Here is a 57,501-nt window from a genome sequence, read left to right as displayed (position 1 = left end):
TCTCCTCTATGCCTGTCTGCAGTTTCCTAGAAAGGGCAAGTCATTAAAGCATTGGAGGAAGAGCACACAGTTCAAGCACAGCTGGAGGGGGTGGGAGAACACTTCTGTGCATAAATGTTTCCTGTTTCCCAGACATCAGCTTTGCTTCCTAGTGGTAGCTGGATCACATGAGAGAAAACTGAAGGGCAGAAGCCACTTTGATCTGCCACAAGGAGCTGGTGCATCTCGTCCCTGCAACCCAGAGGTGCCAGGGATGGCTTGGCACAGAGGGATGCCTGCGCCTATAGGCTGCCTTGCAACATTCCCACTGAAGGATGCCTCCCTCTTTATGTCAAGCTGTTTCTTAATTTGTTTTCTTTCCTAGGTGACATTTCGGGAAACACATAAATGTCACCAGTGTGTTAAATGAAAGATGAAATGCAGCGAAAGGCCCATAAAAGTGAAATGTGTGTGTGCCTCACCCTCCCTCTTTTCTACTCACATTTTTCTTTCTCTGCATCTAGAGTGGAGCAGCTACAGTAGGAGCAAAACCAGCAAGGAATGAGCTGGGCAGACACCAGGCAAGGAACAGGGCATGTCAGGTCATTTGCCTAAGCCCAGAAAGCCCATGAGTTATAGAGGCAAAATGCTTGTTTCAGTGCCAGCATGTTGTAAGGTCTGTTTAATCAGAGCAGCAGACCTGAACTGTCCTCTTCCCTCCAGGGCAGGGTATACAGGGTCTGGCCGTTCCTACAGCTTCTCACCACAGCCCCACACACTTCCTGCTCTCCCTGGTGATCCCAAGGGCCTCCAACCCCCAGTCCCCATTCCCAGTGTAATGAGAGGAGGCAGGGAGGTTGTATGTGTTTGTCATGGTTCTCCAGATGTAGGAACATTGTAACCATCACTCCCAGTGCTGTCCCTCTCTTTTGCTTTCCAGGTCAGTAGGAGCAAACTTGCCCCACACCTGAGGCCACAGGGACATGTGCCAGGGCTTGCACTACATAAAGTCCTTCTGAATGGGATGCTGTAGAGTGGTATCAGCTGTAACGATGGTGCTTTTAATTATTCTACAAGTCCTTCCTAGGCCTCGAGTTGCACAATTTATTTGCAGCATCAATGAGGAGAAATGTTCTCACACTGGTACAAGTTGCCCAAAGACATTGTGGGTGCTCCACACCTGGAAAAGTTCCCAGCCAGGTTGGATGGGCCTTTGAGCAACCTGGTCTAGTGGAAGGTGTCCCTGCCTATGGCAGGGAGTGGGAATGAGATGATCTTTAAGGTCCCTTCCAATCCAATCCATTCTATGATTTTATAAATAACACAGATAGGGCTTTCCCAGGTATAGGCACTGTAGTACCAGGAGATGCTGTAATGGGCAAAACCAGCTCCACAACCTTAACTGGCTGTTATTTGAAAATTAAACCCACAAACAAAAAGAGCAGATATTTAGTGTTTAGGTGGTGTGTAATGATGTGGAGCTGCGTGTGTGCATGAGGAGGTTAGAGGGGGGTCTGTAGCTCTGATTTCCTAGAGCATATGTCACCCCAGATTTGCCAGGGAAATGCAGCAGCATGTAGAGATGGACATGCTTAGAGGGCAGCATTTATTCCCTGAGACTTTATCTCACCCCAGAGGATTATGCCTGATAATCCCAGAGTGATAATGGGAGTGATTTTTGCTTCATCACCTTCTTTGCTTCAGCCTTGCTGGGAGGGGAGTGGTTATGTCACATTCTGACCTCAGCAAAGCAGGAACACTTCTGTTCTCAGTCACAGCCATGGAAACAGTTTTCTAGGGATTTTTTTTGTTTATTTTATTTTCATCTCTTCAGCCTGAGGTTGCTCTTACTGAGATGAGTCACTGAGTACATATAGAAGAGATAACACTTGGCTAAATGCACAGAAGAGCACAAATAAACATTAAAATCTGCCAGAAATCAATACATTTACATCAGTTTTTGTTTCTGGTGATGTCAACCTGTTCATCAAGCCAAAGCTGATTTTTTTTCTGCTTTGTACATGATGATTTATAAAATCGACATGTGCAGCCTACAAGCAAGTGTGTGTGAGCATATTCCTGTGTCCCCACAATTTACCATCTTCCTGAAATTGCCCCTTTGTGAGTCCAGAACAGATGTCGACATTGAGCTTCTAATAAATTAATATACCATCCAGATTTGCATGCACACATGCTGTAATTCTCTCTCTTTTTTTTTAATGGGACAGAATACAAACAGAGGAAAGAATAAGTTATCAACAACACACTCTGAAATGAGTTTTTTTCACACACAAGTCTGTGAAAAGCCAGAAGGCAAAGTGGAGATGGGAATCTGGTGCCTTGGAAAGTCTGCAGGCAGTTTTATGTGTCAGTCATATTTTACTGTCTTGTCCACAGTTTCATGAATCTCTCCCTATATCTGCATGTAAAAATGTCACAGCCAAATTATTAGCTATTAATTATATGCTGGATTCAAGAGAGAATTACCATAATTGCCACAGCATCCATAAAATATGAGATCCAAGAGGGACAGAATGGCTTTTTGTTTCTCTCTGCAGAATTATATGCATGACCCACTTTTTTTCTAACACTGCAGTGGCAGGAGAGACATAGCATTGTTTGCTCCACTCCAAATGGGGAGGGGGGAAGGGCTCCATTTTGCAATGTACAGTAAATAAACTCTTGCATTGCAGAATAAGACTAGAGAAAGGATACTTGAGTCTCTTGCTCCAGGCAGCAACATTTGCAGAGACACTTCACAGTTAATCATAACGTTTTCATGAACTGTTTGAGGTCAATCTCAGAGCCCAATTTCCATTTTAATTACCTCTCTCCCACATCTTGAGTCTCCTGTTTGTGATGTAGATTGGCTTAACCTGCTGGTTTGGGTGGATGATGAAACCTGTGAGCCCCAGCCCCTGGCACCTGTGGGGTTCAGAGGGGCTAAGGGCTTCTGGGGTGGCAGTGGAAATGCAGAGGGGTCAGTGCTTAGGCTTGGATGCCCATAGGACACCAAAGCTGGGCATTGTGCAGTCCTCACCCCAAGCAAACTCACCCTTCAAGCTGTGTGGTTACTGGGATGAGCAGTGTGAGACAAGTCAGCCAACCCTGGCTGGGAATGAAGAATTTTGTGGCTGAATTTTCACAGCTGAGAACCCCCAGCCCCGGACAGAGATACATAATAACAGGAAATGGGGGAGGATCCAGTTTTCCTGGAAATATTACAGTGCCAGTCTGAGAGTGACCCGACAAAGGGAAAAGGGCATTGCAGGGATTATCTGCTATGTCTGTACAACCTCCCACAAGAGTCTGGGAGATAAATAAATACAAGGTGAATTCCCAAGACACAGTCACAATAATGACATAATGCAGAGTGAACACACAGCACAGAAACCTATTTCTGTCCTTATGGAGGAAATCTGTGAAGAGTGGAGGAAGGGAAGACAGGGCTGGGAGGGCACACAGTGCTGCCTGGGATGTGACCCTGGCAGGAGATACAAGGAGGAGATAGAAGAAGGTCTTTCAATCATCAAGAACAGTGAAAGTGAGGGAAGTTATTTTTATTACCAATAACTGGAAATAAGACAGGCAGAGTCCCAGTCCACTGCATCCCCAGGATGCTGGGGACAGCATTCCAGCTCAGATGGGCAAACAGTACCTACATCAGACTCTGCCCATGAGGAGCCAGCTGAAAACTGGAGGGAGAGTAATTTTCAGGACAGCAATCATAAACTGGCAGAATTCATTTTTCTCACAGAGATTCAAGAGCCGGGACGTTAACCTTAATACTGGACCTAAACCAGGTGATTTCAGTAGACCTGGGGAAGCTGTGGATGGCTCCTTGAGAAGCAGGAGAGCCAGCACAGCAGGAAAAAGCTCTAAGGCACTGAGTGGTTTATCCTGCAAGGAGAAGGGCAGAAAACATGATCACTGACCCCAACACCAGTGGTCCAGTGGCAAACCCAGAGCAGAGGGAGATGGGAACCATAGAACCATGGGAGCTCATTATATATTTACAGCCAAAATTGCCCCATTGCGAAACCACAAGGGAAGGCTTCAATGAGTTTCAGCTAACAAGGGTGGGAAAGCAACAGGTCACAAGGAGAAGAAAGAGGAAGGAAAGTAACCACAGGATGACTCAGAAAAGGTCAGTGATGTGTTCACATAAAAGGTTCCTTGTCAACAGCTGATTCACTGTAATTACTAGTTAATCAAACCAAGGAGGGGAGCAGAAAGAAACCATCTGGACATGGTTTAGGTGGGACAGATGAGATGGAGGCAGCACAGGCAGAGGGTCCCATGGGAGGTGAGTGGAGGAAGGAGTTGTCATGCTCTTCCCAGACACTCTGGGCTAGGAAATGTCCCACTGAACAGAAAACTTCAGGCACAACATTTCCCTTTAAAAAGTAGGATTTATATACCAAGATCCTGACTCTGAGCCTTGGAAAAGTGCCAGAACAAATTATTAAACAAACAGTTGACACAAAGCCAGAGGAGAACATGGGGATAAGAAGAAAGGTGAATTTGTCAGAAATAAATTGCCCAAACCAGAGTACTGTTCAGCTCAGGTTCCCTTTTGGGCAGCTGAAATGTGTCATGATTTACATAAAGCTTTTGAAATAGTCCCATCGGACATTTTACCAATTCTCTTAAATTATGGAAATATGAGAAAGTGAATTTAGGAGCAATTGAATAAAATACACTTGGAGTCATTGCAGACAGTTTTCAGCCATATATGGAGAGATTTTGAGCAGTGTCCTCCTGGATCAGGCATAAAGGTGATTCTATTCAGTATTTTCATTTACTGATTCAAGTGATGGCCCAGGGAATGCACTTCTAAAATATGTGGGCTGTGCTGAATGGCAAGCACCTGGGAGGACTGGATGAGAATTCAAAATTAGCTGAAAAAAATGGAGGAGAAGCCTGAATCAAGCAAGATGAAATCCAATAAATAACAGCAAAAACTCTGCCTCTTACAGGAGTGATATCAAACACACAGTACCCACCAGGGAGTTCTCACTGGTGATGGTACAGCAGAAATGGAAGAGGAATGGCATTCTCAAAGGTTGGGAATGAGAAATCTGCCATTGGGAAAACACCAACAGAAGCAAATCTCTTTCCAGGATGCAATAAGAAGACTGTTGTGTGTAAGCCAGAGCAGGTAATTACTCAACTTGCCTCCATGCTGATAAGGTCTCAGCTGGACCAACTCTCCTATTTAGGGTACACTTCAACAAAGATGTTAATTAATTTAAAAAGATTAAGATATGAAACAGTAGAAGGGTTGAAGGATTTAACTTTGTTTTGCCAGGAAGGAGAAGCTGTGATAAAAGCACTTGGATACAGCCAACTCTTACTGATATTCGAGTGTTGCAAGAGAAAATCACATTAAATTGCATCAGGGCAGTGGCTTCATCCCTGTTAACCACCTAACTGCCTTTTTCTGTCCCTTTTCCAGCCCACCCCCAGGTGCAGAGACCTGAGCAGCACACAGTGTTCAACCCACTGCCCAGTCCTCCATCTCCCTCCTTGGATTCCTGGGCTCCAGCAGGGAGATCTTGGCTGGATTGACTCAACCAGCAGCACAGATTTGAGCATTGCTGAGCACAGAAGCAGGGAAAAAAGGCCATGGCTCCTGCAGTGAATGCAGCAGGACAGGGATCTGGAGCTGGATGGTCCAATTTAAACACCAGATAATGTGTGTGTGGCCACCCTTGGAGTGGGTCTTCTAGCCCTCTGCCTCAGTCATTTAGACTCTAATCTGGGTTCAAGCTGTTGGATATGCATCAGTTGAAAGTAAACCCAGCAATAATTAAAACACTGTGCAATGCCTTTCCCTTTGGGGCCAAAAAAAAAAAAAAAAAGAAAAGAAAGAAAGAAAGAAAAAAAAATCTGTTTGTATTTTTGGCCTGGTTTTCCTCATTTTGTGCCACAGAAAACAATTCTCCTTAATGATGACTGTTCCACATTCCCACTTGTGTTCCTTGCTTTTGTTAATGTGAACATTTAAATGCACCATTTACTACCAACATGGGCCAATGAGCTCATGGTTGCACTCGCACTCCCAGGCTGCCAGCAGTATGCATGATTTTGTGACAGGCAATTAAAAATCCCATTATGGGACTGTAGAATAAGATGATATATTAAAACAAGGAGCATGTTTAATTTATAAATCCAAGTTATTGCATGCTGTGAAGTGCTAGGGAGAGAAATGAATAAAGAAAAGACTTTGTAGTGTTCCTTGCTATTAAGTATTATAAACAGCAATATATGTCTGGCTGTCAGAGCCTCCTGGCAGCTTTGCATCCCAGGCAGCACTCTGCCTCCCCTTCCCCCGGGGCAACTCATTTCTTGTAGTTCCAAATCCAAGGAGAATTTTTGCTGTATTAGCCAAAAAAAATGTAGCCTCGACATTAGGGACTCTGATGGGAGAGACTTGGCCTGGGGATGGGATGTGAAATGGAATTGCACAGTTTCTCTATTAAAATGAGCCCTGGTAATTAAAATTTGATAATAAAGACCAGCTCAGCACCTCAGTGCTATAGAGATGAATTTCTTGGGCATGTGCCTGTCCATCTGGTGCCCAGTGTGGTGGTCTGAGGCCTTCCTCTCCTGGTAGCTGGATTCCTGGCTGGAAGAGGGGGCTGCCATGGGGCCCCATTCCCCATTAAATTTTTGGAGGGAAAGGGAGAAGTGTATCACGTAGAACATACAAATAATTGTATGGATGGCAATTGCATGCACAGCTCCATCATTCCAAGAAGGATTGATGCAGTAAGATGCAGGCCTTGTTTGAAAACACCTCCAAAGAGGGCTGTCAGGTCAGTTGGAGCACCCGAGCCCAACTCTCTCTCAGGATGGGAAGTTTGTGGCTTCTCCATGCTCTTTACACACAGGTTGCAGCAGTAAGGTATCCTTTGAAGAGCAATGCCTTTGGCCACAGCAGCTCTGGGGACAGAGGGATGCTATGAGGGATGCTAGCCTGGGATGACCCAGCGTGGAGCTGAAGACGGTGAGAGGAAATCCCAGAGAGAAGTCAGGGAGAGAGACAACAGGAGGGCAAGACATCTCTGACCCACAGGGAGGGCTGGGAGAGGAAATGGTTCATTAGCAGCATCTGGGGAAATCAAAGAGTCATTGTGCACCAGGCTCTGCATCCAGCTTTCTCAGCGTGTTTCCAGCTCCCTGGGGACAGAGCTCCAGCCTCTCACCTCCTTACGTCAATGCTTTTCCCAGCAGATTTTCCCATCTGTTTGTCATCTCTGGTGGTGAAGGGTCTCATGAGGAGCTCTGCCTGCTCTGCATATGCAATTTTGACAGGCTCCATTCTGTCTGTGAGAGATGAATGAGCAGCCCTGGGGTGGGGAAGTCCTGGGAATAAATACTCTGGTCTGGGGAAGGGACCTTTCTGTGGTAAGGGTGAGACCCTGCACTGCTGCTGTGGTAAATTGGAGAAGAATGGGATCTCCTTGTCAAAGGAGCCAAGGGGGTCTTTGTCCACAGAAAAGAAATGGCATGTTCCTACATGTCTCTCTTCACATGAATCATAGAGGCATAGAATGGATTGGGCTGGAAGGGACAATAAAGATCATATAGTTCCAATGCCCCTGCAATGGACAGGGATGCCACCCACTAGAACAGGTTGCTCCAAGTCCCATCCAACCTGACCTTGGACACTTCCAGGGATAGGGCAGCCACAGCTTCTCTGGCAACCTGTGCTGGGGCCTCACCCTGACCTTAACTCTAACCCTAACCATAACCCTAATCCTCACTGCAAAGAATTTCTTCCTAAAACCTAATCTAAATCTCTTGTCTCTCTGTTTAAAAATATTCCCCGTTGTCCTATCACTATCTACCTGTGTAATAAGTGACTGTCTTTCTTATTCATAAGCCCTCTTTAATTATTGGAAGGGGCTCTAAGGTCTCCCAAGAGCCTTCTCTTCTCTAGGCTGAACTACCCCAGCTCTCTCAGCCTGTCTCCATAGCAGAGGTGTTCCAGCCCTCTGAGCATCTTTATGGTCTCCTCTGAAACTGCTCTAACAGGTCTCTGTCTTTCTTGTCCTGAGAACCCCAGGCCTGGACACAGTACTCCAGGTGTGGTTCCATGAGCAGGTCTGTAAAACTCCTTTTGCTCCCTGGGTATTTAGCAGGGAAGAACATTATGCCACCTTGTCTTCACTAAAGGCGATGCCCATCTCCAGGCACGCTTGCTGGCCGAAGGACTCATACACAGCAAAGGAAGGTGACTAAAAGATCCTGGGCAAAACATACTCCATATTAAACGGTCTCTGAGGATTGGCTCAGTCTGGGGTGATCTGGAGACAAGGGGAATCAACCAGCAAGCCAGGACAGAGAATTCCACAACACCCAAAGCCCAGCTGCTTGCCACACAGAAGCATCTCCCCCTGACTCCTCAGAATGGCTGTGTTATCAAAATGTGTGTTGAGGAACATCTCAACCAGGCAGCCAACCAGACTCTCAAAGCCAGAAAAGACACATTTTCCTTTCCCTCCTGTCAGTACTGTGGCCACTGGAGGACACAGATGCCCCTAACTCTCCTCCCCTTGACACTGGGTGGTACAAAATGTTTTTTTGTGAGAGCAGTTCTTTTCTTCCTGATTATGTCACTGAACTACATCATGACCTGAGTTTCTAGATATCACAACATCCCAAATAAGCAGATTTTCCCTGTGAAGCTGGGGATAGGCCCTAGAAGGGGCTTTCCAAACATTAAAAGCAAATTCCTCTGTGACTAGGGCAAGTCCACAAGACACCTGTGGGCTGGTCACTCTCTCTGACATGATACTTAAAGGATATTTACAAATTTCATCAAGAGCACATGCCGAGTCCAGTGCCTGGGAGGGAATAACCTCCTTCTACAACACAAACTGGGCTGACTGGTGGAGCAGCTACACAAAAAGGACCTGGGGGTCCTGGTGGACACCAGGTTCACCATGAGCCAGCTATGCATCATCATAGCAAAGAAGGCAAACAGCCCCTTGGACTGCATTAAACAGAGCATTGCCAGCCACTCAAGGGAGGAAATCCTTCCCTTATACTCAGACCTGCTGACACCACGATTGGATGTTGCAACAGCCTCCAAACATGAGAGGCAGGGACACGAGGGAGTGAGTCCAGTGAAAGCCATGATCAGGGCATGGGAGCACAAACCCTGAGAGAGGAGGCTGAAGGTGCAGGGCTGGAGAAGAGAGCTCTGGTGGGGATCTGGGCACCTCCAGTACTGGCAAGGAGTGTATGATGATGATCATACAATAATACAATATCCTGTGTTGGAAGAGACCCACAAGCATCGAGTCCAACTCTTCCCCCTGCACAGGACAGCCCCAATAATCACACCATGTGCCTGAGAGTGTTGTCCAAACCCTTGAACTCCGCCAGGGTTGATGCTGTTACCACTGCCCTAGGGAGCCTGTTCCAGTGACCAAACACCCTCTCGATGAAGAAACTTTCCCTAATATCCAACCTAAACCTCTCTGGACACAGCTTCATGCTATTCCCAGGGGTCCTGGTCACCAGAGAGAAAGGATCAGTGCCTGCCCTTCCACTTCCCCTTGGGAGGAAGATATAGACAGTTATGAGGTTTCCCCTCAGTCTCCTCTTCTTCAGGTTGAACAAACCTCCACACAGAGATAGATGAATGGAACACAGCAGACACTGAACATAAGCTGAAACCAGGGAGGTTCAGACTGGATATGAGGAAAAATGTTTTCACTATGAGGAGGACAGTTCAGCACTGACACAGGATGACCAGAAAGGCTGTGCCACCTCCAGCCTGGAGGTTTCCAAGACCTGACTGAGTAAAGCACTGAGCAACCTGGTCTGACCCCACAGCTGGCCCCTCTAGATGAGGAGGTTGGACTGGAGGCCTCCTGCAGTCCTTTCCCACATAAGCTGTCCTGTCATCCTACAGTGCCCAAGGCCATCCTATGCCCAAGACAAACAGTGCATCTGTGGCTCAGAAGTGTCAAACACTGTCTTTCCTCTCTAGGAACAAGACTGGTGACTGCATCTTCTCCCTTGCTGGGGGACCTCCACCAAACCCGCAGCTACCAGATGGCCAAAAGCTGCCTCCCCCAGCACTAGCAGAGAGAGGAGGATCAGGGAGCCTCCCGGCCCTATCCCATGGGCCTAACCCATGTGGTTAGGCATTCCTAACCACAACATATTGTTCTGGGCACCACACAATAACCCCAGATGGAGCAGGGCATCGTGGGGGGGTGGGATCCACAGTCACGTCTGGGCTGCTGCGTGTCACCCCCAGGAAGAAAGCCTTGCAGGAGAGCAGGGGGCTGTGTGCTGAGTGTGGGGTGCAGGAGGGACAAGGAGTGCAGCCCTCCTTCCCCTATGACAATCAGGATTTGATTATCCAAACCCATGATTGCAAAAGTCCCCAGTCATCTGGTAACAATAATGAGCCAGGGAACAGCTTGTCCTTGCCTGGCATCACGGCACTCATCAGGCAATGCAGCCAGAGTGCATATCCCCATGCTCCTGATCCTGATCCATCTTCTATAGCTACCTGAAAGGAGACTGGAGCAAGGTGGGGGTTGGCCTCTTCTACCAGGCAACTAGCAACAGGACACAGCCTCAGTCTGCACCAGGGGAGGTTCAGGTTGGACATCTGGGAGAATTTCTTCATGGAAAGAGTTGCTAAACATCAGAATGGGCTGCCTGGGGAGGCAGTGGAGTCACCATCCCTGGAGGTGTTTAAGGAAAGACTGGACCTGGCACTCAGTGCCATGGTCTGATCAACAAGGTGGTGATTGGTCATAGGTTGGACTCAATGATCTCAGAGGTTTTGTCCAACCTAAATGACCCTGTGATTCTCAGTCACTCTTCCACTCCTCCTTGACCACAAGGTGAGCCTGTTGATGGAAACAGGAGGTCTACAAGTTCCTGAGACAAATTCCTCTCACTTCATGGCCTCGAGATCTTAGCTCAGCAAAACCCATATCAGAAATTGTGCCCATGAAAAATGGGTTGCCCGTGGGTTTTGACTTTGTTTATAGCAGAGTGGATGTCTGATGCCTGGAAGAAATGTATAGCCTGCAGCTTGAGACCAGTGAACTGACAGAGTGGAAGGCTGCAAGATAGAGGCAGTAACCAGTTGTCCTAGGGGACAAGAAAAAGCAAAGAGAAAGAGAGAGATGAACACTCCTCTGTGTACTTTGGATGGGATGGTTGTTTGTTGTTATATTATCTGCTTTCCCATTTCCCTTGCCTTGTGTCCTTTCAGTGAAGCACTGTTTTGACTAGTTTCTTTTTTCACAAGTGGAGAAGGATAGCTGGGAAGGGAAGCAGGGGAAGGATGGCTGAGGCATGGGGGAAGGAGAGCAGAGGCAGAATGGTGAGAGAAGGCTTGCAGGGCAGGATAGTCCATTGAGTACCCAGGCTGGTTTGACTAAATTTTCCCAGGTTTCTGGCTGGAAATTAGTGATGTGTTTTTGAGAACCCTTAGAAATTAAAGGTTGGTTCCTTAGTTACTCTCTTGCTGCTGCCAGAAAGGTTGCATTTATTACAGAATTCCCCTAGATGCAGTGTCTAGAGCTTTTAGGGCTGTGCCCTAACGCATTTTCAAGGACAACTTGCTCCATAAACAATTCAGAGCTTGAAGAGGAGTTTCCCAATGGAGAAATGGAAAGAACTGGGCTAAGATCTGGAATGTGGTAGGTACAATATATCCAGCTGTGTGCTACCTCTAACCATGCTGATGCCATAGGCACAGCACTGGGCATCCCACATCCCACTGCCCTGCAACCAGCAGGTGCCCTACAGTGATGGGACAGGGCTCAGGGAGAGAGGAGCTGCAAGCAAGGCCAAATGTAACCCCAGTGCTCCCATGGCACCTTCCAGGCATCATCATGCCATGGTGGTCATACCCCAGCTTCTGCTGGGATTGTCCCAGCAACTTCCCAGCAGCAACCTCCCAGTTATCAGCACCAAATGACCATCTCCTTTTCTCCTCTGATGCCACATGACCTTGGAATCAGCTTAATGCAGCAGTCATATTGGTAGTGAGTATCCTTCACCCACAGGCTGCCTGGAACCATCCTCCACCCCCACCACGTCTCTCCCTTGCATCAACTTTGGTATTACGCAGCCTCCACATGCCCAAACTACTAATCTGGAACAGAAATAACTGAGTGAAAAAAGGGAACAGGTTTTTGCTAAGTCAGCACTGAATTATTCAGCCCTGGGGCTAAGACAGAGGGGAGGATGGGAGCTGGAGAAGAGACAGGAATGAAACCTCTGTGCTGGCAAGATCTTAGGTTAGTTCAAGCTGATGCTTTTAAGTCACAGCTGAAAGCAGTTTATGCTCAGAGAGTTTGACTTATCCTCCCTTCTCCCTCTTATCCAACTGAAGGATAACTGCGGTGGCACACAGAGGAGAAACCATCACAGGAGAGGTTCTGAAAAGCTGCCAAGGGAACAGAAAAACTGCCCGTTCTATAGGGAGGACCTGGAGGCTGGTGAGATGGGAGGGATGTGTCTGTGACCTCTTCCCTGCTTTACACATTCAGTCATGTTATTCTCTCCAGCAATAATCCCCACTAAATATCCTCTCTTCCATAGTCATTTAGCACCAGGGCTAATTCTCAGTTTCCTAGAGGAGGATTTGCACACAGTTAAAATGTGTGAAGGCAGAAGAGTGCCAGACTGCAGGGAGTTTTTCACAGACTCTTCTTGCCTCCTAAAAGGGTGTTAGGCTGCAGCTCCCTTGTGCTTTGTCTCCATTGAGAGCTTACCATGGCATAACCAGCTCCTTATAGAACCTGCCCAGTTACCCTAACCAACATAAAGTCTATAAATTGGTATTTAGGCTAGGCTTAGTTATGTGATGATTAAATAGCCTGAAGTGATTTAAATCAGCCAAGCTTGGGTGAGGATTTTAAATAGTTATACTGGACTGTAGCACCCCATGGAAGGAAGATGTGAATACCTCACTACCTCCAGGACCCTTTGCCCTGCTCCCTGCAGTGCTGAGGACATCCAGCCACTGCCTGGAGCCTGAGCAGCTGCCTGCAGTCCCAGCAGGGTGCTCCATGCACACGGCCTACCAGACCAGTGGAAAGACCACCTGGCAGCACCCGTGGTGGGGAACACCCAACACCACCAGGACTAAGGTTGCACAAATCTTGGTGATTCAGAAACTCAGCATGTTTTCAGGCTCTGTCACCTACATCTGCTGTGAGTGATGTGTTATTAATTCCCTTTTTGGTTTACTCTGTGTCATCTCTGATTTCAGCCTTATGTTCCCACCGCTACTTGCCTGCTGAGCCCTCCCCATCCAGGGGCTCCTCTATATCCCTCACCATCCTCACAGACGTAGGGGAGGCTTGTTTGCCTTCCTTGCCCACTGCTGTGCTGTGACCTGATATCCATGGGAGCCTCTGAATGGCTCTGGGACATCATTCCTTGGTGGCACTAACCCACGTGGAGGCAGTCCTTCCCCCGCTTCAAGGACACAGAGTCTTACATCTGTTTGTATTGCCTGGTCAGGCACTATTTTAAGCTCTTTTCCTTTCTTTGCTGTCACTCTTAACTGCCTTGAAAATATGTGTCAAATATCATGTATAGTGCAAGGCCAGCAGAGCCCCTGTGAGCTACTTATCACCCTTACCATCCTTCCCACACGAACACCATTACCTGGTGGCTGTGACTCCCTTGGCACAGACACGTGCACAGCCCTGTGTGCCCTCAGCTCAGGGCGACAAAGCCATGAGGTCCCCCTTACACTGGGGGTGGGGGGTGTGAGCAGACCTTAAGCTGTGACTTTAGGTTATCTGTGATCATTGAGCAACGAGATCTGCCCTACTGAGTGCAGCTGAGATGCTGAGCACGGTCAGTTAGGAAGTGACATTTTCCTGGGGCTCCAAATGAAATCCCAAGGCTGCACAGCTGGCTTTGAGCTCCTGCTCGAGCAAAGAAAGCAGCATGCTGTGCTAAGTGAAATGAAGCCTCTTGGGTTAGAGGTACTGAGAATTATTTGCTGGATCATATCTGTATCATGAGGATTTAGGCTGGATTAGGCAGTGGCTGCCTGTGTCACTCTGACAGTCCTGCAGGTAACACAAGGTGTAAAGCTGGCACACCATGTGTGCTGGGTAATCTGACACAGAAGGAATCTTGCATCCACAGCTCACATGAATCACAGATTTACAGCAGGGGGGTTGTTTGGTATCTATATTTGGTGTTGACATTACAAGAACTCACAACTTTCCAGGAAAGCAGTTGGCTTTGGGAAACTCCTACTGAGCTTTGTAGTGCCCTCTGAGAGCTCTGTGTCCCCAACCCCACCATCCCCCTTGCTGTCTCCCCATCCCACTCAGGTCATGCTCAGAGCAGCAAGACAACACGTGATCCTTTGCTTACCGTGGAGCTCTTGGCCCTGCTGCCAGTGCTCAGATCATGGCTATACTGCTGAACTCACTGCTTCAGTTTCTCCGGTGTAAGCTCAGGGACACTGCAAGGCTTTCAGCTATACCCATAAAAATGTTCTTCATCCTTTTTCATTTCCATCTTCATGACCATCAAGATGCCTTGGCTGAAAGCAAGGCTTGGCTTTGTTAGGTATTGTTCAAGCCTCAGCCCCAGAGCACTTGCACAAAAGGAAAAGGAAGGGAATGAGGAAGGGAGTAGGAAGGTGAATGAGGGCACTGTATGATGTGTCCAGTCACAATGCTTTGGTAAGGTTGAGATGAGTGCCCAGGCTTCAATGTCTGGACCTCACTTGACAGCTGAGCCAAAGGACTTCCTGCAAAAAGGACCCTGTATAATCAAAAGGATAAAATTCCAAAACAAGGAACATTAGCTTTACATGCATCCATTATTTTTCCTTGGAAATGTGCAGATATGACTGCTGGGCTTGCTCCACATGACCTGAACTGGGCATGCAGGCAGCTGTGGCTTTCAGATGGAGATAAACTGTTCTGTGTTACAGCACTTGCATTGCTGTACTGCTCAGGTGGGCAGGAAGGAAATTTCTTTACAACAAGCTACTGACCTGGAAAGGATTTGAGATGCCAGCAGTGTTGCCCCCTCTTACCAGAGGTGAAGATGCAGGGCCAGCTGTGCTCCACCTGCAGCCACACCTGCTGGTTATCTCACAGCCCTTTCCCTGGGTGCAGGGCTAAGGTGGTGCTCATGTACTTACCCTGACCATGAGCTGCTCAGTTTCTCCTTTCTTAAGGTCCTCTGGGAAAACAGGCTCTCCAGCTGTGTATCCACCTTTTCCAGAAAGGAGAGATCAGCTCAGGAGTGATGATGATCAAAGTAGTATTGGACAGTGCCACACTTCACTTCCCAGCTGCCATTGCTGGCTCCCTGGCTCTCTGGCTCCTGGCCTTGTCGGTACTGAGGGGTACTGAGACAGGAAATCCATCAGTGATAATGCACCTGGCTTGAAACCACTGTGTTTATATATATATGTGTGTGTGTGTATATATTTATATATATATTCCTGCTGGGAACATCTGCTCTTAGTAGGCATTTCCCTTTCCAGTTTCCTGGAGATCATAAGGAGGGCCAGAAGGGTGAGAACGCCCACCCAAACTCCCCTTGCCCTCACCCAGGGAAGTCTATGGGCTTTGTTGGTTTAACTTCCCACTTTATGTTAATGCAAGTTATAATTCTGGTTTCCATATGAGTAGGTGCTGTGAATTTTCCCAAGCAGCAGCTACTTTCCCATAGAAACAACAGGACATGGAAATGTTCTGTTTCTATGGGAGATGTGGAAGTGATGGTCCATGTATGGAGAAAGCGAAAGTCTGGGAGTAAATGATGCCTGCCCCATTAGTCTGGCTTCTTTTATTGTAAATAAGTTATGAGAAATTTCTTCCCAGAATGCTTCTGGTTTCTACAGGATGAAGCAAGTAATGGGGCCACATCCCTAGAAGGATGTTCAAGAACAGGCTGGATGGGGCTTTGAGCATCTAAGCCTAGTGAAAGCTGTCCCTGCCCATGTCAAGGGACTTGGAGCTACGTGATCTTTAAGGTTCCTTACAACCCAAACCATTCTCTGATTTCATGGTTCTGTAGCATATTCTTTAATATTTTCCAAAAACCTTCTTTTGGTGAAAAAATTCTTCCCATTTCAGGAACGTGCTTTAATCAGCCTCAGATGGCTAAGTAGGACCACTGGCTTCTCCTCTCAAGAGGAGAAAGCTTGCCATTGGAGAGAAGATGATTTCTGGTGGCAAACCAGCTCAGTGGATGCCTCTCCATTATTCACTCAGATTCCCACCATCTTAGCAAAGACATTGAGTCTCTGGTCCGCAGAAGCAGTGAGGTTCACCAACACTGACTAAAAATACCCTCTGTCTTGTTTTTCAGCATCACCAGTACTGTGACCTGGGTGTATTGGCATGGCTCCCGGGGTGGCACAAGGGGAACAAGGAACTGAATGCGGGGAGGCAAGGAGGAACTTCTTGAGCCGCTGCTGCCACCAAAAACACTTAACATGAAACTCTGAACTCAGTCACCCACTTCCCTATTTTCCTTTCGAAGACTGACAAAAGTGGAGAAGCAGCAAGTCAGTCGTTAATAAACAATTTATGTCTCAGCCAGTATGAACCAGTCTAGGCAACGTGACTGGGGTTTGTCACTGCAAGAGCTGGCGGAGGGGGAGCAATGGGGATTTACAGATCAGGCCGTGCGTTTTTGGATAATCTGTGGACTGCCTTTAGGTTCTAGATTAATAATAATAATAATAATAATAATAATAATAATAATAATAATAATAATAATAATAATAATAATAATAATAATAAAGAGGATGTAACTAATTGGAATCCATTCCACAGCAGTAACATGATCCATCTTGTTGCCAATCCCCTGAGTCACTCTGTCCTCCAGACGATTATTTTTCTGCTTTTCCTCATACAATCTGAACACTGACTTTCACACTGTCGCTGGATCCAGGGTGAATTGGTGCTGCCAGGGCATTTCAAACCCTCTTCTAGGCTGGACACAACTAGCCTGGTTAGTTCTGTACCTAGATTTGCCCTGTAATTCATCAGAGAGCTACACATTTTCGAACTTAAAATCCCCTCCAACATCCATGAGCCTGGTGCTAACCCAATTGCGTTATTGCCTATTATTTGCCCAATTTATTTTAAATTAAAAGCAGTGATGGGCATCCCATTTGTTCTGAACAACCTTACTGTGTCTTGGTTTGCATTGAGATCTCTGTTTGGGATGAAGCTCCCCTTCCTTGAACTCCTGGGAAGAGCATGTTGTTACTGAGTTTGGGGGCCCCAAGGGAAGGCAAAACCCAAAACAGGGCTCTGCAGCACTTGCACAGCAGCACAGCCAGCTGTGGAGGAACATCTTCTCCCTGCACATGTGACAGGGTCGATCTTATCCCCTCCTGGGAACAGCAGTCCTGCCACTGCCACCCCAGCTCTGGGAGGGAAAGTCTTCTCCAGACTCATTCCCAGGCTCCCAGGGGTCATTAGTCCCTTCTAGAATTAGAGATGGAGAAAGTATGGGGATAAAGTCTACTTTGGCTGGGATAGAAGCCTTCTAGACACGTTCAAATCTTCCTCAAATCAGAATGAGGCTTCTTGTGGGCTTTTGAAGGGTTTGGATGAAACCCACACTCTGTAGAGCAAGAGCACCATCCTTTTTTTCCCATTTTTTTCTTTTTTTTTTTTCCACCCCTTTTTTCAGATAGATTTTAATAGATTCTGTGCTGTTTACTTTGGCATGGCGCTAAAACCCTCCCTTGGTTCATCTGACTTCAGGATGCCTCCAGAAGGTGACTGTTGGTCAACAGGATTACTGCAGCCTCTGGAAATCACCTGTTTGAGTGTTTTCCTCAGTAGACAACCAACAATGCAGACAGTCATATAATGCTTTCATTTGCTGCACTCATAAATCCTGAAGGCCCTTATCAGCCATACCTGGGGGTGCCTTGGTCTCCTGGTCAGATTTTGGAACAACCCTGAAGCCCCACCTCCATTCCCATCTCCTGTAAGAACCTTGGGCTTCTGTTGCAACTTTGGCCTCATCTCCTGTTCCTCCTGACTCCATGGACGGCCCTGGACCTGTTTCCATCACTTGCTGCAGCTGTTGATGGGCGCTGTGACCAGCACCCTGCTCAGGTTCTGCAAGATGGGCTATGAGAGCACCGTCTATGCTGTGGCCACAGTCAGCATCCAGCTAATCCTCCCCAAGGTGGGATGTGTTTGCTCCCTGATGCATTCCTCCACCACAGAGAATGTGCTGCATGTTCACAGAGTTATAGAATGGTGTGTGTTGGAAGGGACATTCAAAGGCCATCGAGATCCAACCTCTGTGCCATGGGCAGGGACACCTTCCACTAGACCAGGTTGCTCAGAGACCCATCCAACCCTCAAACTCTTCCAGGAGGGAGATAGATATTCACAACTTCTCTGGGCAACCTGTGCCAGTTTCTCACCACTCTTTTTTTGTAAAAAATTTTGTCTGTGTATCTTTCTGCTACTGGAGAACAAGAAAAATAAAACAATTAAAAATCCCACTCCAAGATTTCATGGTGCTGAACAATTTTTCTGTACTTGCAGCTATGGGATGGGTGAGCTCCACCCAACCAAAACCAGCAAGAGAACAGAAACCACTGCTGCCTCATGGTTTGGGTGGAGCACAGGATGAATTCGGGGTCAGGGGCACAGGAGATGGGGAGACACAGGGGGCTGTGGGGGCACAGAGGGTGTGCAGCCACAGGAGGATGTGGAGGCATGAGGGTGTGGGGGCACTTGATAGTTTGGGAGCACAGGAATTGTGGGGGATACAGGATAATTTGAGGACAGAGGGGGTTTGGGGGAGCATGATGGTTTGGATCCACAGGGGCTGTGGGGGCACAATGTTTTGGGAGCACAGGGGCTGTGGCGACTCAGGCTATGGAGGCACAAGATGGTTTGTGCTCACAGGGGTTCTTGAGGCGCAGGATGGTTTTGGGGCACAAAATTGTTTGAGAGCACAGGATGGTTTGGGGACATGGGAGGGTGTGGTGACACATGGGTTGTGGTGATACAGGAGTTGTGGTGACACAGGGTCTGTGGAAGCACAGGATGGTTTATGGACATGGCAAGATGTGGTGACACAGAGGCTGTGAGGGCACAGGATGATTTGGGGTTACAGGATGATTTGGAGACACAAGGGTGTGGTGACACAGCAGCCATGGGGGCATGGGATGATTTAGGGACACAGGACAATTTGGGACCATAGGATGGTTTGGGGACACAGGATGGTTTGGGATTTGGGACAGTATCAATGGTTCATGCCTGCAGACACTGTGGGGTCACAGGATGGTTTGGGAGCACAGGAGGATTTGGGGGCTCAGAATGGCTTAAGGGCACAGGACAGTTTTGGGGGCACAGGATGTTTTGGGGATTTGGGACAGTATCAATGGTTCATGCCTGCAGACACTGTGGGGTCACAGGATGGTTTGGGAGCACAGGAGGATTTGGGGGCTCAGAATGGCTTAAGGGCACAGGACAGTTTTGGGGGCACAGGATGGTTTGGGCATTTGGGACAGTATCAATGGTTCATGCCTGCAGACCCTGTGGGGTCACAGGATGGTTTGGGAGCACAGGACAATTTGGGGGCTCAGAATGGCTTAAGGGCACAGGACAGTTCGGGGGCACAGGATGGTTTAAGGGCACAGTATGATTTAAGGGCACAGGATGGTTTGGGGGCACAGGATGGTATAAGGACACAGGATGGTTTGGGGGCACAGGATGGTTTGGGGGCACAGGATGGTATAAGGACACAGGATGGTTTGGGGGCACAGGATGGTTTGGGGGCACAGGATGGTTTGGGGGCACAGGATGGTTTAAGGGCACAGGATGGTTTGGGGGCACAGGATGGTATAAGGACACAGGACGGTTCGGGGGCACAGGATGGTTTAAGGGCACAGGACGGTTCGGGGGCACAGGATGGTTTAAGGACACAAGACGGTTCGGGGGCACAGGATGGTTTAAGGGCACAGGACGGTTCGGGGGCACAGGATGGTTTAAGGGCACAGGACGGTTCGGGGGCACAGGATGGTTTGGGGGCACAGGACGGTTCGGGGGCACAGGATGGTTTAAGGACACAGGACAGTTTGGGGGCACAGGATGGTTTGGGGGCACAGGACGGTTCGGGGGCACAGGATGGTTTAAGGACACAGGACGGTTCGGGGGCACAGGATGGTTTGGGGGCACAGGATGGTTTAAGGGCACAGGACGGTTCGGGGGCACAGGATGGTTTAAGGACACAGGACGGTTTGGGGGCACAGGATGGTGTAAGGACACAGGACGGTTCGGGGACTGGGAGCGCTCCCCCGGTCCCGTTGCCGGCCGCAGGGGGGCGCCCTGGCGCGCGGGTGACGCCACCGCGGCCCCGCCCCGGCCCCGCGCACCGCCCCCACGTGCGCGCGGCGGCAGAGCGCGCGCGGCGGCCCCGCAGGCAGGTGGGACCGGCGGGCGGCTGGGCCCCCGCCCCGCCCCGCCCGGCCCCGGCTCGGCCCGGCCCGGCCCTGCCCGGCCCGGACCCCGCCATGGGCGCCCGGCCGCCGCCGGCCCCGCGCCCCGCCGCCTGAGGCAGCGCGCCCGCACGGGCAGCGCGTCGCCCGCAGCCCCCCGCGGCCCCGCCACCATGGAGGCCGCCGCGGCGACCCGGAGCGCCGCCGGGTTCGCCGGCATCCTCACGGTGAGTATGTGTGCGTGTGTGTGTGTGTGCGGAGAGAGGGGTCTCGGTGTGAGCCTGCGCGCCCGCGCGGCATCCGCATGCCCGCGGGCTGGGTGGGGACGTGCTGCAGTGCGGGGGCAGGTGGGCACGGGGGTGTGTTTGGGTATCCTGCTGCTCCGTGCCGGGGTGTGCGGGGCTCCCCGGTGCCTTCCCCGGCGTGTGCTGCCCGCCCCAGCCTCGCAGCCCCAGGTCCTGGCAGGAGACACTGGCTTGGTGCGATATTCCCTGCGATCTGCATCCTTCCCATCCCCATGTTAGCGCAGGCGGCTGCATCTTCCATCCAGGGCTATTCCGCGCAGCCAGTGCTGAGCGGATCCCTGTTCTGCCCTCTGTCCCCCTCCTGAAGCTCGGCACTGGGCAGGGATCCATCCAGCCATCCATCCGTCCGTCCGTCAGTCCATCCGTCCCGCTGCTTTTCTTGCCACCCTTTGGAAGGCAGCAAAACTCCCCGCTGCGAATGGCAGGCAGCTGCCTCGGCTTATCGCGGAAATGTTTCCCGGCAGCTTCATCTCCATATTTACCTTCCCAGGTAGGGCCCTTCCCAATCAGCGCTTTAGGGCTACATCCCGCCGATTTTGGGGAGAGACGGTAATTCGGTGTGTCAGGCAGACGCCGCAGCTGCTGCGGCTGAGTTGTGTAACCGAGGAGAGCACTTGCTCTTGAACTCAAGGTGGATCTGAGCAAGCTGGCGCTGGCTCGACAGGAATCCGGGTAAACAACAAATAATCTAAAGCTGGAAGGGCATTAGCTGGGAAACAGCCTCACTGCGCTGAAGCCGAAGGGTCACCTGGGGCAGCGGCGGAGCAGACGCGGTCCGTGCACGGGCAGGGCTGGCTGTGCGCTCCCGACCGCTGGGTTCCTGCTGGAAAAGCGAATGCTGTCTGGAAGATGAGATGCTGATGGGGAGCTTGAGATATGCAGCTCCAGCAGGGATCCTGGAGGTCAGTTGGGAATGGCGGGTGTAGAGGGGAGAGCAGGGGAAAAATCGGTGGTATGGAGGTGTGGGGAAATGCAACAGCAATTCTGGAGAATGAACTGAGACTGAGCAAACACACATTATGTTAGTTGTTTCTTCTCGCACCTGTGTGTGTGTGTGTGTGTGTGTGAGAGATCTAAGACAAAATTCCCAGTTGCTTGTGAGCTGGCAAGGTTTTCAGCCGACATCTTCATGTTCAACATTTTGGGCATCTCCCTTTGGCCCATCAAGGAGTTAATGTCTTCTGAGCCTGAGGGAAGGATGTTCAAACCCATAGCTGCTGGGTCTTTACTGGTGCAGCAAACCCGAATCTGCCTGGCAGCTTGTTTTTGGAGCAGTAGCCATTGTGTGGAGCTGGTGTTGGACTTGGTTTCACTTGCTTGGGGGATTTTTTGGGCACCCACTGGCTACTGCAAGGTGGTTTCCACTATCTCCCCCACTGCCCTTGCCTGGAACCAGCAGAATGTTACCTTGCTTCAAGTTGGGGCTTTTGGAAACCCGGGGCATTTCATCTGTTTGGAGCAAACCCCTGGCTGGCAGGGATGCTTGCAAGCTCTGGTCTGTGCTTGCTGCAGGGATGGTGCTGGGTTTTCCTTCATGGGGACCAGATGTTGCAGTGCTGCCGTTCTGGCTCGCTCATCTGCCTGCATTTCACTCTCCAGATGTAGTAAAGGAACTGCTCAACAGTGAGTCCTGGACTCTGGTTTCACAAACCCCAAACCAGCTGAAATAGCCGGTCGTGTTGCAAGATACAGAAACTTGCTTTTCTCTTCTATGCTCTCCTCACAGGCAACTTTTTTATTGGACTGAGTAACTTGATCCTTTTTACTGAGAGCAGGGAAGGAGATGGGCTCCTCCTGTCTGCCAAGTTACCGTAAAACTTCCAGACCAGTTTATTTGTCTTTCTGGGGTTTTATGTATTTATTTTTTCTGCTTTAATGTTGCAAGCGCTTTCCCCCTGCTGTCGGCAAAGAGTGCAGCTGATCTTTGGGAAGGGTAGTGGGGAGTGCATCTCATTGCCAACCTGTGCCAAGGCATTGCCATGGAGCCAGCTGCTATTTCTACCAAATTCTGTTGGTTTTGCTTGGAAACCATTCCCAGAGTATCAGTTTAGCACTGTTGATCCCTGCTTGCTTACAGTGCTGCTTCTGTTCTTCTCTGTTGGGATAAAGTGCCCTGCATTTAACTGCTTTTTGTCTTTATTATTATTATTTTATTTTGGTTTATTTTATTTTATTTTTACTTCAGATTTATTGCTGCATCCCCACAGGGCTGGCAGCATGGCAGCACTAACGTAAGATTGTGACAGTCTCAGTGTCACAGTATTTTGGGACACAAAAATCAGGATGGAGAGTGGATTCACTATCTTTCTGCTGTTTTGACTCACCAGGCAGGTTTGGGTCCTGAGTGAGATGTGTATTCATAGAATCAAAATGTGGCTTGGGTTGGAAGAGGCCTTAAAGATCATCTAGTTCCAACCCCCCTAGGGGTAGGAAGGAATGCCAGCCACTAGACCAGGTCCATGCACGTGCCCAGGCAGCATGTGGCACCCTGAAAGCTGTTGTTCACTGTGCAGGTTGCATGTCGGGTTTCCCTGCAGCACAGTTATTGAAAGAGGGTGATGGAGGCACAGCTCAGAGGCGACCACTGAGGTGGAATCCTCAGGCTGGATGGTGGTGGGTGGTGCTGAGGTGGGTCAGGCCCATGCCAGCTGCAGGGTGCTGCTGCCTTCAGGGTTTTGTTTGGAGCTGAACATGCAGGTCCCCTTGTCTGAGTGTTTTCTGATGTGGGGAGGTGAGAACAGTAGTGCCCCTCACCCCAGCCCAATCTGATTTCCTCATACCATAAAACTTTCATGTGTTGAAATAAGTGAAGGTGGTTGGGAAATGCCTTTGCTTGTGCAGTGTAGGGTATTGGTGCTGAGTTGAGGAATGTCTTTGAGATTGCAGCTGTCCCGTCCTACTTGACCTTTTTGGAAAGAGACCCCTGTCCCTTTCAAACATTTTTGTTAAGAGCTGCTCCTGCCTTGGGCATGGAGAGCACCCCTGAAACTGCTGAAACTAAATCTGCTCTGTAATGTTGTCTTGCACTCATTCCTGTTTCTCCTGTGTTTTTTTGTTACCCTATACACTTCCTTCGGTACCGGAGTAATGAACTGAAATGCAGTGGCTCAGCAGAGCTCGCTTCATTACTCGCTTGCTTTTTCACTGGAACTGGGATTGTGAGCCAGAAAAGTCCAGCTCTGTGTGCTGATGGGCAGCCCTGAGGGTGAGGGAACAAACTAAAAGACACCTCTTTTTGCTGAAGATGTCCTGCTCCTGGCCTTTGCTTGCAGAGATTCAAGTAGTACGAAACTTGAGTAACTGGATTATTTTAGGGACCAGAAATGCCAATCTGAATAAATAGCGAATGCTCAGAGCTGCTTAGCCTTCCCCCACTAGAACTTGCTGTTCTCCCTAAGCTTGGAAGTGCATGTGCAGCTGAAGATCTTGAGATGTTCAAAAATACCAGCACCACTTTGCTTGAGATAGGATTTAAAAAAAAACCAACCCAAACCTGGTGCAGTTACAGGCTTTATTTATCCGGATGAGCAATGGGAAGATGCTGGAGATGGGAAGAACAGGAAGAGCCAGGAGGGGACCCATGGCATGTGCTTGTAGTGGGGCTATCCATGGCTTTCCTGAGGTCTGGCTTGATGCAGAGGGAGAAAACAGGATCTGAGACAGCAGCACACAGTTCATGCCTGGTGAGACAGGAGAGCCGCTGCCTGTCCTGCCTCTCCCAACATCCTGTCCCACTCCACACTGGCAGGGGAGGAGGGTGAGTAACACAGGTGACCCCTCACGCCACCTCGAGAGGCCAGTTTGCTAATTCAGGGATGCGTCATGGAGATTACAGGGGAGGGTGACAGGTTTCCTTACAGCCAGCTAAGCACTTCGTTAAATCATGTCTTAGGGGAGGGGAAAAATGAAATGCATCCTGTAAGCCTTTGCTGCCTGCCAGGGCAGCCCCGCTTTTTAATTTGATGTGCTGTAATTAGTCTGGCCGCTGCAGGATCCTCAGCAGCTTCTGGGGGGTTGCGTGCTTCTGCCTGCTCTGTAATTGCTGCTTTAGGGGGAGAAAACTAACTAAATAAAATAATAAAATTATGAAGTGTTTTGTACAAATCCCAAGCTGTAAATTATTTAGCAGGTGAAAAAGAAATGTGCTGTGTGTTTCCAGGAAGCAAGAGACTGCACCAAAAAATGACGCGGCACGGCTTGCGGCTCTGCCGGGATGTGTCTTCTGCAGAGTCATGTTGTTGGGAGCCTTTTTTTATTTTATTTTTTTTCCTTCTGAATATATTCTTGTTGGCTGATAGCCCAGAATAGGTAGCAGAGCAGGAGGCGAGGGGTTGTATAACACAGCCAAGTGATTCATGTGCTTAGCTGTGCAACTGAACAGCATTAGGTTCTCTGGTCTTTTTAGCTTCAGTGTAGGAAAGCACCTTTGAAAATTCAAGGTAGTGCTGACTTGTCCCCTCTCTCCCTCCAAACGTAACCTGCCGCTGCTTGAAAACAAGTTTCCTATTGCTTTGCTTGCTGTGTGAGGTTGTGTCAGCCTTTCTTTTGGTACTCCTTTTGTTCTTGGTATCTTATTTCTGCTGCCATAACTAACATTAAATCCAGGGACCAGAGGTCTTCTGGAGGAAGCACAGATCCTTCTTGGTAGATGGAGCTTCTCTTAGGGATGGAGCAGCGTCGATGCAAAGGAATTAAGGGACTAAAGCCTTAGGACTGGAAATCAGTAAAGATAAACAAATTTATAACCATCATGTGGCAAAGCCCAGCTGATTTCAGTTCACTGTCTAAAAACTGGAGTCCATTTACCTGTGTCTGATGCAATGAGGAGCTGAGTTACAGCACAGCTGTAAAAATAGCACCGAGTTTTCTCTCCTGTTGCTAATGCAGCTGCTTTAGAGTGAGTTCAAATGTGGTTGGAGGCGCAAAGCAGAACATCCCCTTGTGGTCTTGCTAAACCCAACACTTGCACCAGGTCATAAAATCTCATAGAAGGGCAGAGAGGCTGAGAAATGGTCCAGAAACAGCTGCCAGCCTGGATTTCATCCTGGTTTGTGTTACTGAGAAAGGTAACTATTTGAACAAGTGCAGATTAACAAACAGAGGAGAAATGTTTTACAGGTCAGAGCTTCCACCTGTGTGGGTTTTTTTGTCTTCTCTGTGAGTGCCTGCCTTGTGCTGGAGCCTCTCAGCCTTGAAATGCAAAGCTGGTCTGAATCCTCCTGGGGTGGCCAGGTAGCACATACCGCTGAAACACAATTAGCAGTATTTACCACCCTGGCAGGGTTGCAGTGTAAATGATGCTTAATTTCACCAAGGACTGTGGTGGCAAATTTAAGAAATTATAATTGTAGCTGAGGATGTGTTGAGAGACTGTGCTGCCACTTCCGTTGGTTCTATTCCACTCCAGCCTCACTGAGGTACCTCCCCTGGGCGTAGTAACTTGTCCATGGTCCCATGGCTCTGGGGCATCCCTTGATCCTACAACGGGTTGCTGGCAGGGAGGATTCCAGTTGCACTCTGTTGTTGACTGATACCTCCTGTTTGTTTTCCAGCTGCTCATGCTCCTTGGCACCGCTGATGGTCAGTCAAAGCTGACATCTGAACAGAATGCCATCAGCCTCTCCCCCGGCAAGTACCGCCACCTCGACCGTGCCACCAACGAAGAGCTGACCTGTGACAAATGTCCTGCAGGAACCTACGTGTCTAAACACTGTACGAAGAGTACCTTAAGAGACTGCAGCCCTTGTCCAGATGGGACCTTTACCAAGCATGAGAACGGCATAGAGCGGTGCCACCCTTGTAGGAAACCCTGTGAACTGCCAATGATTGAGAAAACTCCTTGTACTGCCTTGACCGACCGTGAGTGCACTTGCCTGTCTGGTACGTTTCAGACAAACGATACCTGCGTCCCTTACACGGTGTGCCCGGTCGGCTGGGGCGTCCGCAAGAAAGGAACTGACACGGAAGACGTGAGGTGCAAGCCGTGCCCTCGTGGTACCTTTTCTGATGTGCCTTCTAGTGTGATGAAGTGCAAACCCTACACTGACTGCTTTGGGAAAAACATGGTTGTCATCAAGCCGGGGACGAAGGAGAGTGACAACATCTGTGGTTCTCCAGCGTCTCTTCCGAACACATCTCTAACTTCGTTAAGCACTGAAGCGGGTGAGCAGCCCTATGAAGTTCCACCAACCGCTGATCTTCCCAAAGGTAATGTTGGTTTTGGTTGTGGGATTGTGTTCCTGCCCCAGTCAGGGTTGGTTTTAAGCTATTGAAAACGAACCTGGTCTAAAGCCGAATGATGCTTTTGCTTCTTGGCTAGAAGACGGCTCCAGAGGACATTGGGTTGCCCTTACTTGTATTAAACCACATTTAATAACATTTTCACTGAGACTGCAGTCTTGGTCGGACTCCTGGCTGTCCTACTATTTGGGCTGAAAGGACATCATGTTCCTCAGCCTGTTTTCACATCTCTGTGATGTGCTGGCACGAGTCTTTGTGCAGTTGTGGTGAACCTGAGCTGGGATGCAGCAGGAAAATCCCTGCTGCAGTCTCTCTGCAGCAAGGAGACTCCCCCTCTGGTGGATTCGTTGCTTTCATACCTGTGTTTTTCTTGCTACGTTTCACTCTGTACTGTGCCAGAGTATTGCTTGAATGGGAACCATTGCTGAAACAGCCCTGCAGGAGCCAGGGCTGTCCTGTAACTTTACTTTCTTCAGTCTCCAGGATTTCCACAAGTTGCCACCAGTGGGGAGAACCAGGTGGAATTCTCCATTCTCTTGCTCAGCTGGGAGTGGTTCATCATCACAGTCTTTATAATGATGCTTTAGCTGTGGCTGGTTTTGGGGCTGCTGCTATAAGACCCCACTCAAGGTGGTACTGTGCACTCCCCGGGAAGCAGCTTCCCTACAGTGTCCCATAATGGCCATTTTAGTTAAAAAATGCAACTTTTGATAACCTTAACACGTGAGCTGATAAAAGTAATTGCAGGGAAGTGTTGACACTGGTAGGCTTCCAGTGCTGCACCTCTGTTAGGTCTCAAAGCTTTCTCTGCTGTTGTGTTATCACTGGGAAAGGACAGGAGGGTGTTTCCTGAACTTTGAAATGAACTGCAGACAATTATGTGAAAGTTAAAGTGTATTCTGTGTTTGTATCCTGGTCAAAGTGTTTTGGACATCAGGAGCAAAACCAGGTTACAGATGGTTACACCTACTCTCTGTCTCAGCTGGGATGAGACATGATCGTCAAAAGATGAGTTTCCAAAATAAGCCATAGTTTTTGCCACAGTAGCCCTTCTTCCTCTTCTTGCCAGGCTTTGATGATGCAACTGGCTGGGACCTGAGAGCTGTTGATTGATAAGGAAACTCAATAAAGATGGAAGGTAGCTCTTAGAAGGAAGTTTGGTTGTTTCAGAAACCTGTTTTGTAGTTGTTGCATCTATAGCTGCTTGCAGTGCTAATAAAAATGTTTGTGCTTCCTTAACAAAACCTGGTGGAGAGGTACTGAGCTTACAAATTGTCATGTATTTTTGTACTTTTAGCCCCAGTATGAAATTCCACAATTGAACTAAAACAATTTTTTGGAAACTTAAGAAAGAAAAACCAACTTGCTCAAAGTTGAAAGTTTTCTGAGAAATGCTGAATATGGGACAAACACAGACTGATAATATGCCTATAATAACTAATTTTTTTGAGTGAGCTGCCACCAGCCTTAACCACCAAGGGTCAGTTTTACCTTGAGCTTCCCTCTGTAACTGTACCCATCTGTTCCCAGAGACAAACCTCGACTTCACCTCTACTCTTTCTCACTGCCTGGCGTTGGGTTTCTGTCTGCTGGCCAAGCAAGTGCTCAGGCAGGTCTTAGACTGGGATGTGATGCCATATCGCGTCTCCGGTGCCATGACACTGAACTCTCCTCTCCTTTTGCAGGTCTGAACTCTTCAGTTCCCGATTTTGTCCCCTCTCCAGCGCCACGCGCATCCAGCAGCATGGTGGAGCCGGCACGCTACGCCAACGAGACCTCAGCCAACGGGACGGATGGCGCTGGGAGGGCCCTCATGGGCTCTGGCACCACCAGCCAGGCACAGAGCTATCGGCACAAGCAGACCAGCCAAGCCCTGGAGAAGCAGCCGTCACTGGAGATGATGGGGGGCGAGAAGTCCAGCGTCCCATACAGGCCCCCCCGGCGAGGTTCGCAGAACATCCACCAGCACTTCGACATCAATGAACACTTGCCGTGGATGATCGTCCTCTTCCTGCTTCTGGTCCTGGTGGTGATCGTCGTCTGCAGCGTCAGAAAGAGCTCACGGACTCTGAAGAAAGGGCCCAGGCAAGATCCCAGTGCCATTGTGGAAAAAGCTATCATGAAAAAGTCCACCACCCCCACGCAGAACAGGGAGAAGTGGATCTATTACTGCAACGGGCACGGTGAGCACTAATGACTGGGCTCTGGAGGGGCTGCCCCCACATTCAGTGACCAGTGGCTTTTCTAAATTCCTGGGTCACACAGTGAGGACAAAGCCCATGTGGTTCCTCAGATGTTTCTTCATCCTCGGCTTCTCCTTCCAGTTCCTGTGGTGTGTCCCTGCTTCTGAAGGAAGGGTTAATAGAGGGAATGTCACCTGCTTGCTCCACCTTCTCTTCTTCCCACCCATGCTTGGTAGAAGGATCTTGAGTGAAGGCACCCTTTTTTTTTTCCATTTCCACTTCTGTGTTACACTGTCCTTATTTTCTTGGTGACTCAGGCATTGGTCTGGTTGTCTTTCGTGTTGTCCTTTTTCCCTCACACCATCAATTTCTGGAAGGCTGAGTCATCCCCACCCTCTTGGCAGTGCTTCAGTTTCAGGTTCTTAGCCCTAAATCCCAGCTTCTGGCATGTGTCCCCAGCCCTTTGCCCATGCTGGAGCCAGGATGGTTGTCCTTAAAGGCTGTGTTATGGATGTGTACAGCTCCACGAGTGCTGTCAGGTTTGCCTGGTTGCTTTTTGGTGGTGGTTTCTGTTCTTTTAGTGGATGATTTGCTGGCACCTTTCTGATGAGACTTTAAAGATGACATGTGATTGTTAAATTGAAATTTGTAAAAATCAGTGATAAATTAGTGGTAGTATGAGTGTGAGCACTGAGAAGCCATGATCTGTCTAGCAGGGTGTGTGGTTCTTCCTGTGCAGAGCTACAGTGGCAATTTTGACCCCCCCTTGTCCTGTGCAGACAGCACTGACAAGTCCTTACTCTGAGCTGACCTTTCTCAACCTTAAACATCCGTTCACAGTTAACCTTTGGAAAAGCACATACAAGGAGGTTGGGGGGGGAGCAAACAAAGAATGGGTTGAACAAAGATTGGAAGGTTTAAGAGAGATCAGTCCTTGATGAAAGTCATCCTTGAGTGCTCAAGTACAAAGCAAAGAAGGATTTGAATAGGACGTCTTCTGTCATGTACTCTCTTCACCTTCTTGCTGATTAATAGACCTACACTTTGTTTGCCTTTATTAATGCATTCATATTGCAAGCAAGGTCTTGTTGGAATTAGTTTTCTGCCTTCTGGTTGTTTGTGTTGCTTATCAGTTTCTTTTTAACTCTTGATTTCTTGGGCTTCAGTTTCTTAAGCTTTTTTCCATTTGTGATAACTTTTTCCCATAAACCCTGCACTCCATTGTCCCTAAAATATATGGTAGCCACAGGGCAGCCTTTGAGGCCATGCTGAGTGATCTGCAATGAAGATGAATAACTTCATTAGACATCCTTATCTGTGGATGCTACCAGAAACACCATATGCCTTTGGCCATGATTCATTGGCTAAAAGCATATGGTTGTTACTAATCTGTAGTAACTCTTTCCCCCAGGACCCTAATTACCAGTTAGTTGAGTTTCTGACACTTTCCTGTCTTCTGAAGCACTTCGGAGCAGGATCTGAGTTTGGCCAGAATAGGAAGTGGTTGAAAGCAGAGACCCAGACGAAGTTGCTTTGAGTGGATGCAGTTCTGGATTCTAATTTGGTGTTTCAGACCCTGTGCCAAAATGCCTGTGCTGCACCTAGTCCTTCTGGAAACCACATTAGAGCTGCCTTTGTGGACCCTTCTCTGTGTTTGGTCTCCAAGTGTGATTCAGGTTAAAGAAACCATGCAGATAAGAGAAGGTTTATATGGTGAGCAATGAGGCTGTGCTAGCCCATTTAGGTATAACCCCACTTCCCAGATCTTGTCATTCTTTGGGGGACAGCATCATTTATGGATCATCCTGTGCATCCTAGGATAAGTTGTTCTTCCCTGTCATCTGTTAACAGCTGAACTCAGCTAGTGCATCACTTTTGCAAGATTTCCAGCTTGGGAAATAATCTGAATGTAACAGCAAAACCACTCTTAGGTAGTGAACTGACTTGGTTTGAGTGTCTCAAGTGCAGAGATGAATTGCCTCGTTACTCCATGTCATTCTTGTAATAGTCACGTTGGTTCACCCTTTGCACGGGTGGCTTCGTGACTTCCCCCTGCACAGTGTCCTCATTCGAACTTTGTGCAATCAAGGCAGACAGATGAGTGCAAAACAAGTAATGCTTTGTCTTGCTTTTAGTGCAAACTAAATACTGTTGCATTATCTGGAACAGCCTTGCTCATTAGTTCTTGGTTGGTGGTGGTGCTCTGTCATGTCAGAAATGGAAATTATTCTCATTATTCTCCTCTGCAGTGTTGTATAAATCCCTCATTGCTTTTCTTGTTGGAATGTCTGGCTCTTAAGGCTGTTTACTTGAATCGAGAGGTGTAGTGCCATAAAGGAATTGACCTTTCATTTAATAACTGACCATATGGCTGAGATGAACTGCAGAGCTGCCACGTCATGGCACAGCTTCCTACTGCTCCAGCAGTGTTTGTACCCAAATCGTGCTTCATCCTGAAGCAGCATTTCAGACAGAGGTGAGTGCAGCCAGGAATAAACTTCAGGCTGTTGCAGAGAGGAAATCTTTACCCTTCCATACTTATGTGTAGATCCCTCCATGGTAGGAGCCAGAGCAAAGCCTCATTAAATGTGAGAACCACAGCTGCTCCCCAGGTCTTCAGGTGCCAACCTGGTTTGTGGTTGCACTTGGGGTGTGGAAAAACAAGCAATTAGGCTTTCATTTTTGTTCTGTGGCTGGGGTGAAGCCCCTGGGCTGGGTGCTGGCAGTTCACCCACATCTGTGTAACCTTTCCACCTGTAAGTCGGCTGCACACCAATGAGGGTTTGGGGTGTGTTTATTACCTGTTTATGTAGCTGTTGGAAACAGTCTCCCTCCACTTCTTCCCAGTTTACCAACTCCTCCCTCCTAATCCTTTCCCTAAACAGCTTTACTTTGAAAGGGAAGTCCAGGTCTGACGTAAGCACTGGAGTCTCTCCTTGGAGGAGCTGTGCTTGGGTGCCTGCTTCACAGCAGCAGCCCCCTGAGCCCCCTGTGGCACCAGGAGGGTATCCAAGGCTTTGCCTGTTTGGGGGATTTTATTACTGGTTGCTTAAAGGATATGGGTGCTGGGTGCAGCCTGGTCAGGGTGACAGTAGCGCTGCTCTGTGCTGAAGCAAAACATCTCACTCTTCTTGGGCTCCTTACCAAAAGAAGGGGTATTTAGAGGGGAAGCAGGGGCTCAGATTCTTGCCCAGTTCCTGAAGGCATTGGATTCCTGAATTGTTTAAATAGTTGAGATAGGTGTGTGATCCTGGTTAGCAGTTCTTGTCACTGGGTATTTCATTTGTCCTCATCTCCCTGTGAGCTGGTATCTGTGCCCCATCCTCTTTCTGGAATGATACATGCCTTAAATAACAGCCCAAACATAAAAATAGAAGTAGCTTGGGACTCTGGTGTTAAAACTAGACCCGTGTCCTTAACATGGATATGTTCCAGCCAAGGCAGCAAATGCCAGTGATTCTCACTGGATTAAATGGTTCAGAGGTCTGGGAAGAGCTTGCAATGACTAATGGCCTGAGTTAGCAGCCAACCTACCTCTACATCTGTCCTGGTGCCCATTCACACAGCAGGGGCTCTTTCAAGAGCCCCAAGGTCTCGTCTACAGGGGATTGAGGAGGTAAAGCAGTGCCAGCAGTGCAGCTGTGGTTGTAGAAGCTGGACCTCTTGCTGCTTTAGCTGGCTCTTACTTTGCAGTCCTGCAGATAGAAATCCAAAGGAAAAAAACAGTTTGCCAAAGGTTTCCGAAGAAATTATCCACGTGGTGCCTGAGCGATGTGGGTACTGGGCTGATAGGGCTCTGTGGTTTAACCTTGTACAACTTCTTTCTTTTATGGAGATCAAGAACAGCCTACACACTGGACTTTCTTGTAAACAATCCCTTAATTTTAGCAAATACCGATTTACTTTCTTCAGATGTTTCCAGAGGCAAGGAACTGAGCTTGGCAGAAACCTTTCAATGAAAACTGAGAATTGAAGCCTGTCTCTCAAATGTCATGGAAATACCAAGTGTGCCATCAGTCTATGCCAAACATGAATATGGGCTTGAATTCTTTTTGCAGAAATTGCTGATAGGGCTGCCTTTGACTTTCACATGTTTAGTTACAGAGGATGAAACACAAATACTGTAAAATGTTAGGGTAAAACCTGTGTGTAGAAGCAACTGCGTGAATTGATATGCCAAGAGGCAAGAAGAGAGTTTGGTGATTTTTGTTTTATGGAGTCAAAAGACCAAAGAAACAGATCTTGGCAGCACTGGCCTGGCATGAGATGCCACTTCCCTTTTATTTTTCTTGAAGTCTTGTAATTGCAAATTATTGCAGTGGGTGGTGAGAGCAAAGCCAAGAAGCCTCTAGTTAAATAATAGAGAAATTAACTGTTCTGCAAAAGCTGTTTGCAGCTGGGATGAAGCTGAGGCTTGACTGCAGGTAGAAGTGCTGTGCTGAAAATGGCCTAAGGTCAAAGTGGGAGTTGCAGGGTGATGGTGAAAAGATGGGGAGTACTGGGATTTGGGGGTCTTGGTTGGTCAGTTGTCAGCACATTGGGAGCCAGGATCTTCTTGGTTGGCAGTTTCTAGGGGATAGTCCTTGGCTTGCATCTTGGTTGTTGAGGGACCAGGGCTAGGCTTGGGCTTGGTCTGCTCCAAATGAAGCCATTGAGGATGTTAAAGAGGAACCACCCCCTTGTACCTCGGAGAGCCTGATGCTGCACTGCAGCTCCAAAGCATCCTCACATGAATATAACCAATGGGGGTGTGGGCAGCATGTGTGGGGACAGCTGGGTCATTGCAGGGTCATCTTCACATGGAATCTGGCACTCATGGTTAGTGTTGGAAGATGCTTATCAGAGTAAAATTACATGATTCTTTTCAAGAGACAGCACATTAGGGTTATATGTGGGCTTTTTAAGTCAGTTTTTTCTATAGATCCATCACATAATGAAGGGAAGCAAGTGCATGGAAACAAAACAGCTGAGGATGTCCTTCCTCAAGCCTATTTAACTGGTACCCTAAATAAGGAAACCCAGCTGCAGGGTTGGCACTCACAGCTCTAAGGGATGACTCTGGATGCTGCTTTAGGACCCCTCCTTTCTGCTTGTGTGGGTAAATGAGCCACTTAGTGTAATGGTCTTGTTTGGTAGAGGTAATTTTCCCTGCGATCAGCTGCTGAATGGGTCTGATCATGGTTTCAGGAGCATCACGCTGGGAAGCAGGGTGAGGATGGAGGAGCTGCTGTGGAAACGCCCCTGCTGACTCTCACACATCTGCAGGGCATGGGGAGGAGTGATGGGTTAAATGCTTCACCAGCCGCTAACTGTGGTGGCCTCGAGGTTTTGTGCCCAGACCACAGGTAGGGCAGAGAGGGCCACAGCATATCAGGAGGGCAGGTGTGCCCATTGCTGCTGACATAATTGGGTAATTGCGGTTACACCTGGGGAGAGGAGCAGCCCTGGGCTTGTGTGCAAACCCTAATATGACTCTGGCAGGCAGAGCATCAGATGAGGGATTAGTATCTGTCTACCTGCCAACACAGAGAGGCAGAAGGTGGTGTGTTGTGTTTTTGTTTTCCAAAGCAGTCTCCTCTGGCATCTGCAGCTTGATTATCTACGGATGACTCCTGATCCTCTGATGACAGGCTGTCCACCTCCGCAGAGAGACCCAGGCAGAGAGGGAGCTGGTTAAATTGGAAGAGGCAGGTATGTGCCGGGCACTACAAGGAGTGTGGATGCTCTGGTACTACTGAACCTTAAAACAGGACTGGTCCCTCACTGGAGCTTGTTCTGCTGCATTTTATGCTACATTTGCTCCAACACAGGCACATTGCTCTGCTTTGAGTGGGATGAAGCAACTCCTCATCTGCAGCACAAACCCTTGCAATGGGAGCGTTGGGGTGACATCCGATGAGTTCAGAACACCATCTTCCATGAAATAACCAACTGAAAACATTGCTCAGGTTTGCCCAAAAATCGTCTTGGTCGTTTTTGGGAAGCTCTGCCATTTCCAAAGGCCATATGCAAGAGCTAACCAGAACTTTATGGTAAAACTCAGCCTTGGAAAATGGAAACGTGGGAGACTGCTGTTCTGTTTAGAGAGGAGGAAACCTAATCATGTACAGGTTTATTATCTCTTGTTCCTCAGCCTTATTGCATTAGCACCAAAGACTGGTGCTTGATCACTTTTAATGTGCATTGCTACATGAACCATCTATCCACAGGCATGGGCAGGGCTGTGTGAAACTGCCTTGGGAAGCTGGAACATTTGCTCCTAAATCTGCTTCAAAATAGAAGAGGAAAAAAACAAATTACCCCATGGCCAAAGTTCCTGGGTGGCCCCTGTACTAATTTAATGAGGAATTGGGATTTGTGCCTGCCCATTAAGGTGTAAGGCCGAGTAAGGGAAGCAGGACAGCTCTGCAGGAGAGGAGGATTGTCCCTGTAGAAAAACACTCCAAGCCCAGCAGGTTTTTTGCTAAAAACCTGACACCAGTTTCTGTGATTTCACACTTTGGTGAGGCTCTCACACATCACTCGTTGAATAACAAGGCAGATTTTTTTTTAACTTGCTCTCCAAGACTGGAAGAAAGAAAATGTAGGAGGTGAATTTAATCCTCGGGTTGGCATCTGTGGGTGTCTGGATATTTATATGGCTCTGGCCCTGGCAGTGTGTGTGCTCAGGGTTACCAGCTGTTCCAGAGGGTTATCATGAAGATTAACTTTGCAAAAGCTGTTTAAAATTTAATAATTACATAAAATACTTAACGCTGGCCATTCCCATGGAAACTAAAGGAAGACCACATCCACTCTGAGGGTCCCCCAGTGCAGCATCCCCTGGCGGTGGGCAGGAACTCAGATGAGTCCCAGGAAGGTTCGACCGAGGTGCTGTTACAAAGGTGACTTCCACATAGTATTTGTTGGGAAGGGAGATCTTGTTTCGCGCTGACCCTCAAGTTCCCAGGTCAGAAACATGTTCATAACTGCATGTGCCTGATTACAGACCTTTCTCCACTGCCTGATTTGGTTATTTTCCCTAGAGCATGTGGGAAGTGTTTGTCAGGAGTCCCTTCTTGCCTTGCAAGATACTCGGTTTTGTCTTTTTAAAGAAAAAAACCAAAAGTCCATACATAAGGATTTAATGATTTGTTGCCCAAACAGCACTTGCCGAGGATGTGAATCACTGGCTCCTGGGAAGGTCTGATAGCAGGACTGCCCTCCTTGGTTGCGAAAACTACCAGATCGTTAACAGGTCTTTGTGAGTGAGTCCTTTCTTCCTGTCTGGTAAAGGCTCTTGTTACAATCATGGAATTGTTTAGGTTGGAAGGGACCTTTAAAGATCATACAGATCCAACACCCCTGCTGTGCGAGGGACACCTTCCACCAGATCAGTTTGCCCCGAGCCTCATCCAGCCTAACCTTGAACACTTCCAGGGGTGGAGCGTCCACAGCCTCTCAAAGTAACAATTTCATCCTAACACCTAATCTAAACCTGCTCTCTGTCTGTTTAAAGCCATTCTCTCTTGTCCTATGACTCCATGCCCTGGTCAAAAGTACCTCTGCAGGTCTATTGTAGCCTCTTTAGGTACTGGAATGTGCTATAATGTCACCCTGGAGCCTTCTGTTCTCCAGGCTGAACAACCCCAACTCTCTCCTCCTGTTTTCTTAGGACAAATACTGCAGCTCTCAGACCATTTTTGTGTCCTCCTCTGTACCTAACAGTTCCACATCCTTCTTAATGCTGGGGATCCTAGGGCTGGATGCAGTACTCCAGGTGGGATCTCAGGAGTGTGCTTCTTATGAAACCCAGAATATGTCTGGCTTTCTTGAGAGGCAAGCACACATTGCCAGCTCATGATTAATTTTTAATCCACCAGCACCCCCAAGTCCTTGGCAGGGCTGCTCTCAATCCCTTCCTTCCTACTGGCTGTTGCTCTGACCCAGGTGCAGGACCTTTCACATCTTCCAGACCTTTGCTTAGGACCTGAAATATATTTGGAGGGAAGGGGGAGGAATTTGACTTTCCAATAACCTCCCCTTTTTGGCAGCAGTTGGTGAAATTTTCACATTCTGGAAAGGTGTTTGTGTCAAGGATTAGGTATGTCAAAGTCGTGGTTTGGCCAAGATGTGGTGCCTTGTCAGCTGGAGTGTGGATGTGCCTCATCCTGGCTCGCTTGTACATACAGGCTCTGTGTGTGTGCTCAGAGGTAAAAATAGGCTGCTGTGGCTGAGTTTTGCATGAGTCAGGAGGATATTTGAGGGAGGGAGGTGGGCTGAGCTCAGGAGCAGAGCTGGGTTTGCAGTGATTCGGAGCCTTCATCTGAATGTCAGGAAGGGTTGGGCTACATCACCGAGGTTTTTCTGTCTGACTTGTGTGTGCCCTTGGGCTGTGCTCTCTGTGATGTTTCATCCAGACAGCCTGTCACAGTCAGGGTTTGTCACTGCATGTGGTGCACAGACTAACTAATATTGCCCATCTCTGGAACACCTGTGTCTGCAATGTAGGTGGTGAAAGCTCCAGGTGCACCAGCTCAGATTAGTACTGGGATGGTGGAGGTCAGTTCCCCCAGTGTTGTGGGTGAACTGGTGGGATCTGTCCCTGCTGATGAAGGGCTGGAGAGTGGAGTCTCCCGAAATCCAGCCTTTCTGAAACTTCATGAAGCTGTCTCTGGAACCCTGGGCAGATGAGCTTTCCAACTGGAACTGTGCTGTGTCCCTTCATTATTAATGGAGTGAGAGGACACATGGCTTGTGAGGGCTCTGAGTACAAGGTTACACCTTAAAGGTGGCATTTTTTTCAGGAGCACTCTTCTGAAAAACACCAGTTATGTTTGGCTTGAGTTCTGAAAATGAAAACAGTGACGTCTTTTTGTTCATGAGAGGAAGGAACTGCAGCTCTCTGTGGCCAGGCTGTGGTTAGGCTTCACTGGATCTCCTGCCAGGTGCTTGGGTGTAGCCTTGATGCAGTGGCTCTTCGGCTGCTCTTGAGTTTGCTTGAAGATATAAAAAACAATGGCAGAGGAGAGGAGTGGCCTCTTGCAGGTACTGTACATGAGTGTGCCAGCACTGCCGGTCACGGCCCCGCGCCGCGCTGGCTCCTGGCCCTGCTTGAGGCCAAATGATGCTGAAGAACTGGGTCCGTGTCCAACCTGTAAATAGCAGGATTATGGAAGACCAGTGAGGCTTGTCCAGAACAAGTCTTTAAAGCTCAGCCAAGTCCCATGTGCGTGTTTGATGACCACCTTGGTGACGTGGAAGGAGTGACTGCTCCATCTACATCAAAGTGTACTCCAGTAAGGCAGGACTCATCTGAAGGAGCTGGAAATGGGTGGTAAAAACCTTGAACCAGATTCAAAATAAGCAAATGAAAGTTGCTAAAATAAACTGAAATAGTGTTTATGGGCAAAGAGAGGCAGAGATGAGCAAAGGGCAGTGGAGCTGGTGAAGGGGCTGAAGCACAAGTCTGATGAGGAACGGATAGAGGAGCTGGAGGTGTTTAGCCTGGAGAAAAGGAGGCTCAGGGGGGACTTTTATCCTTTATGACTATCTGGAAAAAGGTTGTAGAGAGGTGGGGGTCAATCTCTCTGCCCTGCCTCTTGAGGAAGGTCCTCCCTTCAGCTCAACATCTTTGTGAGATGAGTTGTACGTGTGTTCAGCAGTTCCAGACTTCTCTCTGTTTCTCCCAGTGGCCTGGCTATAGACATGCCTTGTTTTTTCCATGTTACCATGTGTTTGCATTCACCCTTGGGCTTTACACTTGCCTGTGCACATGTTGGCCTTGTCCTGACTTGATGTGGGTGGAGTTCATCATTGCTCTGGGGTTATCACTACCTTAGAATGGTAGGTGGTTACATGGAGTAGCCCATCAGAACATTTAGAGTCTTGCAATGTTAGGATAATGGCACTTGAAATGCAACCTGCCCATGTACCTAAGACACACATGGATGTCCTGGATCCTTCAGATTGTTGCCTGCTCTGGACTGGCCATGGAAAACACAGCTCAGCTGGATTCAGCTGTGGGGGTTCCTTTTAATTTTCATTATCTGAGGCGAGCAAAGCTGGGACATCAATGGTGATGGTTCCTGATGGTGATGATGTAGAGGGTGGTGGTGTCTCCTGCATTTGCAGGAGGATGGTGACAGCTCTCCCAGGCTGTTCCTATGGCTGTGATAAAAAAGGAGGACAACTCTGTTGCAAGCTTGGAGCAGCTTTAGCACAGCGTCAACATGGCTGTGACCAGCCTTGCGTGGGAAGTGTGAAATGGCTGGGTTAAAGCACCATCTCTGCTGAGCTTGGCCATTTTAGTTGAGATTGCAGGGGTCTGGAGGGCTTTGAGCATCATATCCAGCCTCAGTGTGCAGAGGAGTATGGTGGGACAAGATCCTTATGGTTCAGGGGCAGGGGAGGATCCAGGACCTAAAATGGAGCTGGGATTCTTTGCTCAACACACCTTGGTAGGCACCTTCCCATTGTGGTAGGATGCACTGGCACCACTATTAAGTGCTCTGCAGAGTAGCTTGTAGGACTTCTGGAAATATGGAAATAGTAGGACAGTAAGCATATTATAAGCATTACCATTTTATTTTAGCTTGAGCAGTAATACTTGGCAGCGTGCAGCCCCAACTTGTCATGTAATGGGTTTAATCTTATTTTTCAAGAACAGAGGGAGCAGTGTTTTCCTTACTGGCTGGAGCCAAATCTGCGCTCATGTCTGTGTCTCTTCCATATCTGGGGTTTTGTTTGCACAATATTGTAGTGGATGTAGCTAACATATGGGGCTTAAATTCATTTAATAGTTACTAGAAAATTAGTTTAAGGTTCTTACAGTATTAAGGTAGACATTTCCAAATTCATTTTTAATGGAACATTTGTTCTCCAAAGATTATTACGCGCCATTAAGTCCTCTGCTGCCTGGTGTGTTCTCGTGCCCTGGGATGTTATTGCCAAGGGATATAAACATGTTTATGGGCCCAATTTATTGAACGGTGAGATTAAATATACTAAACTTGAAAATGTCAGTAGGAGCATGAGTGCTTTGTCATAAATCCTATGTGAGAACATTAGGACATAAATGTTGTGCCTCCGCATAGAACTGGCACAAATCAAGTTATGAGCAGCCAAAAACTTTTCTCACCTGTAGAGCAGCTGTAAACACTGGTATTTATCAGCACTGAATACACAGAGAAGAGCAGGTAGTGTATGGGTTTTTCCTTTTCTGGATGGATTAGATGTCCCATGCAGGGGTCATAAAGCAGCAAATTATGTTATAATACCTGTGTATGATTGGTGTACATGGCAGTGGGTGTGGACAAAGCTCCCACCCAGCCATAGTCACCTTGCTGCAGGGCAGTGCTGGCAGGGGGACCCATTGCTGCTCATTTTATGTGTGTGTGTATATAAAAAAATGTGCAGCATTATCTCTATCCACATATAGATATAGATATATATCACTCAACCCAGCAAAAATAAATTCCTGAATGCAAGAGTGAAAAAAGACTACAAGATTTATACAGTGAGATAACTATTCATGCACTCTCTCTCTCTCCATATATATATCAGTGCATAAATCATCATATATATATATAGAGAGAGAGAGACAGACATCTACCATAGGTAGTATCAAACCTTCTCGTTGATCTGTTCATTGGTTTTATTATCTTGGTGCACAAGCCCTGCAGAGCTTTTTCTGCCCTTGTATTCAGGGATTGTTATGGGGTTTTATCCCCTGGATTGAGTGATACAATCAAGTAGCAGCTGCATAAAGGTGGCATTTTGCTGCTCATAGGTCAAAAGCAGTTGGATTTGCTGGTTTAAGGGCCTGACTCCAAACCTATGTTGCCTTTTGGGCTTCTTACTGATCAGGATATGTGATACTGGAAGGCACAAGGACTTGGCTGCACGCGCGGTTTGGGCTGTCTGTCCTTCCTGCACAGGACTAACAGCCAACCTGGATGCAAAGTCATCGATGGAGAAGAATTTGGTGTTTGCCTGGAAGCACACAGGCAACCTGTGTCCTTTGAATTGAGGACCACAGAGTCTTCATCTGTGTAATGGGAAGTGTTAATAAGACCAGGCTTAATTCCTGTTCACTCTTGTAGCATGATGGGCAACAGCACTGAATGATCTGAAAGTCAGTAAGCCCATCATAAATCTCAACAGCAGGTTTGCAGCCTTTTCTGCATAGTTAAAACCAAGCCCTGTGCTTGGTTTGGGTTTTTTGGGTGGGCTGCATCTCCCATTCTGGGCTGGTGGGCTGAGCTTTTCTGGTAGGAGAAACTCTGACTCTTACAACCCTATATGAGATAGTACATGCACTTCACTGTAAACAGCTTGGGAGGGAAGTGTGGTTGTGAGGGGAGGAGGGTGGGGAAGTACAAAATGTGGTTTGTACTTTAGAGTTCCTGTTTTAGAGCAGGTTGAACACCAGCTGTGAATGCTTCAAGCACTGTGGGCTCATGGCTGTGTTAGCTAGTTTGGAAGTGAAAACTAAAGTCTATATATAGCAGGTCTTGATAAGCTTCCCTTAAGTGAGAAGAGGTTTGCTCAAAAATATCTTATGAAGGTGTATAGTTTTTGCACATATATATATATTTTAATATAAGCATATATAGACATATATGTAAAATAGCTGTATCCTGTATAGAGATATATAAAAGTATGTGCAATATATACAAAAATATACACAAATATATATAAAATATATTGGGCTGAATAGATATTTTATCTATGTATGTATATTGTATTGGGTTTGCATGGCAAGGTTTTGGTAATAGGTGCCTGCATGGGTGGGTTCCTTGTGAAGCTGCCAGAAACTTGTCCCCTGTCTGACAGAGCCAATGCCAGCTGGTTCCAAGACAGACCCACCAGTGCCCAAGGCTGAGCCCACTAGAGATAATGGTAGTGCCTCTGGGACAAGAGAGTTAAGAACAGGGGCAAAAAAAAGCTGGTAACTTCATCCAGTAGAAAGAGGAATGAGAACATGTGAGCGCAACAGCTCTTCAGACACCAAGGTCAGTGAAGAAGGAGGGAGAAGGAGGAACCAATGCCCAAAGCAGGTTTGCTGCCAGGACTTGTGACCTGTGGAAAGGAAAGAGTGGAAAGAGTGTGAGGATTCCTCCCCCTGAGGAGGAAGGAGCAGCAGAGACAACATGGACTACCCACAGCCCCCATTCCCCAGCCCCCTGGACTGCTGAGGGGAGGAGGGAGTGAATTCAGGAGCGAAGTTGAGCCTAGGAAAAAGGGGGGTGGGGAGGGAAAGTGATTTAGTTTTTATTTCTCATTACCCTACTCTGCTTTGATTGGTAATAAGTTAAACTGATTTACCGAGTCTGTTCTGCCAGTGTTGGTCACTGCAGAGTGATCTCTCCCTGCCCTCATCTCAACCCACGAGCCTTTTGTGATATTTTCTGTCCCCCGTCCTGACACCCAATCCCGTCAAATTTTGGAAGGTAAGCAGGGTCAGGCCCAGTTAGTACTTGGATGGGAGACCTCCTGGGAATACCTGAGGTTGTAAGTTCTAGTCCCAAGGACTTCACTGTCACTATCCAAGCTCGCTCGGCCATGGCAGATGAACCTTAGGAGTAAAGGTTGGGGCCAGTTCTGCACACGCTGAGCCTCACCTAAAAACTCCACTGCGCAGGCTTGAAGGACACACCCACGTGGGGAGAGCCCTTCCTAAATCTTTATTTGCGAAGCCTGGCCATGGTGATGATCCAGCTGAGGAGGGCAGGGACAGACTGGCTCTGGTGGGCACCTGCTGTCCAGCTGGGGTCAACCCATCCCATCTGTACATACATATATATATATATATGTATAAAGGGGATAGCAATATAGCTATATCAGGTTGTATACTTTTTATATATAATTTTGTTTTGTATGCATCTATTTGGCTATATCACAGCTGTGACCTGGAGGGGCAGTTGGGACTTTTGGTTTAAACTGTGTTAGAAATTGTTAGATTTTAGGCCAGGTGGAAAGACTCTCACTATGACAGTCTTCTCTAAGCAGCTATTTTTGCTGATACTGCTGTTGTGCCTGCAGAGGGAAAGAGAAGTGCTCCCTGTAGTGATGGGGGCACGCTGGCTTGTTTGGAAACCTGAGGTGTGATTATCTCCCTGGAAAAAGTGAGTTTCTCTTTGCAGCTCACCTATGCCGACCCTTTGTTAGAATAAAGGTGTTGCTCAGCTTGATAAAACAGGATTAATTAGTTATTATGAAGGAGATATGGCTTTATTTGAAAGTATAACTCCTGACTTCTAGTAGACTCAAGGATAAGTGTACTGTTTGTACTGCTCCCGAGCCTATGGGGGGGAAACCCTCACTGTCTTGGACCAGCATGTCTCAAGGGCTTTTCTGGGGGAACCTCTTTTTTCTCTCCATAAAGCAAAATTCCTACCAGATATTCCATTCACCCAATGCTCACCTGGTGCGGCGTCTCCCACCCCGGAACTGAGTCATCCCACCAGTCTGCACTGGAAATGGCTCTAAATGTGATCATAGTTACTGTAGGTGCTCTGTTATGGAAATATTCATCTTTAGAGAGGTGCTTTGGTGACTCACCTCTTAATCCAGCTCCTGATTAAAGTGGTGGCTTCAATGCAGGTGTGTGGCTGAGCACATGGCCCTCTGCCCTGTTCCTGCAGCTGTACCCTGGCTGAGTACCAGGGGTTTTCCTGTGCTGAACAGTGCAGGAAACTTCACAGCTAAATTATGTGATTGATTTTGGACTGCACTGGAGCAACTGGTGGGTCTGTCAGGCTTTATGTGCATAGGAGCTGTTCAGCATGTTATGGGTGCTGCTTCTCTACAGCCTGGACTCATAAAAGATCTTCTAAATAAACCAAACAAACTAATCTTGAAATAATAATAATAGTCTTAATAAAAATATTGTTAGTAATAATAATAATAACAACAACAAAATCTCAAGACAAACTCAAGAAAAGCAGAGCATGGCTACTTGGGGATGAGAGAAGCTTTGCTAAAGCTTAGGTTTGAGACTCTGGGAGCCTGCAGACCCCTGTGCCTCACCTGTAGCTTTTCTGCCCCCCCTGCAGGCATCGACATCCTGAAGCTGGTGGCTGCCCAGGTGGGGAGCCAGTGGAAGGACATCTACCAGTTCCTGTGCAACGCCAGCGAGCGGGAGGTGGCAGCTTTCTCCAATGGCTACACAGCCGACCATGAGCGAGCCTACGCCGCCCTGCAGCACTGGACCATCCGCGGGCCCGAGGCCAGCCTGGCCCAGCTCATCAGTGCGCTCCGCCAGCACCGCCGCAACGACGTCGTGGAGAAAATCCGCGGCCTGATGGAGGACACCACGCCGGTAAGGATGGGCTGGGCTCCCTGAGGTCTTGGGAAGCATGTGGCCTGGAGCTTAGCTAAGAGCTTGGCTGGGCTCCATCTTTCCACCGAGCTCCTCAGGGCCTTATGTTTAAGTTTGTACGTTGCTTTTGAGCAAAGCTTTGCCAAAGTTTTGATGAGCTCTTGAGTCCCACATGTTGTACCAGGAAGACTTGGTACTTAAGCCCGCATCTCAGGGATGTGGAGGAAAAAGCATCTCTCTTTCAACTTGCTCTTAAATGCCATAATTTAAGCCCATACATTTTGTGAGAAGGGCTGTCCTGGGTTGAGCTGGCAAAACCCCAACTGTCCAAGACAGAGAAAAAGTGTCCTCCTCCCCCAACCAGCCAAGGGAAAAAGAAGAGGGAGAGGAAAGAAAAACCCTCAAAACCAGGTTTATGCTGGAACTAACTACATGTATTTATACAGAAAGGAGAAAATTAAGAGGAAACTACAATATAACACACACTTGCACAAGTTACATATATAACAAGGAATAACTTCCCACTCCCTAATTAATACAAAGCAAAGTCTATTACACTAGATTTGTAAGTACTCTGAGAGACAGAAAGAGTAACAACAGAAATGTTTCTACTTCCCTGAATGCAAACAAAATGCAAGCAGAGGCAGCAGGATCAGGGCCTAGCATAGCAGAGGAGCTGCCAGATGTCCTCCTCTTAGTGCAGCCATGATGGAACTGACCAAGCCACTCCCACACACTGGATTTACACCCTTTGAGATGCTGTAGTATGGTATGGAATACAATATTATTGGCTGGAAGAAGTCAGTTGTTAGCTAGCTCAGCCCAGCTTAAATCAGCTGACAATCCTAGGCCTAGCTGAACGTTAAAACCTAAGTTTAGGCCCACCTGGCTAAACCCATAACAAAGGCCAAGTATCCTTGAGCACTAAATGAATTGCTTCTTTCAAGATGGTGACTGGTAGCATGGGTGAGTCTGCTGTGTGTGTGCATGCAGCCCTCCAGAGCTCTTGCTCTTTGGCAGCCCTGGCCTTAAAACAACCTGTTCCATGTTTTGGGAGAATAAATAGATTTCCGCCGAATATCGTGCAGTAGGTTCTGAGCTAGGTGTAAGTTATTGTGAGGTGCCTCAGTGACCTTTGCAGTTTATTTTGCTCCCCACTGCCTTACTTATTTCAATTTTTGGCTCTGATAACTTGTTGGTCTTATGGAAGCATTTGTAGAGGTGATGAATGGGGCTTTTTTTGAACATGGAAGTCAATTGGCCAGCACGTGTATGGAGGTGGGGGGCAGTTGAGTTGAGGGAGGGCTCTTCCCCCTGAACGGGTTGGTAAAATATTTCCCATTATCTTAGCAGTGACAGGACCCAAACAGGAGCAGATGGGTGCTTGCAGACCTCTCTGGGCACTTGCTGGAGGCCTGGCAAGGTGAACCTTCACATATAGTGAAGCTTATGGGGAAGAGCGTTTGTTGGGCAGGGGCTTTGACCATCACAAACTTCACCCTGTAAGACAGACTGTGGTCCCTTCACTGTTGTTGCTTGTCTTAAATTACTTCACTTAGTGTATGAAACATTTTGGTCCCTTGTAACCATTGTGTGAAATCTTAGGTTTTGATGCAGTGGCAGGAGCCCTGGGCTTGTGTTTTTGAGAAACCCTGAGTCAGGTGTGTGCTGAGTGTTGTTCCACGTGTCCTGCTCAGATTTGGGTAGGTTTGCTTTGCCAGCTGTCTCAACTCTCCTGCCTCCATGCAGTTGCTGTTTGTTTCCTTCCGGGTCCTGGTAATTAAGCAGCATGTGGCCTTCTCATTGATGGCAAAAAGTGAAATGAAAAGCCCAAGACTTTGGGCTATGGTTAGGGAGAGGAGAGAGGCAGAAAAAATTGTCATTTTGCATATGTGCATTAAAGTTAACCAGTATGTGCATTGTTCCAGGAGGACACATTGTCCTCTTGCTCTCCTGAAGCAGGTAGTAACCTCTGTCCTCCTAGTTACTGCTTTGACTTTGAATTCTGTGGCAAAGCACTGGGCAAGGACATCAGATAAAACATGGGGCTTGTGCATCAGAACAAATCTGGGCTGTGCAGTGTTAAACACTCCTGAGCCTTGCACTGTTTTGGCCAAGACCATCAGGCTGTGCTTATCAAATAGCACAGAAAATGCAGGTGGTGGCTCCAGGAGCAGGGTTTATTGTGTGACTTGTTGGGATGGTGGACTTTTGACCATGGAGTAACCAGAAACTCTGACAATAACTCTGAAAACACATTGAATGGGTTCTCTGGAGAATGAGCAAACCAAAATCTCATGGATAGCTGTATGCAAATCTTCTGTTCTTCCCAACCACTTTTCCCGTGTCTCTTTTATCTTTTAAAAGAATGTGTTGTTGTATTCTTCAGTGTCCAGCAACACCTGGACCCTGGTGGTTCCCAATCAGTTTCACTTGTTTTTCTAGAGATGGGTAAAAATGGATTGTTGATCTTTTGAGCAGGTGGCTTGAGTAGATTGACATGAGATATTTGGTTAGTTTCAGCAAAGGAGTTGTTTTTTAACAAATTCACCCAAGCTGGCACATCCTCTTTCCCCCCATGCATCTGATTGGGCTTTTTCAGATAAGCATCCCTCATGATCAACCTTATGAGTTGGCCATTCCCCTGCCCTAGAGATCCTGAAGCCCTGTGTAGGATGTCAAAGCCTGGAAGCCCCCGGGGGTGCAGATTCAGTACAGCAGCACATTGTGTTTCTACAAGGTGTTACCTGCTGTAACCTGTCTGCCTCCTCTCCCTGAACTGACTCCTGCACTGTCGATGTGGGTGGTGATGGAATGTCTCTGGGAGGGATGCAGGAAGCTGTGGGAAGCAGCTTGTGCACGGGAGTCTGAATCCCTGGAGAACTGTCCTGATGGCTGATCTGGATTCCAGTGGCTCAGGGAGCCAGGATATCACTGCCAGAAGCAGGCAGGAAGGTTGGTCTTCGGGTTTGGTTTTTTTAATCTGCTAGTTGGAAAGCCTTTAATTAGAACTAATTGGGGTTTGACTCTTACTGATTTCTCTGTCCAAATGCAGACAAATCGAGGCAGTTTTTCTCCATACCAAACTGATTTGATCTGAAGGAGTGGGTTGCCCTTCTGGTGGCTAGCATGGGCCCTGTCCTGCACCTCTCCAGCCCTGCAGAAGTAATCTTGCAAAAAAACCCCCCCAAATAACAACAAAAAAAAAAGAATAAAAAGAGTTTTTTGTGATGGGGAGAGAATGAGGACTCTCATAAACAATGCAAAGGCATGCACCATCCCTGTGGCTGAATTGCCCATAGAGACTGTGGATGTCCCATCCCCTGGAAGTGTTTCAGGCCAGGCTGGACAAGGCTTAGAGCAACTTGGTCTGGTGGAAGATGTCCCTGCCTATGGGAACGACATGAGCTTTAAGGTGCCTTCCAACCAAAACCATTCTGTGATTCTGAATAACAGCATGTGATGCCCTTGGGGTGACCTGAGCCATCAGTGAGTCTCTTAATGCACGCTGGTGTGTCTTACATGAGCCCAGGAGGGATGAATGCATGGGTGGCTGTGCTGTCTGTGATGCCTTTGGCACTGCCCAGCATCCCTGTGTGCAAAAGTGTTTCCTCCCCATCTCTCCCCCTGATCCTGTGTAGTAAGAAAGCACTAACACTCCAGATCACAGGTAAAAGTTGTGTTATTGAGTAATGCAGCTCTCAGATGGTAAATCAGTACCCTAAACACATCCAGCCTCCCTTCACCATCCCATCCCACCCACTATTGCATCCTTGTCCTAAATCCTTTATCTGGTGTCTGGCTTCACTTTGTAAAACCTATGGAGGAAAAGCTGCTCTCTCCTGTAGCGCCCCATTCCCTTTTGTGCTCCAAAATCCAAATATTTACAACCTCTGATAGGAACAGGAGAATTAGCAGGAGTCTATAGAGCATTATGGTATGTGGCAGCAACATTTTCCTTCAGGTAAGGAACAGGTCTCCTGCAGACTTGCCTGTTTTTTTAGCTGTGGGAGATTATGCTGGTTTTGCATGGCACTGGATGAATTTAGGTTAAACCGAGATTAGCCCTCTGAATCATTTTGCTCGGGGTTTTTTGCAGCTGAGCCAGAAAATACAGTGAGAGCAGCAGCTGTGGGAAGGTTTTTTAGGGTTCCTTTAACTCACAGGGCTCCTGTTAAAGCCTGGCCTGGCCAGGATTGTTGGTTGGACTCAAGGTTTGCAGAATCTCTTGCCTTGCAGGCAGGTTTGCTGGACAGCAGCATGTGAGCCTGGACGCTGCTTAGTGAGCACAGGCACACCCCCCAGGTTAATGTTGCTGACAACAACAAAAACAGGAGACAGAAGGGGGGAGAAAAAGGGAGAGGTCTCCCACTGCTATCCCAGCAAATTGCAGTTCTCCATTTTTGAGGTTAAAATCAGAAAAGCTCAGTGAATCCACTGGGTAATGAGATTTTTTTTTGTGGTGCATAACAGCATTTTGCAGCTACCAAGGGGTGTCTGTGCTCACCTGGGCTGGCCTGGGGTGGAGCTGGCACAGCAGCCGTATTGGCTGCTCTTGAGTGCCCTGCTGTGAGCAGTGCTTTATGCTCTTATCGTTTTATTTATGGCTCTGCTGGCCTCGGCTGAAATATTTCAGGGACTGGATGGAAGGGAAGCAAACAGCCTCAGTCAGCAGCACAGCCTCAGCAAAGCTGGAAAAAAAAAAACATGAATAAGGGAGATGTTGAAAGTGGAGAAGGGGAGGGAGGTGCAGCCCCAAGCCCAGCAAGGTTTAGGTTTGTGGCTAATTTCATGTTGTGAATAATCCCATCAGTCAGCAGATGCGTCAGGGTTGGCTGGGGCTGGTGTGAGGTTAAGCTGTGGAGGTTTTGGGGGTGCCAGAAGAAAAGAGGATGTGAAAGCAGCCCCGCGTCCAGGCTTGCAGCTGTGGCAGTGCCTTGTGGCTCCTTTTCTTGCTTTCACAGATCAACACCCTGAGCAGGGGGAGTAAAGCATGATGCAGCGTTCCTCAAATCCAGCCACTGTCAGCTCCCACCCATCCCCTTCATTTCCTCTTTTGGCACCACAGAACTGGGCTGGGCCATAATTAGGAATTAAGTTTGTTCTGTGTTCACTTCTCATGTTGGCAGTAGATGAAGGTAAAGTGGTTGGATAGATTTCTCAACTGGAGGGGGCTGTGGTCCCAGGGCCGGGAAATGCCCAGGCAGCCAGGAAAAGAACAGAATTTTCCTTTTGGACTTGCATCAGGTTTTATTTGAGACACAAAGTGTAGGGTGAAGTGGCCAGAGCCCTGGGGAAGGGGTAGAGTTGGTTGGGTTTTGCTGGAGTGGGCATCGCTCCAGGTTTGCTCTAAACCCTGACTTGATTTTCAGCAAACCAACCTTGGGTTTGAACTAGCCTGGAGAATGTTCAGTAAACAAAAATGTAAAAATTTATAAAGTAATACAAATATAAATAACAAACACAGAAGTACAAACTTTATAGATGCAGTGATATTTGAGGTTTCCCTACAGTGGCCACGTCTGCTGGGGTCTGTGTGTTTGCAGAGTGATGGGTTTGAAGAATAAGAGAAAACTAGAAGATGGTTTCTTCTACTAGCCCAACTCAGTATCGACTTACTCAGCCTGTAATTGGGTTTGGAAACACTTCATTAGAGCTTCATCAGTTCTTCATTATGGTTTGAGTTGAAAAAGTGGGTAGTCAAATCCATAGAAAGGAGAATCCACCAGAAGTTGTCTTGGGGTCATCTCCTGCTTGAAGAAGCACTTTGCTCTCAAATGGCCAGGGCTGATGGGGAAGAGCTGCTTCCTCCGTGGGTGGCTGCACTTTGGTCTTGGTGGCCAAACCCTCCCCCGAGCCAGCATTGGCATCCTTTGCCATGTGAGGCTTGACTTGAGTAGTTCTCCAGGGCTGCCTTGTGTTGATGGATGCAGCTCTACCACAAAGACAAGTTGAGCACTCTTTTGCAAATTAACTGGTGATGTGAAGGGCACAGAGGAGATTTGGGCTTTCCCACTCCAGCATCCTTGTGTCCTTCCCATCCTGGTGAAGGGCTTGCCTCCTGCTCTGCAGCACCACACTATCACTGTCTCTCTCAGCCACGTTGATGAGACCTCATGGCCTGCCCTGTGGTGTTTCACCTGCCAAGATCTAGTCTGCCCTGAAGGTGGATGCCCAAATACCATGATAACCATGAAGCCGATCCATCCTCCCTGTGCCTGTGGGGACCACAGTGAGAGCATCCCCCTTCAGCACCACCCTGCGCCTGCAGGACTGTCCATGCCGGGCTGCCCCCAGCCCACCCTGCTTCATGTACTGGGTCTTTTCCTCCCACATCCCCTACAGTGGCATAACAGACCTGAGAATAGGGTTTGTGTCAGCTGGGTGTCATCTTTGGCACGGAATCCGGGAAACGGCTGCCTTGGTGCTAAATTTATCCCCTCCACATCCCAGAGGGTGCACAGCCACACTCAGGAGCAGCCAACCTGCCACCAGCTTTTGTTCCTGCCTGTTTGCTGCAGGAGAAATTACTGGGAAGCATCGTCTGAGAGAAGGGTGGTTTTTAGTGCCTACTGCTGCTCCTTCCTAATATTAGCACAGCAGCTGCAGTTTCTGTTTGTCTGAGTTCAGCTTTTATTGCTGTACTGTAAAACGGAGGGAGAAAATGGGACCCACCAGTTCAAACAGAGCTGTTGAGAACAGCTGTGGAAAGAAAACAAAACAAAGGCAAGCCTGTGTCTTCTTCTGCCCTCATCCCCTTTTCTTCCTTTTAGGAAGAACTTTGAGGCACCCTGAGCTGCTTAGAGCATCCTCCCAAATACACTGGGATGCAAGCGGTGTTTAACTGCAGCATAAAGGGCCAGAAGTACACTGGAGCTTTTAGGATTTTTCTTTTTTAATAGTGTTTTTTTGGCATTGAAAATCTCTTGCTGCAGTGCTCAAAAATAAAAAAACCTGGCAGAGCGCCCCAGTGCAACTGATGGGTGGCAGGAGGCTGCTGATGTGTCAAAGCCACTGCAGTGCCTTTTGTTTCTGCTCTGGACTGTCCATCTAACAGTATCCCATGTGTTTGTGCAGGTGCAGATGCAGCCTCAGTGGCAAGCGCAGGACCCTGGCAATGAGGATGTAAAGGTGAGAAATTCAATGGCTCTGGAAAGGCGAAAGGGCTGCAAGGGTATTTTTTTTTGTGGGATTTTTTCCCAGCCAGAGCTTGGTTTCACTCAAGCACTGCTGTTTTTAAAAATAGGAATGGCCAAGGTGGTTTCAATGAAATGAATCACAGGCTATGAATAGTGTGTTTTTAGACCTATTACACAGACTTCACCTCGCAGCAACCTTCTGCATTCCCTGGTCTTTCAAAGCCCTCTTTCCCATTCGCTTTCTTCCCGTGGTTTAAATATTAACACACATCCAAGCATCCTGTTTGCTTTGCCTCAAGCTCGCAACTGTTCAGCTATTTGGAAAGCTTTGGGCTCCCGGGACAGCTACAGTCAAATAACCTCGAGTGATTTTGTCTTTCCTACCGTGTTTTAGCAGCTGTTTAATTAAGCTCCGAATGAGTTGGTTCTGGGAAGGGCTTTTCCCTTCTGCTGGGAAGACAGAGCTGGGGCAGCTGCCTGCTCCCTGCCCAACCTTGGCCAATTGCTGCTCAGTCATCAGGCCCCTTTTTGGGAATCAGTAGATGCGTTTGTGGCTGGATATTAAGTAGATGAGCTGCACGGGGAAAAACTAACCCTTAAAGCCTGTGTTATTTTTGAAGGGGATATCAGAGCATATTACAATTTGGAAAGTGGCCAGCTGCTGTTCTGGTCCTTCCCTTGATATTCCCCCTTAATGGCAATAGCTGATTCTCCATGATGAACTGCTCTGGAAAGGGAGTTTCAGAGGAGAAGGCAGATTCTTTTAATTAAAAATTAAAGCTGACTTTTATTTTTAACATGCTTATTGCGTAATGTGCTGAGCTAGAACAAATCCTCCCCTGTTTATTTTCAATGAGGGGAGAAAAAAACCCTTTTATTCTACCAGGGACAGGCTGCAATGTTAATTTAATGTGAACTAATGGGCGTCCCAGCAGACATGTGATTTGTGGGTGGCAAATTCCTCGACACGGATGAGGAATGTTCAGGCACATCCATGCTGGTGCGGAGGTGGCTCAGCAGCTCCATTTCCCACAGCCTTTAATCCCAATTTTGCATTTTATCCCTGGGTAGTAGGCAAAAGCCTGTTAGCAAGACTAGCCTGATCTTCCTCTCTAGAAGGAGAAAACAGGTATTTGAAATATTGTTGGGAGAGGGAACTGCATGTGGACAGGGCTCGGAATTCTGTTCTCTGGTAGGTCGAGCAGAGATGCAGGGTTTGGGAAGATGGTGAAATATTGGATGACCCTTCAAGCAACCTGTTTAGAGGGATCTGGTGACCTGCAAAGGTGTTCAAGCTGCCAACCAGGGATGTAGGGATGCTGCCCAGGGCACATCCTCACTGCAGGGAATGGGAACAAAGAAATGCCATGCTTGAGATTTGCACCTCAAGGGGATGTTGGGAGATGGAGGAGGGTAGATAAGATTGGCTGCTGCCATCTACCTACCGGCTGCACCATGCAGGTAGGAAGGAGATCCAACAAGGAAGATGCAGAGTACAGTCAAATTAGGAAGCAGGTTCACCATGGCACCTAAATCATAAAATCATGGAATTGTTAAGGTTGGAAATGCTCTCTAAGATCATGAAGTCCAACTGTTAATGCAGCACCGTTCACCATTACACCTTATCCCCAAGGCCACATCCAATGTTTTTTTAAATGCCTCCAGCGATGGTGATTCCACCACTTCCCTGAGCAGCCTATTGCAATTCATGACCACACTTTGGGGGAATAAATTTTTCCTTTCCATGAATAAATTTTTCCTAATATCCAGTCTAAACCTCCCCTGGCACAGCTTGAGGCCATTTCTTCTCATCCTGTCACTTGTCACCTGTCACTTGTCAAATGGTGCTGCTTCCCAGTGCAGTGCTTCCTCGCAGTGCTTGCTGCTCCCTATGTTTTTGGGACTGTGGAGCCAAATGTTTGCCCTTGGCTCACATCAGGGTAAGATAAAGCAAAGGCACTTGGGTGACATTGTGGTCAGTGCCACCTCCGGCCTGTCCTTCCTTAGTCTGAAATTAGAGATTGGTGGGACACAGTTCTCCATCAGGCTTTAATGGAGTACTCATGGGAACAAGGGTGAAATGGGACAAACAAATAATTAACTAAAAGTGTGACCAGTGTGGCTGGTCAGAGCCACCTGCTGCAGTGGGGATCACTGAGGGATCTCACAGATGTCACCCTGCAGCCTTAGCACTGGTTGGGCCATGGAGCCAGGCTGTGCCATGCTTTTAGCAAGCAGTAGCTGTGGAGCAGGTTTTGGAGAGAGCTTCCCTGCTTGGACATCATCACCTGTTGCTCCCAAGAGCTGTGCTTTGGGCTTCAATAAACAAAGGGTGAGAAGGAGAACTAAGCTAAAATGTTCTGCTGTGGTTGCAGGCACCATCTTGGTGCAGTGGTTGCTCCTACCAAAGGTACCAAGGGTGCAGGTTGTGTTACCCCTCCTGCCTGACATGCCAAAGGCCAGTACTGGTTTCCACTCCAGGCGATCTTCAGTGCCTGTTCTGGAACAACAGGTCCCTTGGGAGGAGGTGGGGGACAACTTGCTGAGGGTGAGCTGCAGTGTGCTGGAAGCCAGGGTGCAGGTGGTTAAAATGTGAACCCGGTGCATTGCATCCCCCTGGGTTAATTTTCCCTCTCTTTCCTCCCCACAAAGCTGGAAAGTGACAAGCTGGCGCTGCCAGTGAGCCCCAGCCCGGTGAGCCCTGCGCCCACCCCCAGCCCCAAGCCCCCCGAGGCAGCCGTCCTCACCGTGGAGCCCTCTCCTTCTGAGAAGAAATGCTTCTTCGTGGATGAAGCAGAGCCTCTCCTGCGGTGTGACTCGACCTCCAGCGGCTCCTCCGCCCTCAGCCGGACAGGCTCTTTTATTACCAAAGGTACCAAAATCAGTCCTGAGGCAGGGGGGTGGCAGGACTGAAGGGATGCCATGACCTATCCCATGTGATCAGCACATGTAAAGCTGCTCAATGTATGATATCGTTAAAGTAAATAACTAGGAAAACTGGCTCTCCAGTATATGTTTATCACATCCTCATTCTAGACCAGAATATCCTGTTAGCAAAGATAATAAAGATTGGAGAGCAAAGAACACCTTTAAAGGCTTTTAACTCTCTGAAGGTCTGCCACAGAAGTTGTAGCATGACTGGATGTTTTTCCTGACCCTTGCTATGGTGTTGGCCTATGTGTTACTGTATGAAATGAAACCAGAGAATGTAATTTGTAATTTCAAGACTGCTTTGGGTTTTTTTAATATCTTTTCACTCTTAGTTTTGTTTGCTGCAGCACATGACTTGAGACGTAAAGCACCATTAGCCACCCCCTTTCTTCAGAGGGTTTAATTTACTGTATTTAACTTGCTGCATTGAATCATCTATAACTTCTGATGAAGGGGAAAGACTGAGATCAGTCAATGTACCAAATTAATAGTTTGGTGTAGAAACAAAGCTGACCCAACAAAAACAACTTGAAAGAACAGAATTCAGCTTTTTTGGCTCCCCCTCCTGCCCTCACCTTTTCGTCTTGGCCATTCAGCATTTACAGATGTGTTTTCTCTTGGAGGATCCTGGGCTGGGGTGTCTCAGCAGCGCTGGCTTCTCCGTCTTCTTTCTTCCCCATCACCCTCCACCTTTTCCCTTGTTCTTGTGACATGTCCCTCACCAGAGGCAGCACCAGGGGATGGTCCAAGGAAAACAAACCCTGGTTAGCAGAGGTTCCTTGGGGAGTTTCTTGACCACTCTGTCCTTTCCTCCCACAGAAAAGAAGGACACTGTCCTGCGCCAGGTGCGCTTGGACCCTTGCGACCTGCAGCCCATCTTTGACGACATGCTGCACATCCTCAATCCTGAGGAGCTCCACGTGATAGAGGAGATCCCACAGGCTGAAGACAAGCTGGACAGGCTATTTGAGATCGCTGGAGTCAAGAGCCAGGAAGCCAGCCAGACCCTCCTGGACTCTGTCTATAGCCACCTTCCCGATTTACTGTAGGCACTGGGTCACCACAAACTCTCCAAATATCTGCTAGAGCTAGCTTGGCACTCGTTAAGGTGAACGACAATATGCAGGCAGGTTTTGTTGTAGAATATATGGCCAGTATTTTCGTTGAGGTGTCCTTGGTTCTTGGAGGGGGGGCAGTTTGCCAGCATTGCACCCCTCCACCGTAACTATCGCTCAGTCCAAGTCTTTGCACCCTCTGCCCCCTTCCTGTACTGCTCTTCTCCTTGTTCTCATTCCAATCAGATCAGCCGATGCACTTTAAAAAGAAACAAACAAAAAACCCAACAAAAAACCACAGTTAATGAACTAAAACACCACAAATCTGGTGTAATTTAACACAGAGGATTGGGGATTTCTCTGTAACCCCCTTCCTCTGTCAAACCTGTCGCTCGGAGTGACCATCTCCCATCACCTCCCTTTGCCTCGGAGCAGTAAATGGCAAAAACACGCAAAAAACTCCCCCCAGTTGTTGCTGGTTACTGTCTCTCAACGCAGCTAAGCTTCCCACCCGAGCTGACTTTTTTATTAATGTACTATTGTTTGGCTCATACCCATTGCTGAGATTTTACTAGCACGGTTATTTATTGTATGGTTTTCACCCGGACAATGCATCGCGCTCCTATTACGCTACAGCAGAAGCGCTTTAACTGCAAAAGGAAAGGGTTGAGTCCCACCAACCTCCGAGGTGATGGAAAGGTCCTTTGCCTCCAGACGAATGTAAGGAGTTATCTTGCCTTGCCCTGTGCGGGAATGGTGGGGCCCCGAAGGGAGCTGGTGCTGGACTTGGGGAGGCGAAGGCAGCTGCTGGAGGTCCCGCTCTCCTCTTGCTGTAAGACTCAAACCAAGCTCTGCTTTTACACTTGTGTCTCTTGTTTTTTATACAGACGTGGCCGATAATTTCTTCGAAGACCTTACGTGGTCTAAATAGTCTCTTCAAATCACACTTCACTTTTTATTAAAAGAGGTTGGGGGGAGGGTGGGGGAAAAAAAGCTGCATCGTAAGAGGTCTGTCTGATTATATTTGCAATTATTATGCTCCCGTAACAAACAGTCTGTACTACGCTCAATTTGAAGAAGTAATGGTATGAGGGTGGCATGAGCTGCCCTGTGGGAAGGGGTGGGAGTGGGGGAAGGGGGAAATGAATTGAAAAATTGCCTTCCAGTGTACTAATTTATTAATAAATACTAGGTGTTTGTTATTTGACATGATTCTGTGTTAACTTTCTTAACAGCTGCTGCCACTGCTCAGGGACACCTGGGTTGGAGCAGGGGCTTGGCCAGAGTGCCCATGGCAGGGTGATGAGGGAGATTTTGGAGTTTGGGAGTGGTGAAGGGGTTGTCTCCTTTAGGTTTGAGGCCAAAATGTGATTGCTTTCTGTTGACAGCTGTGCCCCGAATCCCCACAGCCGCTGCTGGACCTCTGCACTTCTCTGCCCTGTCCCAGGGTGGGGATGTGTGTTAATCCCCAAGATGGTGGCAGATCAGATGGCTAATGGGGCTTCCAGGGTTGGTTATTGCAAGCTCTCAGAGCCTTTGCAAGCATTTTGGGGAGGCTGAAGTATTAATTTTCCAGGATGCTGCTGTTATGCCGAGTCACTCCTGAGCAAAGGTCTTGCAGTTACAGCATTTCTGTTGCTGTTACATTACCCATGTCCTTAAAGTCTCTGCTTCCAAATAGCTCATCCCTTGTTATTCTGTCTACAAATGAAATCCTTAATGGGAAAATGCTTCTGGTTTATAAGACTGTCATTTTGTTTACTTGGCTCCAGAGTCTTTTTCGGTTAACCAGGGTGCTGTGTTTTCCTTCTGGCTCGCATTGGAAATTGCTGGTACAGGACTATACATAGGTGCAGGATTAAAATTCTTCTATGTATGGACAGATGAAATATAGTGTG

At 48.0% G+C, this 57,501-nt stretch overlaps 1 protein-coding gene across 3 annotated transcripts; it reads left to right on the top strand.

The window, feature by feature from the left end:
- The first annotated feature begins 20,418 nt into the window (after positions 1 to 20,418).
- On the top strand, positions 20,419 to 56,810 carry TNFRSF21 (TNF receptor superfamily member 21). Of its 3 annotated transcripts, none has more exons than XM_071548239.1 (7): positions 20,419 to 20,673; positions 26,304 to 26,958; positions 28,677 to 29,174; positions 44,213 to 44,478; positions 51,556 to 51,609; positions 54,270 to 54,489; positions 55,368 to 56,810. In XM_071548239.1, the coding sequence occupies exons 1-7, from the start codon at positions 20,620 to 20,622 to the stop codon at positions 55,595 to 55,597; spliced, it is 1,977 nt and encodes a 658-aa protein (XP_071404340.1). In that variant the 5' UTR covers positions 20,419 to 20,619; the 3' UTR covers positions 55,598 to 56,810. The 3 variants fall into 3 exon arrangements, with proteins under 3 accessions (XP_071404340.1, XP_071404339.1, XP_071404341.1); XM_071548238.1 differs by lacking the exon at positions 20,419 to 20,673 and adding an exon at positions 21,155 to 21,241; XM_071548240.1 differs by lacking the exon at positions 20,419 to 20,673 and adding an exon at positions 21,431 to 21,653.
- The last annotated feature ends 691 nt before the right edge of the window (positions 56,811 to 57,501 follow it).

Source organism: Pithys albifrons, chromosome 2, assembly GCF_047495875.1.
Source record: "Pithys albifrons albifrons isolate INPA30051 chromosome 2, PitAlb_v1, whole genome shotgun sequence".
Taxonomy (NCBI): Eukaryota; Metazoa; Chordata; class Aves; order Passeriformes; family Thamnophilidae; genus Pithys; species Pithys albifrons.
This window is presented reverse-complemented; position numbering and strand designations above follow the sequence as displayed.

Bases quoted from the DNA above. Each gene is read 5' to 3' on its own strand.
- TNFRSF21 (XM_071548238.1), top strand. From the start codon at position 21,170: ATGGCAGGCAGCTGCCTCGGCTTATCGCGGAAATGTTTCCCGGCAGCT. The intron at 21,242-26,303 runs GTAGGGCCCTTC...TTTGTTTTCCAG, and splicing joins CTCCATATTTACCTTCCCAG to CTGCTCATGCTCCTTGGCAC. The intron at 54,490-55,367 runs GTACCAAAATCA...TTCCTCCCACAG, and splicing joins AGGCTCTTTTATTACCAAAG to AAAAGAAGGACACTGTCCTG.